We start from the raw sequence: 67,588 nt of genomic DNA, 5'->3' as shown, positions 1-67,588 counted from the left end.
CTCGTCCCCCAGCTGCCCTGTCACTACGTCCACCAGCAGCTGGGTGCCCAGCAGGCTCTCGCCCCCGCCTCCACCCAGGCCCAGACCAGACACCAGCAGCACAAACCTGCAGGAGAAATCGGGGTCCTCCTGGGCGCCGAGAAAGCAGGTGTCCCCCCGCCACCCCCACCCAGCCACTGGCGGAGCTCTGCCCCAGTCACAGGTGAGCAGGGGACATGGAGCCCAGCAACCGTGACTCCCCTGGGCCACTGGCCAGGCCCCCGAGCGCCTGCTCCTCACCTGTCTGTGTCAAGGGGGGGTGCGGGCTTTTGAGGAGCCAGCTCTGCAAAGCAGTGGTCCTCCACCAGGAACTTCCCGCTGTCTCTTGCAGAGCCGAGCACGGCCAGCACTGTCCCTGCGGAGCAGCAGTGTCAGGCTCCAGGAGGGAGGCCCGAGAGGCTGCCACCTCCTTTCAGGCACCCCCGAGGCAAAACCAGCCAGTTCTCTTCTGCCTCACTTAGGACTCGGGGCCGAGTGTCTGCTTCCTGCCTCCCTGGGCCTCACACACTGCCCGACCCTGCATCCACCGCTCTGGGGATGTAGGGAAGCACCAGCATCTCCAGGCACGGGCTGCCCCCCCCCCACCTGTGACCAGCTTTGATGCGTCAATGCTGCCTTCTAGTTTGATGCGCTGCAATTCATCTTCCAAGACCAGCTCGTCGTCGGGGTGGATGTACTTGCTCCGAGGAGGCTGGGGGAGCAGGTTGTGCTAGAAGACGGAGATTGGGGGGAGTCTTGGGGCCAGAGGCTGGGTCCTAAGGCTCCCAGGCCCCATCAGCGAGATGGTACTGCAGTCCCCGGCCCCCAGGGACAGAGGCCCAGCTCTGATTCCCTGGGTATACGGCTGGTGGTCCCATCGGTGCCCCAAGGCAGCGTGCCGGCCTCACCTCTTCGCTGATCTCTCGGAGGATGGAGGGCTGGAGCGGCATGGCCTTGAAGAGGGTCCCCACCACACAGCACTTCTCCCCAGGCTGCAGCTCACACAGCTTCTTCACCTGGACTCCATCACCTAGGCATGACAAGCATGAGCTCAGGGACCCAGCAGCCTCCCCTCCCACCCCGGGGCAGGGCACAGGCCTCCCTGCGCACCGCAGCCCACGGGCCCGGCCTCCAGGGGGAAGGAGAACATCAAGTACAGGGACCCCCCCACCAACTCGAGCAGACTCGGCCCCAGGAGGATAGAGGGATGTGGCTGGGCCCTTGCATCCCATGTCCTCATAAGAAAGGCAGACATGCAGAGACAGGGGCGCGGGCAGCTGCCAGAACCTGGGAGAGCAGGAAAACGTGCTCCTGGCTGGCCGACACCTGCATTCAGACCTCTGGTCTCCAGAACGGACAGAGAATACGGTTCTGGCGTATTAAGCTGCTCGATTTGTGACTATTGTCTGTGACAGCAAGGAACAACGGGGAAACCGATACAGCGTATTATGTCACTTACACCTAAATTGTAACTCACTCTTAGAAAGAAGCACCCTGCCCTAGAAACCGGAGAGTGGCGCGGTGTGCAGGGCTCACCCAGGCAGGCTAAAGGAAGGAGCACAAGTCCCAGAAGGCCTGTGGGTTTGTGTATAAAGACCCGGAGCCTGGGAAAAATGCTGCCAGGACCTGATGGGATAATGGGGCCACAGGACCAGCCCCTTCCGGAGCCCAGCTGCTCCTTCTGCCCCGGAATAACCGAGAACATTCCACAGATCTACACCCTGGGGAGTGGAGGCTAGCAGTTCGAAATGAGATAAGGAGGGCGCCAGCAGCAGGGAGAAATGCCAGATACCCAGGGAAACAGCAGACTCCAGAGCCTGTCTGTTGAGCCCCCTCTCAACCCCTGGGGGTCGTGCGAAGCCCTGTCTGTGAAACTCATCCGTGCCTGCCAACACGCAGGGTAGACGCTACTGCCCCACCACATGCTTGAGGCAGCAGAGGCACAGAGAGGTTAAGTGGCACGTCCAAGGTTGCACAGCCGGGATCTACCGTGCACACCCAAGGACCAGGCAGAACCACACATCCCTGTGTCGAGAGCAGGACATCTGTCCAGCTGGACGGCGAGAGGACATCGGGCCAGGTACCAGCATGGAGTGAACAGCATGGCCCATCCTCCCCCTCACCAAGCTTACGACCCAGAGAGAGAGAGAGAGACGACAGCAGTCAACAAGGGGTCAGCCACTGTGACAAGTGCCACGGACACAGGGGAGCCGAGGCAGAAGGTAGGAGAAACCCCGGTGGCTGACGTGGCCTCTCGAGGCGCGTGACATTTAAGCTGAGGTCATGAGGGAAGACAGGGAAAGAGTGTGCCAGGCGAAGGGAATGCCAGCAAGAAGGGGCTTTGCGTGTTCAGAAAGCTCAAGAGAGAGACACACGAGTCCCACGGCTGAACTCTGGTCGGAAAGCCTGGCCACGCGGGGAAGCCACGCGCAGGTGTTCCGGGAGAGGACAGCATCCACTGCCAGGCTGGCGAGCAGACAGCGGTGCCGCCGCCCACCCCCCAGCCGAGGCTGCATTCATCAGGGGCCGCTGTCTGACCTTCTGACCCGTCTGCGAGCAGACCGAGGGCTGTGTTTCTGTCACCGGGCAGATGTCAGCAGCGGGTGGTGACTGCAGGAGAAACCCGCACCAGAGCGGGTCTATCGTAAAGGACCTAAACGGTGGCAGTGACACGGGCCTGAGGAGGGGATCCCCAAGGGCTTCAAGGAAAGTGAGGAAAGGCCACTGGGAGCCACAGGAAGGAGACCCCGTTCCATGGCGGAGAACACGCGAACAGCACTAGGGACCCGAGACATCCCTAACAGATCTGAGGGTTTAGTTCTCCTTGTGGCTTGTAATGAAACTAGAGTCGGTCCCGTCCGCTCGGTGGGATGGGCCCGATCGCCACTGCTCCCCGCAGCCGAGACCGGAGCCGGGACCACGAAGGCCAGGGCTGGGGCCAGTACACATGGATGGCTAGCAAGGACACGGTCCCACCTGTAAACGTTTCAGATGAACTGAAAGCGGCCCAGAAAGCCACTGTGATCCATGGTAAGACTGAGGAATGCAGCATCGCCCGAAAGCGGAAGCTGTTCGCCACTATGAATAACGTAACTGCAGGACAGGTCAAGGACCAAGTGGGGAAGAAAGAAGATGCGCCCTGCCCTCGCCCCTGGATTAGGAAAGACCGAAGAGCCCACGGGATGGGAGATTCACGCCCAACCAGCACGGAGGGCCCAGAGGGACAGCAGACACACAGGGAGACCCCCTGAGGGGGGAGGCGCGTCTTCACGGACCTGGGCTCCCAGTGCCAGGTACCTGGCCTGCCACACTGAGACACAGGATGGCCACACGTGGGCAAACAAGCACGTAACCTGCACTCCAGACGGGGAACATTCCTACACCAGAGAGATCCCTGCTCCCACCAGAACGAAGCCCCACCCCAACCCAGCCTCTGAACTAAACCTCCCCTTAAAGCCACCTGTTCCTCAATTTAATCCTTGTAACTACCTAAAGAAACAGCTGAGGCACAGAGGTTGACTTTCCCAAGATAACTGGGAAGTGGGGTAAACTCTTTGTTTCCAGCTGTACCTGGTTGCTCATATGACATTTCTAACTGCCCCCCCACCCCAGTCCCTTCTGGGCTGGTGGGGAGGAAGCACTTTCCGGGACGCATCACTTACCCCAGTGCTGCTTGGCCCGGCTCACCAGGAAAGGCCTCATTTGGAGGAGACGGGTGGCATAAATGTGGGCGTACTGCCGGCTGAAGCTGCGCTCCCCGAGCCTGAAGGGCTGGGAGGAGTTGGTGTACGTGGACACGGGCACACGGGCAAAGGTGGCATTGCTGGCTGATGGTGGGGAGAGGAGAGTGTGGGCCCTCTGGGCAGCTTGCTCCGAAAACATGGCTGTGCTAGACGTGTGCAGACCCCTGTGCTTGGGCCCCGGAGGAGGTGGTCACTGTGAAAACACAGAGGTAGCCCTGCAGCCCCTGCCCAGCCCACGGCTTTCCCGCCGTGTCTCCCCTGAACCTACAGGCGTGGGAAGAGGACGGCACAGCTGCAGCCCACCCCAGACGTGGTTCAGAACAGCAGATCACCGCTGCTGGATCCCAACATGTCACCTTGTCATGCTCCTCCAAACACGGAGACAAGGAAAGGTGGGAAACGCTTCTCCCACCTGAGGCTCTCCTAAACCCTCTCCAAACCATGCATCCACTGCCTGCCTCACACCTCTACCTGGACAACTACCTGGCTCTCAAATCCCACATGGCATCTGCCCCCAGCACCTGCCCCATCTCAAGTACGAGGCCAACCTTACATAAGCTACCAGAAAATAATACGCCTATTTTAAATAAAAATGAAACAAAATCTACACCAGTCATTCCTCTGCAGAAAAGGCTCCCCCTTTCCGTGACTGAAACCCCAAGTCCCTACAACGGCCTGAGATCTGCCCCAGCTCTTCTCCCGGGCTCCTGCCCGCTCACTGCAGACTCGCTGGCTCCCCATTCCCCGCTCTGTCTTTGCTCACACCTCACTGTCAACCCTCCCCTGGCGCTTCTACGTCTCCCATTCTGATTTTCGTGGCATTGACTAAGAACCTATTGTGAGTTTACGGTCCGCCCCCGGTGACTGGGACACGAGCTCCCGGACTGCAGCGGCCCGGGCCGCCACCAGACGGTCCACAGTGCACGGCTCAGCCTCTCCTCTTCCGTGTACCTTTTCAGCACGGCTGCCAGGCGCTCGTACCCTGGTTCGGCCGCGCGGCTCTGGGCCGCGGCGGAACCTGAACTAACTTCCGGCCCGAACGTGCGGAGCCGGGCCGCGGCCCCGGAAGGTGCCCCGCCGGCCCCGGCCCGCGCTCTGGCTTCGGCTCGGCGCGTGCAGCGGGGACCCTGCAAAACGCCGCCCAGCCCGCCGCCACGCCCGCACACCGGAGCCCCAGCCCTGCCGCCGCCGCCGCCACGCGGGTCCCGGGACGCAGGACCTCCGTCCCGGAGCTGCGCGCCGCCGGTCTCCCTCCGCCTCCCGCCAATCAGCGCGCGCCGCCCCGCCCACCTCCGCGCTCCGCCTCTCGCCCGTTCCCGCCCATCACCGCCTTCTACCAATCGACGAGTTGCCCGTTCCGTCCATCACCGCGGGGCCCGCCCGCCGACGCGCCCCTCCTCCCGCCAATTCGCGCGCGTCACCCCGCCCACCTCCTCGCACTGAATCCCGCGAATCTGCGCGCGCCGCCCCGCCCACCTCCGCGCCCTGCCTCCCACGCGGCACACCCCGCCCACCTCCGCCTCCAGCCAATCCGCGAGCGCCCCGCCTCTGGACGCGCCCCGGGTTTCCCGGGCTACGCGGGGCCCGCGGGGGCCGTGGGACTCGCGCGCTTGCATGTATCGAGGCGCGTGCCTGAGGTCAGCCCGCGGAGGGCAGGGCCCGGGATTGGGCTCCCGGACGGCGGAGCAGCGCTTAGGAGTAGGGTTAGTGTTAGGGAAGCGGACGGGGTGTGGCCCAGCCTCCACCGGGGCTTCCCTCATCTCCATCCCGCGCCGCCCCCGCTGCGAGGTCCTCTCCCGCACCGGCAGTGAGGCCCCGAGCCCCGAGGCGAGCCCGGGCGCCCTAGCCGTGGAGCTCGCTCGCCCTCGCAGCCGCGGGGTCTGTTGCACGCGCGGCGCGTCATTCCCCGCGTGCCGCTTCCGGTGCCGGGCCTCGTCTCTACGACGACGGGGGTCTTGTCGGTGGCAGCCGAGAGCGCGGCGGCCGGGGAGCCTCAGGCGGGCTAGTGCGTCTCAGGCTCCCCATGAGGACCGGGCAGGCGGCAGAGCCGCAGGGACCCCGCCGTCGGTCCGGGGTCCGGGTGTGTGTGTGTGTGTGTGTGTATGCGCGCCGGGGTCCCTCGCTCGCCACCCACCGTCCCTGCCGCTGCGCCCTGGACGGAGGACAGGCGTGTGGGGGGCGTCGGTGCAGCATTCCGGGGATCGTGCTGTTGCGACCATGCAGGGCCGGCCTGCAGCCCTTCCCCTCCCTCCGGTCCTGCGGCCCCACCGCCGCCGCGTGGCGGCTGCCCCGCCACCTGCAAGTGCTAACTCCGCATGTCACAGCAGGAGACGAACCCCGATTTGTTCTCTCCACGTGAAACCAAAGATGTTCTTAAATGAGTAGATGACAAAAGGGCTCAGGGCTCCCGGCAGGCTTTACGGGGTTGGGCTCCTTAGAATAAGTGCGTTTCCACGGAAAGCCAGGGCTGGGTGGACCCGAGTCGCAGGGAGAGGGCTTTCCGTGATGCTCCCTAATGTGTTTTTCTTTATCGTGGTAAAATCTATATGACATAAGACGTACCATTTGAACCATCATGAAGTGTACAGCTCGGTGGCACTAAGTGCATTCACAGTGTTGTGCAGCCATCCCCACCGTCCGTCTCTTTTCCTCTTCCCACGCTGAAGCTCTGCACCTGTTACACTGTCTCCCCCCACTCCCCTCCCATCCCCTGTCAATTCCAGTCTTCCTTCTGTCTCTATGCATTTGCCTGTTCCAGGTACCTTGCAGAAGTGGAATCATACAGTATTTGTCTCTTTGTATCTAGTTTATTTCACTTAGTATCTTCAAGGTACATCCATATTGTACCATGTGTCAGAACTTACTTATTTTTTAGGAGCCAATGCCTCATTGTTCATAGTTACCGCATTTGTATATTCAGTCCATCAATGGAAGTTTAGCTTGTTTCCATCTTGAGGCTATCATGAATAAGGCTGCTTTGAATGTGGGTGTACATGTATCTGTCGAGGCCTCGGTTTCAGATCTTTTTTTTTTTTAAGAGAGCGAGAGAAGACAAATGGGGGGTGGAGCGGCAGAGGAAGAGGGAGAAGCAGACTCCCCGCTGAGCAGGGAGCCCAATGTGGGACTCCATCCCAGGACCCTGGGATCATGACCTGAGCCAAAGGCAGACACTTAACCGACTGAGCCACCCAGGCGCTCTCGGTTTCAGATCTTTTGGGTATATACTTAGAAGTGGAATTGTGGGGCAAATGGTAAGTCCATGGTTAATTTTCTGAGGAGCGGCCACACTTGCCCACAGCAGCTGCACCATTTAACATTCCCACCAACAGTGCGGAAGGCTTTCAGTTTCTCCACATCCTTGTCAACACTTGGTCTTCTCTGGGTTTTTGATAGTAGCCATCCTAATGGGTGTGAGGTGCCGCCTCAGTTGGTTTTTATTTGCATTTCCCTGGTACTTAGTGATGTTGGACATCTTTTCATGTGCTTGTTGGCCATCTGTGTATCTTTGAAGAAATTCTCATTCCAAGTTCTGTGCCCATGTTTTAACTGGGTTATGTTTTTGTTTTTTATTCTAGGAGTGCTTTATATATTCCAGGTATCAATCCCTTGTCAGATATGTAATTTGCAGATGTTTTCTTCCATTCCATGGGTTGCCTTTTACTCTGTTGACACTGTCCTGTGACGCACACAGTTTTCATTTTGATGAAATCCAATCATACTCTGTTCTTTTTTGGTCTCCTGTGCCTTTAGTGTCATATCCAAAAAGTCACTGCCAAATCCAATGTCGTAAAGTTTGCCCCCTGTGGTTTCTTCTTCTCATAGTTTTATAGTTGTAGCTCTTAGGTGTACGTCTTTGATCCCTGTAGAATTAATTTTTGTATATGGCTTTAGGTAAGGATTTAACCTCATTTTTTTTTTGCATGTAGATATCCAGTTTTCCCAATGCCATGTGTTGGAAAGACTGTCCTTTTCTCATTGAATAGTCTTGACATCCTTTTCAAAAAATCATTTGACCACACATGCAAAAGTTTATTTATGGGCCGTCTATTACACTGGCCTGTATGTCTGTCTTTATGCCAGTACCACACTGTTTTGATTATTGCAGCTTTTTTGTAGGTTTTGAAATCAGAAAGTGTGAGTCCAGTCTTCCCACTTTGTTCTTTTTTAGGATTCGGGGTCCCTTGAGATTCCATGTAAATCTTAGGAAGGATTTTTTTCCATTTCTGCAAAAAAAATGTCATTAGGGTTTTGATAGGGATTGCATTTAATCTGTAGATCACTTTGAGTAGTACTGACACCTTAACAACATTAAATCTTCCAATCCATGAACGTGGAATGTCTTCCCAGTTATATCTTTAGTTGTTGCTTTTTTCCTTCAGCTGAGACAGAAGAGATGATTTATTGTACACATGTTACATTGTGAAGTAAAGTGAAAACAGATTTAGTCCTGAAAGTCAGAGGTCCAGGGCAAAGACCAAAAGGGACTGTTTTGGTATGAACAAGGTGGCCCTCTGAAAGGTGGTCATTGCAGTCAGATGGTGATGGATATTGTAGATTCATTGACTCAAGCTCTAGAAAGTAGGCATGCAGTCCACTGATTGGTACCAGCGTCCCTGGCCTCTGGCTTTTCCTTGTTGCCCTCCTGTGGCTTCCATGGGTGCACAAGCTAGCAGTTTACTTGAACCTCGGCCTCCTCTTTCTTCTTTTTCTTCTCATACTGAGCATTTGCCTCTCCCTCCACCTGGCTGGCATGGCGTGGAGGTTTTCAAGAAGATGGTGCTGAGGCTGAGAGAGCCTATCTATTGTTTTCAGCAATGTACTTCCGTTTTCAGCATACAAGTGTTTTGCATCCTTGGTTATGCTAATTCCTAAGTATTTTATTCTTTTTGATGCTATGTAAATGGATTTTTAAATTTTCATTTTCAGGTTGTTTATTGTTAGTGTATAGAAATGCACCTGATTTTTGTATGTTGATTTTGTGTGTATCCTGCAACCTACTATGCTGAATTCATTTATTAATTCTCGTGTGTGTGTGTGTGTGTGTGTGTGTGTGTTTGTGTTTAGTGGAATTATTAGGGTTTTCTACATATAAGATCATGTAATATGCAAGAAAAGCATTTTACTTCTTCCTTTCCAATTTGGAAGCCTTTTATTTCCTTTCCTTGCCTACTTGCTCTGGCTAGGATTTCCAGTACTATGTTGGTGAAAGCGGGCATCTTCATCTTGATTTTAGAAGAAAAGCTTTAAGTCTTTTACCATTGAGTTTGATGTTGGCTGTGGGTTTTCCATATCTATATTTTAGTATCCGAGGTACTTTCCTTCTACTCTTAGTTTGTTGACTGTGGTTTTTTTTTCTTTTTCACATGAAAGGATGTTGAATTTTGTCAAATACTTTTTCTGTATCAATTGAGATGATTATGTGGTCTTTTTTTTCTGTTAATGTGGTGTATTACAGTGATTGATTTTCATATATCCAACTATTCTTGCATTTCAGAAATAAATCCCACTTGATGGATTTATGAACCATTCGGTGGAATTACAAACCAAGGTTACAGTAAGACTAGCTGAGTTGGAAGGACACATTCCTCTGTGTTTCTCCTTTGTCCCACATTCACAATACTTCTGACATAAGATGTGTGGGTTTTCCACACATTAAGCAATTCTCTGTGACACCAGCTGAGTGTCCCATCAGGCACTTCAATTCTGACATCATCTACCTGGGGTTACTGTCAGATCTCACAAGGAAGGGCTCAGACCCACAAGACCACCCCCACCTCAGCTGCCAATCTCAAGTTCCAGCTGTAACCTATACTTCTGACCAAAGAACTATAAATCAGAGTTCCCACAATCCTGAACCTTGGGTTTCATAATTTGCTAGAATGGCTCATAGAACTCAGGGAAACACTTAAGTTTACCATTTTATCATCTAAAAGAATATGGCAAAGGAGACAGATGAACAGCCAAATGAAGAGATATGTAGAGTGAAGTCAGGAAAGATCATGAGCCTCAGGAGCTTGAAGTTATGAAGTTGGCCCATGTCACCCTCCTGGGATGTGGATGTATTCATTGACCTCAAAGCTCTCCCAACCCCATATGTTAGGGATTTTTATGGTGACTTTATCACATAGTCATGATCAATCATTAGCTCACTCTCTAGCCCCTCTCCCCTTCTCAGAGGTTGGGGGTGGGCAGGGCTGAACACTCCACACTCCTAATCATGGCTTGATCTTTCTGGTGACCAGCCCTCCCCCTAAAGCCATCTAGGAGCCCACTCAGAATCCCCTTATTAGAACAAAAGACATTCCTTTCACCCAGGAAATTCCAAGAGATTTAGGAACTCTGTGTCAGGAACTGGCATCAGAGGCCAAATAGTGGGACAAAATATGTTCCCGGTGCTCTCGTTACTCAGGAAATTACAAGGGTTTTAGGAGCTCTGTGTCAGCAGTCAGGGGCAGAAACCAACATATATATTCTCTGTTATTTCATGCTAGCTTTTATAATTGTCCATGTATTTTTACCTTTACTGGAAATTTATTTCTTCCTTTGGCTTTGAGTTACTGTCCAGTGTCCTTTCATTTTCTACCCAAAGGACTTCCTTGAGCATCTCTTGCAGGGAAGACCTAGTGATGAACTCTCAGCTTTTGTTTATCTGGGAATGTCTCCATTTTCCCCTCATTTTTGAAGGACAGTTTTCCAGACGTAAGATTCTCAACTGGCAGGTTTTTTTTTCTTTTAGCGCATGAATCTATCAGCCGACCACCTTCTGGCCTCCAAGGTTTTTGCACCAGATGGCGTGGAGGGCGCTTTCTTTCGATGCATCCTGTGAATCCAAGGGTCTGTCCCCTGGAGTGTGTCCACACAAGGTTGGGTAGCAGATCCTGTTAAGAATCTTTCCAGGGAGGTTGAAGAGTCTTTGTCGAAGTGTCTCTTCCAACAAACGAAATCTCCAGGTTGCAAGGTGTGATGCTCCAGGTCACTGTGTCCCGGGAACGCACTGTGAACGGTGCTCCTCCAAAGCAGGACTATTTTAATCGGAGTAGTTAGGCCTTTACCATATTAAACATATCTCCTTTTTTATCAACTGTGGGCCAGAGGAGGTGGCTAAGTGTGTACTGGACGCCCTGTGACTGCCTCAAAGTATGAGAATCTGTGAGCTCCCAAGGGGGTGGATCCGAGATGTAGAGGCCAACAGCCATGCTTTATAAGGCCAAGGTATTTGGAAGGTCGTTTGGGAGGATGTCTCTTTGGGCCGCAACAGAGGTTTGGCTTGAGAGCAGTGTTTTCGGCAGAAATATCAGTGGGGTGGTTTACTCCAGCCCCCAGGGAGTCGAGTCTGGAACGCCCGGGAACCTTAATGTCAGCCAGAGCAGCAGAAGTGTGGTAGCTAATAAGCTTTGGACACAGGAGCCTTTTTCCCCCCCAAGCCCCCCCAACGCAGGGCTTGAACTCACGACCCTGAGATCAAAACCTGAGCTGAGATCAAGAGTCAGACCCTTAACTGACTGAGCCACCCAGGTGCCCCACAGGAACCATTTTTAATCTTATCCCATTGGAGCTAAGGACGCCTTGGTGTTTCCATAATGTTCCGAAGTCCTGAGCCATCCCAAAGGCATGCCAGCCATCAGTATAAATGTCTGCAGCCTTGCCCTTGGCCAAGGCACAAGGTCAGGTAGGCATGGCAGGCTGAGTAGCCAGCGGTCCTCCTCCGTGACTTCAGGAGGAAGCTGCAGTAGCACACCCAGCACCATACTGACCATTTTCAACCTCTAAAGAAGAACCATCAGCAAATCCTTAAGCACCTGCCTTGGCTGGAGGAGTTTTCTATCAGTTGTCACAGGGATTCAACATTAAGCAGCTGTGAAGGGTTTCATCTGGATCCAGATGTCCTTGTTTCAGGATCAGATGCTCTAGGCATCAAAACTGAGTTTGAGCAAACTACACTTTTTCTTTGGAGACTGTAGGTCCCTTTCAGGCCAAAAGTTTTGACGGGGAGGCTGCCTTCCTGTGAAGAGGTCCAAGCAGGGAGCAGAAGAGCAAGTCATCTACACATTGTAACCAAGTCGAGGCTGCAGGAAACTGTGTGTCATCCGAATCAGCCTTTGAAGGACCCTCCGTGTCACCCTGGGGCATGACTGCCCAGCTATCCTGCTGTTCTTCCCAAGTGAAGGCAGAAAGACACTGGCGGTCCTTATCGAGTGGAGTACTAACCATGCACCCCATAGGTCAATTACGCAGAAACCTTGCTTTCAGTGGGAACGGGTGCCAGTAACACGTGGGAGTGAGGAACAACAGGGTCCTGAGGGGTAACGACGTTACTTACTGCTCAGAGGTCCTGGCCATTGGGTTTCCTTTCCAGGTAAAGTAGGGCTGTGACTAGTACAGGGGATCGTGAGGCCCTGAGCCTCGAAATTCTCTATCCTGGGCTGGATGCCCTGAAGGGCTTCTTTATTTATAGGGCATTGATTAATTCTAGGGAGAGGTTTTGAGGGATCTACCTGAGTCTTGTTGGGAGGTGCACTGTGCATTTTATCAATAGCAGTTGAGGATTTTGTCCAGAAAGAGGGTGGTAGCTGATCCAACAGGAATACATGATCGGTGTCCCCAGACTCAGCTATGATCCTGCCAGAGACAGAGCAAACAAAAGACATCAGAGGGTCATTTAATTCCGCTGGTTGGCTATTTTGATCGCTGCTATCAGATTCTGGAATTATCTTCCCCTTCGGGGAGAAAGAAATTCTGGCATGATACTTCTCTAGGGAATCTCAACACTGTAAACGAGTAGGGGCAGAGGGATTGAGGAGAAAAGAGTGGGTACCTCTCAAAGGGAATGGATTCAGAGGCGGGAACCTGTTGAGGTTGGTTGGAGACCCCCACCACTTGAACCGGTTTGGTGCTCCAAGGGGCTGCTTTGCAGCCGTGGGGCTGGGCACTGAGAGTATAGGTCCTGTGTCACTAAGGACAGAGAGATTCACTCCCAATTTGGAGAGTGGTTTCTCCAAGCCAGTTAAGAGACAGGATTGGGAGGCGGTCTCTGTGTCCCTCTGGGAGCAATGGCCACCACCATCCAGTCACCTGTGGCCCAGCGCAGGGTCCCCATCTTCTGAGTGGGCCCCAGCAAGGGGGGCTGTGGATGGAGGAACTCGAGGTGGTCCAGACCAGTCAGCCCTGGCAGGGGCCAGCGGGACGGGGCAGCAGCTGGGCTGCACTGGGGAGAGGGGCACAGGAAGGGAGGAGGAGGAAGCAGGGAGTGAGGAGGGGGTCCGGGGAGAGGGTTGGTGGAGGTGTTGCTGACGCAAAGCAGGGCAGGCCGGGGTGACAAAGTTCTATTTTGGTGCTGTGTGGCTCTGTGCGTCAGCAGCACAGCCCTGTGGGGCCGGTCCCCAGATGATGAGGGCCGGCAGCAGGTGGGAGGTCAGGGGCTGTTCCAGACCCCTGGGGCGGGGTGACAGGCAGGAACAGTGCAGTGGGATGGGGGCAGAGGGGAGAGGAACTGGCAGGTGTCTCTCCTCCCTGCAGCCACCCCCTAAGGGGCAGGGCCCAGGGAAACAGGGCACAGACCGCTCCGGGCAGCAGTCTCTGTGGACCCACAGAGTCTACAAAGGCTCCTGGTCTCAGCTTCCAGAAGTCTAGAGATTCATAATGCTACCCTATTCATTCACTACATATTCCCCCTGAGCACCTGCCTCGTGCCAGGTGTGGTACTAGAGGTGAACATGTCCCTGTCCCCATGTCGCTTTTGGGAAGCCAGGCTGACCTACGTCAGGCTGGGCCGGGCACGCCCTGGGTGCCGAGCGGCCCAGACCTGACTCAGGAGGTGGCTTCCTGGGGAGGGGATGCCTGTGTTGGAGCCTGAAGCCAGGGAGGCCAGAGGCCGGCTGGAGGCTCAAGCGCCTCAGCCCTGGCTGCCATCAGGACTGTTCTAGCACCTTCTGGCTCAGCCCCCTCTAGCCTGGGCCCTCCATCAGAGGCCCTGGTCCCAGTAAGTCTCTGATCAAAACCCACACGGGTCTGGGGTGTCCATGAGTGGTGACCCGGTTGGAGCTGGCCTCAGTTCCTGTAATGGAAGGTCAAAATGAATAGAAGAAACTCAGTTTGGGGTTACTACTTCATAAGGTTGGGTGATGTCTGTCTGTCTTCAGCAGGATATAGCATAAACTGGTATGTCGCTTTTGCGTATAACAAGCCGCCCCATGTCTTCCTGACTACAACAGTTTCTCATTTCTCACGGTGTGCAGGCAGCCCCCGTCTCTTCTTGCCCGAGCGTGCACATGGCCACAGGACTGGGGTCCCTCTCCCAAGTGTCCAGCCTCAGCTGGGAGGGTTGAGGGCCATGCCTGTCCCTCATGTGAGCTTTTATCCTGGGCTTGGTCTCAGTGTGGTGGCCTCTGGCTTCCCAGATGTGAGGGTGGAACCACCAGGCTGCTCGAGGCCCACAAGCCCCCAGCCAGCCTGGATTCCTGGGCAGACACAGGCTGGGCCTTCTGATCGGAGCAGATCCACAGAAACTTGACTCGCCGGACCCCGTAACTACCGTGTGACTTCTCTCGGGTGGCGTGTGGACACTGCCTTTGGCTTCCAGGGGACCTGCCACCCAGAGGCTCTTGAGACCGGCACCTTTATCTCTGGCCTTGCCTCTCTGCCCCTTTGTGCTAGGAAATGGTCGGGTCCGCTGAGCAGACAGCACCCCAAGACAGCCTGGGCCACCAGCCCATCCCCTGGTACATCCGCACGTCCCTCCACCTGTGCATCTGGTCAGAAACATGAAATCCAGGGTCGCGGTGGCCCCTGCCCCGTGGCCATGCCCCGTGGTCCTGAACTAGAACTAGTGTCACGGGGACCTACTCTGGGCTGCGAGGAGGCTGGGAGGGCGTGCTGGGTGCTGTCAAGAGCTGAGTCATTCGGATGTCTTTGTTTTCAACCCCTGGGGACCCAGTGCGTTGGTGGGCTGGTTGATGCTCCCTGAGAGGGACACCCACACCCGCCTGGCTCTGTGTGGCCGTGGGTAAGTCACTTGACCATGTGGTGCCTCGGTTTGTCTGTGAGGTGGGGGGGTGGTGGTCAGACTGCATTGGTTAGGACCAGGCTCTGCTGTAAGCACAAGAAACCCCCAATCACAGGGCCTTCGGTCATACAGAAGCTAGTTTCTCTTTGTGTTAGAGATGAATGGGAGATCCAGGTGCGGCGCGGTGCCCCCAGCTGTCCCGGGTCGGGGGGGTCCCCATGGCCATGGGGATCACGTGCCAGCCGTGCTCCAGGGAGGCAGGGGGAGGAGGGCACACGAGATTCCTCACGCCCTCTCCTGAACTTTATCCATGGCGTGAACGCTGGAGCAAGATTGTGTGCTTGTCAGCTCTGGGGGCATAGGGGTAGGGCCCAGGCTGGGGGCTGAGGGGGTCCCAGGAGAAAATCAGGAACCCCCTGGCCACCCCTCCAGCAAGCCTGCAGCTCTGGGGGATGGAGCTGCAGGCCCAGCTGGGGAGGCAGTCAAAACAGAATCTGCCAATGCAGAAAACCTCTCCACAAAAGTCACTGAGCTTGGTGCTCGTCACCCCATCACCGGCAGCCGCCCCATCCGCACGGTTCTCCAGGGAGAGCACCAACCACTCACGGGGACCTGGCTTTGCTGATTGCCTTTTTCCGGGGGAAAACCACACTTGTCCCCTCTTTAGAGCCAGAAGTAGGCTTGCTGGAGTCCCTGTGTGCGAGGCTCCTACCCTCCCAGGAAACTGGGAAAACTCAAAGATGCAGCTCCCGGCTGCGTGGGGATCTAACTGGGTTGTACAACTGGCCAGAGGCTTCTTTAGCCGTCAAAGAGATGGACGCAAAAGGAGGTAGGGAAAGAACTTACATGTTTTCTAAAGAGAATGCACTAAGAAAAGGGAGGAGAAAATCTGTTTCCTTTTTCTGCACCTGGGAGTATTAACCTTGTTTTATTTCTAATGTGCATTTTCCTGTACAGACGTCCCTGCCGGCCACTACTCAGAGCCCAGGTGAGGGACTCCCAAGGCCCAGGGGGTTCAAGGGCCTTCCTGAACAAAAGCGTTTGGGGAGGAGGGTGTCTCTCAAGAGACTGCATTTCCACAACCAGCCCCCCTGTGAGGTCTGGGCTGCTGCTGGGGACGTCAGCCTTTGCATCTAGGCCCTGCAGGGTGTTGGGGGAGATGGGACGGTGTTTCTCTTGCAGCCCCTCGAACGTGAGCCCCTGGCAAAGGAGGAGGAAGGGGCTGGAGCTGTCGGAAGTTCTCCCAGAGAGCCCTGGGAGATCCTGGACATGGTCCCAGTGAAGGCAAGAGGCTGGAAGACCTCCTCTGAGTAGGCTGTGGGTGAAGTGAGGTGAGAGCACCACAGGACCAGGAGCCCCACTGCCTGGGTGGGGGGTGGTCCTCACAGCAGCGAGGCTTCCAGGGCTCCTAGGAAAACAGGAAGTCGGGGATTTGGCTTCCCCTTGGGGAAGCACAGGTGGCTACAGACCCTGAGTCTCCCAGCTCAGGGGTGTGTCCAACACCTCGGGTGTTGTGTCCAGTAGGGTAGCACTTTGAGGCCTGGTCCTCTGTGAGCACGTTTGTGTGGTCTCTGCTCTCTGGAAACAAAACCTTCCTTCGTTTCTGCAGAACACGTAGATGCAAGCCTGCACAAACAAAATGGGCTTCCTTTGGGCTGGGTTGAGCAGGCTGCCTGCTCGGCGGGGAGTCTGCTTCTCTCTCTGCTCTTGTTTCTTTTCCAAATAATAAAATCTTAAAAAAAAAAAACAAAAACAGATTTTATGTACTCATTAGTTCACGAGGGGACCAATAACATGTCACAGCTGGTTCCGAGGAGGATTCAAAGAGCAGTTGCAAAGACAGCTCACCCTTGAACAACGCGGGGGTGAGGGGCACCAACCCACCCCCCACAGTTGAAAATCCACTTAAAACTTTTGACCCTCCCCCCAAAAAGCTTAGTACTAACAGCCTGCTGGTGACTGGAAGCCTTGCCGATAACATGAATGATCAGGTAACACATATTTTGTGTGTTGTGTGCATTGTGTGCAGTGTTCTTGCAGTAAAGTAAGCCCGAGAAAATAAAACGTCAGGAACATCGTAAAGAGGAGGAAATGTAATGCTGTCCTATATTTATTGGGAAGAAATCCGCAGGTAAGTGGCCCTCTGTAGTTCAAACCCGTGTGTTCGGGGTTGAGGGAACAGTTCTGGAATGCTGGAAGGAACTTGCTCTCCTAACAGGTGCAAAGCTGGCTTCCTCCGCAGAGGAGGGGGGACCACAGGTGGTCACGTCTAGGGACGGGAGCCCGTGGCCTTGCTGTTGGTCACCTAGAGGCCCCGCAGAACCAGCCAGGGGCTCTGCTGCGTACCTTTTGGAAGACACCTGCGATCTTTGTGGTCCGCTGCGTCTTTTACAGTGCTTCTCTGCAGAGGCTTAAGTTACGATATTACCCCTTACTTTTTTTTTTAAGATTTTATTTATTTGAGTGAGTGCGCACGCGCGCGAGAGAGCATAGAGGCAGAGGCAGAGGGAGAAGCAGACTCCCCGCCGAGCGGAGAGCGCAACGCAGGGCTCGATCCCAGGACCCCGAGACCATGACCCGAGCCGAAGGCAGACACCCAACCGACTGAGCCACCCAGGCGCCCCAGCCCTTACTTCTTGAAATCAGTTTGTTGAACAAGCAGAACTCCTGTGCGTGAATCAAGGATCGTAAGCCAGCCTGGTTGTGATCCCCGCCCCCCATCCCTGCTCAGGCAGCTCCAGGACCGTCGTGATCACGAACAAATAGGAGAAAGTGCTAGGACTTTAAATCTCAAGTCTCAACGTCGTAATTAAAATTGCCAAGTCCCAGATAAAAACGAACACCGAACACCTCTCCAGGTGAAAATGCCTTTCATCTTGCTTGCCTTCGAGGAAGGAATGTGTTCAGCTCCTCATCTCTTCCAACCTCCTAGCTGGGGGGCTGCAGCCAGGCTTGTGGGAGGGGAGGTTCGACTTCGTGCAAGGGGCTGCCTCTCTCTCTCCCTCCTCCCCCTCCTCCTCTGGATAGGATATCCCCCTACTACCTTCCAGTTCCCAAGATGAGCCGTGTCCCCCTCCAGCCCCTGGTTTCTCCAGATGAAGTGGGGGATGGGACACCAACAGTCTTTTCTGGAGAAAGAACACCCCCTCTCTCCAGCCTTTTACTGCCTGCCCCCCCACAGGAGGCCCGTTCCTATCTCCTTTGGAAGTCTGCATGCGCTCTGGTGCGGTGTGGTGGCACCTTGTTTGCATTTCCAAAGTGAAGTTAAGTGCGTGTTTTCAGATGGGTTCCACACACACACACACACACACACACACACACACACGTGCAGGGAGGCCCACCAGTGGGGCCCTTGGCAGAGCGGATGCAGAGCACAGGGCCCACCATGTGACCATACAGAGCCCACCAGTCCCTCTCCTAGAGATGTGTCCTCATCTGTAAACTGGGCACACGCCGGCCCATCATCGTGCAGCAGTCTGGGGTGGACTGAGCTGAGCCGGCGAGGGGCTGGGTCCCTCTGATCCCCCTGCCGGCCCCACCCCATCTGTCACAGACAGGCCACCACCGCAGGTGTGATTTGGAAACATTTATTGCTGTGTCGGCACAGGCTGGCCCCGAGTCGCAGCCGCGCCCAGCTCACTCCTCCTTCTCGTCCCCGTGGGTGATGATGTAGCACAGAGACTTGTAGTCGATGTCCCCTGCCAGGTCCATGGGCGTCAGGGCGAACATCTGCTCCACCTGGGGGAGGGCATGTAACAGGCAGCCCGGCCAGGGAGGCCTGGGGTGGCCAGTGGCCGTGACCTGCAACCTGTGACCCCTCACCCTGTCCCCTCTCAGCTCCAAACCCCAAACTCAGAGTTACCATGTTTCTGTTGTCTGACTCTGGGCAGGCGAGGGAAACAGGGGTGGAGGGTGGGGGTCTGAAGGGGGCTGTGGGTCGGAGGGCCCACCTCGGCCACGGGGTGCCTCCATGTCCTCTCTGCACTGCCCTGACCCTGCACGTACAGAGCATCTTCCAAACGCTGGAGGTGCCACTGTCTCATCCCTGGGCCTTTGCACACACAGCTCTCCCAGCCTGGCACACCCTCCTCCCTTCTGACTCCATGCCCTTCACCCTCTGGGGCTCGATGGAGGTGGTCCCACACAGCCGTGCTCCGAGCCCACGAGGGTGGTGGGTCACCAAGGCCTGCCCAGTGTCCTGCGGGGCAAGGGCCCTGTGAAGGGGTGGGGAGGGTGTTGAAGGAGCCCGAGTCCTCACCTCGGCCAGAGAGAACTTGTCTGCCTGGGTCAGGAGAAGCTGCTTGAACCTGGGGAGAGCGGAGGGGTGGCCCAATGCGGGGGGCGGTGAAGGCTCCCCTGGCCCAGGCGGCCGCCCTCACCAAGGGCCTCCCCACGGTTTCTGCATGGTGCCCCTTCCCCCTGCTCACACTTACTCATCCTTGTTCACCACACCTTTGCCGCTGGGGTCGAACATGCGGAAGGCGCTCAGGATGGCTTCCTCAGGGTCTGTCCCTGGGAGCCCGGGGGAGCCAGGTGAGCAGCCGTGCCCACCCAAGAGGACCCCAGGGTGCTGGGGGCCCGCCACGTCCCAGAAGAGGTGGGAGGGTGTTTCCTGATACAGTGTCCCTTGGGGCTCAGGGAGGCCAAGACCAGCTGTCCTTGTGGGCAGGCCTGGCCAGGAGACTGGGATTTGGGATTTGGGATTTGGGAGGGAGGCTGAATTGGGAGTCAGGGTGACCGGTGCCCATGGGTCTGGGAGGGAGGGAAAAACCCCACAGGCCCTGGGTGGGCCAGTGCCAGGGAGTGTCCAGGTGAGTTCTGGGTGGGGCTTAGTCAGATAACAAGCTGGGGGGACCCAATCCGGCCCAGGCTGACCATTCAGCTTCTCCCCGAAGAGTGTGAGGAAGACGGTGAAGTTGATGGGACCCTTTCCCTCCTGCAGCATGGCGTCCAGCTCCTCTTCTGGGACGCTCACCTTCCCTGGTTGGGGGTGGGGCACGCCATGGACATGGGGTCTGGGGGGGGGGGCCCAGGCCGGCCTTCCCTGCTTCTGGGCCTCAGGGGGTGGAGAAGTGTGAAGGGATGGGGAGCTGTGACCAGTGGGGTAGGGGTGTGTGTGCACGGAGACAGATGGGGAGGGAGGTGTGAGTCGGGAAGGGGGAAGGCGGGCGCTGCCAGGCGGAGGTGGGGGGGGCTGTGCTTTCTCAGTGGGCCTCCCACCAGCTAGCTGAGCCAGAGCGGCTCCCCTGGTGTGAGCAGGCCCCACGAGCAGGGGGAAGGCAGAAGCACTCACCGAGCTGGGAGTAGGTCTCCCGAAGGTCTGACTTGCAGATAATGCCATCCCGGTTCTGGTCGATGCAGCTGAAGGCCTGCGAGGTGGGGGGCACAGCCTCCAAGTGGGAACAGCCCCCACCCCAGGGAAGGCCAGAGGCAGGGAGGGGTCCTGGAGCGTGGAGGGTGGAGCAAGGACAGGGGCCAGGACCACTGACTACAGAGCAGAGGGGGTGTATGCAGGGTGGGGTGCCAGGACTGGTCTCAGGCCATTGGGGGTGGGGCACTCACTTCCTTGAACTCCTGGATCTGGGCTTGCTCGAACATGGAGAACACATTGGAAGAGCCTCGCTGGGCCTGCTTGGTGGCCGCGGCCTTGCCCCGGGTGCCTGCCTTCCTGCTGGCCTGCAACACTGTCGGTGGGGAGAGGTCCTCTGCCCGGCTCCCCAAAGACTCCCCCCTTCCCATGCACACCCCCTGAGCATTTCCAGGAGAGCCTAGGTCAGGGTCCTCTTCCTACCTCTGGAGACTAGTTCTCCAGGCCCAGTGCAAGCACAGAACTCCCTGGCTCTCTTCCCCCAGCCCACGGGACAGCACCTGGGAGCCTGCTGGCCTCTGGCTACCCCACCGGGCACTCACCATCCTCTCTCTATGGCAGCTGGGTTGCTGCAAGGGGCCCCCAGCCCTTTTATGTTTCGGCCTTATCACCTGCAGCGCCAAATAAGGACAGGAAGAGAGGACAGGCCCAAACTTGGCAGCCCTGCCTGGGCTGGGGGAGGACAGGGCCCCAGGCAGATTCCAGCCACGTTCCTGGTGACCTTCAGGCCCCCTGATGTCTAACATCCCGGCATCCACCCATCCAGCAGCAAGGGCTCCCAAGGGCAGAGCTCACAGGCTCACAGCTCTCGCCACTCTGGGTGCTGAATGAGGTAGCCCCCTGCATAAGAAGTCTCCCCTGTGACCCCCATCTGACTGTCCCTCCTGCAGGTCCAGCCCAGAACCCGCCCAGTCCAAGAGGACGGCGTTCGGAGGGCTGGCCTGGGGCCTCTATTGGGCTTGGGAAGGGCGGTGGGTGGTTCTGAGGATGGTCTCTGGCCTGAGACCCCTAGGGATTCCCAGAGGTTTGGGTGGACGGTGGTCCTGGCGTCTGACAGGGGGGCAGACGGCAGCCCTGAGCTAGTCGTGGCCCCAAACAGAATCTGTGTGTGAGGCTTCTGGAGCACGGTACATGACCTGGACCCCAAGGAACCCCCTGGACCCCCAAGAAAGTGGTCATGAGCCCTTCATGTGAGGCTCTGCTGTGCAGCCAGGGGTCAGACACCCTCTGTTCTGCCCGGGCTGCAGGCTTGCCTGCTTCTTTAGGGCCCGGAGAAGGGCTGGGGGTTGGGGACCTTCTAGAACTAACGTTGGGGGCCCATTGGCTGCCCTCTCGGAACCCGGAGCAGAGGAGAGGACCCACTGGCTGCCCACCCTCCCTCCCCCGGAACCTGGCTCTGCATGGCTGCCCCTTGACCCTGGGGGGACAAATGCAGAGACCAGCTGGTAGAGCTGGAGTTTGCATGGTGAGTAACACCCAATGTCCCCTGTGTAACAAGCGTCGGACAATAGCTCCATTACTCTCCTGAAATGAAATTCATGAAACGTATAAACCACCCACAGAGAGAACTTAAAAAATCAATAGAATCCCCTGAACTGCAAGGAAAAGAATGACTAGGAATTAGTTTAGGTCAAAACGGGATCCGATACGAGCGCCGAACGAAACACGAGTACCGCGGATGAAGTAACCGGAGGCTCGCATGACGTTCTAATGCGTATTTTAGATTCAAGAGAACTAAAAAGATCTGACCCAATCCCACAGGAGACACCCAGAAAAACGAGGGAACATCTCAGACCCGCAGCTCTGGGTTAAGTTCTGAATGAAATAACAGTCATTCCGGCTTTGTTGGGTAGTTCCTCTCACCGAAGAGCAAGCATAGATTCTAATCCTACAAACGTGTGGACGTGTAACAGGGCGTAGCTGGGAGATGGCGCCGGGCCCTCGGCTAACTCAGACTAGACTCGTCACCCAGAAGTATCTGGAAGGGCCTCAGCAATCACGTGACTTCGTGTTTCCCTCTCCCCCGCCCATCACTGTCACAACCCAAGTGGCTCCAGGGCGCCTGTCGCACTTCTCGGAGCAGCACCCTGGCCCCCAACTCCTTCCCAGGCACTCCCAGGGGCAATCACAGCCCACAGGTCCACACGCACAGCCCATAGACGGTTAGCCGGGGGCCGGGGCAAGCCGGTGCGTCTGACCACCCGCCCGCCGATGCCACCTCTATCCCTACAGCCCGTGTGTCCCTTCACACTCCCTGGCACGGCTGGCTGGAGGGGGTGGCGAATTCCGAGACACCCAGGTTGTAGAGCATCTGTGCACCTGTGACCACGTCTCCATGTTGTCCCACAGTCCTTATGCACAAAGAGCAAAGAACACTTGTCAACGCCACCTTCTAAGCTTTTTAAAACGTTTACTTAAAAAACCACACAGTCCCAGGTTGGGCATGAGAGGCTGGTGTGGCACACAGAAGTCTGGTGAGAAGAGAGAGGCCCGGGTGGTCCCTTGGGCGCTGGGTGCTGACATCTTTTTCCAGGCCAGCCCTGTGGGAGCTTAGGCCTCCACCACGGAGGTGCCCCCAGGCCTGCCTGGGGGTGGGAGGGGGAAGTCCTCCTCACCCTGGGTCCCTCTGGGCAGGCAGGGCTCTGGGGGCCCTGTGTCTCGCACCACCTGGGAGGGTCCATCCCAGAACCACAAACCACTCATGGATGGCGGCAGGAGAGCAGAAGGGCTACCAACTCCAGGCCTCAGGGTACAAGCAGCCTCCGCTGTGGCATTTCCCAGTCCCAGGCAAGAAAACAGCCAGGCCTGGGTGACCGGCAGCCTCTGGCCCCCTGTGGAACCCCGGTGTAGGTCTGGCCAGGTCAGCTAGGCTGCCTCCCCCAGTGGGTTGAGTTCCCAGGCAGGAGCAGGGTCCAGAGCACAGCCCCCTCCCAGAGCAGGGCCGGTAGAGGCTGAGTCAAGCTGAAGGCTCCAAGAGGAGGCAGTACAGAGATGCAGCCAAGTCCTGAATGAGCAACTCCCTTCTGGGTCCTTGATTGCAGTGAGACAGGTGAGGGGCTCTGGGGGTCTCCATGCCTGCTCACCTCAGCCCCCAACCCAGTCAGGACCCTGGGCTGTCCCACCAACCTCTGAGAGAAGAGGTCTGCCGAGGGGCCCCCAAATCCCCCGCGGGCCTTTCCCCATCTTTCGGGGTGGCAGTGGGGATGGGACACATCCAGGGTCCTTACAAAGAGAGACCTCTTTCCTGGGCGAGGCTGGGGGCACCCGTGGGGAGCAAGTCCCTTGGGGCCCAGGTCCAGCGAGCCACTGCTGCCTCCTTGCCTGGGGGCCTCCGCTGTCACTGGCCCAGCATGCAGGCCTTCTTGCAGGCCACCGCCGAGATCAGGGCCGCACCCCGGCCACTGCCCTCCTCCGACTCGATGAAGGTGATCTCGCAGCTGGGCGTCAGCCTGCGCACGCTGGCGTGGAACCTCTCCTTGAAGCTGCGCAGGGGAAGCGGGGCTGCCGTCCCTCCTCCCTGCACTCCCCGAGCGCCTCATTCCTGCCCCGCAGCGCGAGGAGGAAGCCCAGGGGGCCCTCCCTCCTCCTTGTCTGGGGGCCCAAAGGGGACGAGGGGCTAACCCTTGGGACCTCGGAGAGCTTATTTTCGCTTGCCTTCCGTCCTCCGAACGCACACCCACGAAGGGCCGCTGGGCCCGATGGGGAGGGCGGACGACCACGTGGTCTCACCTGGGGTGCAGCTTGTACACGGAGCCGTCCACGCCCACGGTGATGCGCATCACGTCCTCGCTGCGGCTCTCGCGCATGCGGTTAATGACGCCCGCCAGCCCCGCGGCGCACATGTGCGCGGCGCGCGTGGACACGCTCTCGCAGGCGCGGCGCACGATGTCGCAGTCGGTGGCCGAGGGCCTCAGCCCCAGCGTGCTCAGGATGTTGTAGATCTGCTTGCGGTCGCCTGAGTCGCTGTGGGGCGGGGCGGCCGGGGGGAGGGAGGGCGTCGCTGGAGGGTCGCTCAGCCTCCGGGCCAGCCAGACCCCGACCCCGACGGCGGCGGCCTCTTCCCCTCCCCCTGCCCACCTCACCCAGGCAAAGCGCTTGGGGCTCGGGCTCCGGAGGGGAGCGGGTTCGATTCCGCCAGGGACCAGCAGTTAGCTGGTCTTTGCGCCTCTAAGCCCAGGGTCTCCGCTCTAACGTGGCCGACACCGGCGCGCCTCGGGGCTGTCGCGTGAAGTGAGGCGATGTCCACGGCGGTGGGGAGCCACGGAGGGGGACGCGTGAGCTGCGTCAACTGCCTGGCTGCGGGCTCCCCTGCGGGCCACGCGCCGCCCGGGACCCTCGCTCCGGACCCCGGGCCGGGGCCCCGCCCACGCCCCGCCACGCCCCCTGCGTCCACGCCGCAGACCCTCCCCCGTGTACACGGCCCCTCCCCTGAGCACGCCCCCCGCCCCCCGCGCACGACCCCCTAGACACCGCCCCTCGCCCGGCGCGCCCAGCGCACCTCTCCACCTGCGACACGAAGCGCGTCTCGAAGGCGCCGCGCGTGCGCAGCTGTTCCGACGCCTCCCCGCGGAAAAGCAGGTTTTCGTCCACGAGTTTTAGCAGCACGAGCCGCACCAGCTCGCCCATGTACTTGCCGCCGATGAGCTTCTCGTACCTGCACAGAGGTAGGCCGGGTCATCCCTGTCATGGAGGTCTCCACGCGCGGCCACGAGGAGGCCAGGTGGGGCGCTGTGACACCCCGCTTCCAAACTTGGGTTCGCGCCCGTCCCCTCATTTATCAACCAGGATTTTAGGATTAGAAGCGCTCTGGGGCCTCAGGACCGCACCCTGCCCTACTGCAGGCCGTCGGTGCGGGCTGCGCGACCTTCCTCACGAGGGCCCGGTGCCGAGCCCCCTGCGTCCTCCCACAGCCGCGTGATGGGAGCTGTTCTCGTTGCCCCGGATGGTTGGGAAACTCAGGCTCAGACGGACTGGGGCCCTGCCTGGGGCCCTGGGCTCCTGGGATCCGCCGAGCTAGCACTCGCGTGTTTCACATATGTGAGCCTCTGCACTTTCATCTCGAAGTGCACTGACTCCCACCGACCCAGCGGAGGTTTCGGAGCTGATGCACGTGCCCGGCAGCTGGGCGGTTGATTAGGATAGCCATGACTCAGGACGAGCTCTGTGCGGGCTGGGTCTCAAGCTGTTCAAGCCAAACCGCAGCGTTCCGCGAGAAACACTACTGTTCATTCTGCGACCGTGGACAGATGTCTACTCCGGGGAACTCAGGGCTGAACCCGCTGAACGTTGCTCGGGGGTCTCAGAGCCTCCCTATGCAGTGGTCACCTTCCGGGACGGGGAGGGGGGGTGATCCCGGCTCATGTATCCACAGACCCTCTTTTTGGGGACTAAACCTTCATGTCTCTCACGGTTCCGGGTTCACAGGGGGCGAGTGAGCGCAAGAAGGGAGGAGCTTGCAAAAGGATTGTCAGTTGGCTTTTCCCCAGAGTTGTTTAAAAACAAGCCCATTATCTGCCTGCCTGAGCAGGGCGGGGGCGGGGGGCGGCAGCGGGCAAGGTCCTTACAGCTGCTGGCCGGGGTTCAGGGAGTTCTCGTCCACCACGCGGTCGTACTCCAGCAGGAACTCGTCCAGCTCACCGGAGTCCCCAAAGGCGCCCCACTCAGTGTTGACGCACATGCGGCCCTCGTCCCCTTCCACGAGCTCCACGTTCTGCATCTCCTCCATGTAGCAAGCATTACAGCCTGTGCCTGTGGGGACCACGGGTCAGGCCCCACTGGGGCGGGGGTGGGGTGGGGTGGAGCAGGGGCTGCAGTCCTGGGAACCCGCCTCTCCCTGCAGGAGGCCCCCCATGGCCCTAGCTTCCCAGCGTCCTGCTGCCGCAGCCACCACTGCCTGGCCTGGCAACGTGGGCAAGGCGACTTTCCCAGGGGCTAAAAGACTTGGGTTTGCTGTGTGACCTCGCATCCATGAGCCCATCTCCCTGGGCTGCTCCTCATCCCCAGTAGGGGCTGGTGACACCTTATTACCCGGATACTTGGGAGGACGGAGTGAAACGTGTCGAAGTGCTTTGCCAACTAGAGATGTGTGTGGTTTTATCTTGGTTATCCACCATCCTTGTTTTTTAGCGCTTTACGGACATGTGCTTGAGCGTCTCTGTCCTGGGCCCTGGTCTGGGGGCACCCAGAGGTGAGTAAGGCACAGCCTGGGTCCCTGGGACTGCTATGGAATTTGTAATTTGCAGTCCCTTGCAGAGTGAAAACGTGGTGTCCTTTGCTGAGAAATGATGAAGTTTCAAAATGGTTTCTGAGCGTGATGGCATGGGTAGCATGCTCCTAACACCACTGGGTACGGCAACTCTAATGCTGGCCGGTGGACCTGCCCAGCAGGAATGGGGCCTTCCCATTTTTTTGGTGTGTATGTGGAAAAAAAGAAAAAAACCAGAAATCCAGACTTTGACACGCATCCTCTCAATTTCTGGATCTTGGTCATTATCATCAAGATGTTTTTAAGCACTGAGGAGAGTGTTTGCAGGACAGGTGTGGGACCAGGCCACCCTCGGCCATCTCTGCTCCAGCAGGGGTGTGCCCGAGGCAGGGGCTGCAGAGCTCAGACACCAAGACAGGGCATCTTGGGGAGCCGTGCCCTGACTTAGCTGCCCCAGGCAGCTCTGAAGGGGACAGCCAGGAGAGCAGGACCCTGCCCCTCCTGTTTAGGCGGGGGACTCAGGGCCGGCTTTCCATCTGAAAGTTGAACACGGAAGGAGGAGATGTGAGCAAGGCCAGGCGGCAGCTGAGGATGTGGATGTGCTGTTGGAGATGGGTTTGTGAGCGCAGACAACCCTTCAGGGCTGGCTCTGAGGGGCCCCGTGAAGCAAACATCTTTGCCACTGGCTTTCTGGGGAGCCAGAGCCCGGACACTGCATGCCTACATGCCCAGGAGGTGACTGACCAGACAGGAGCCATGCTCAGTACATACTCCTGACCCTCAGGAGCTTCTAGAAAGGCCCGAGGTCCGCTGGGGCCAGTGCCGCTCCCTTCCTGGCCTTCGTGCAGGGAGAGGAAGACCGTGCAGGAGAGAGTGATGCCACCTGTGCTTATCCTCTTGCACGGGGACAAGTCTGTCTGGTTTGGTCAATTTACCAGATAAGGGGATGTAATTAAATCCCGATGGGCCAGGCGGACCTGTAGCCGGTGCGCCGTCTGATGCAGGGACTTTGTGAGTGTTGGGATATGCTAGCTGCATTCAGGACGCTCCTGCATCTTCCCAAGACCGCCCCACACCCTGTCGCCTGTGGGGCCCACGCCTGGCACAGGGGCCCTGCTCTGGCCATCACCCATGGCCCAGGACTTTTGGCCCTCGTGCCTCAGGGCCAGAGACAAAGGCAGGCGGAGGCTCTGTGCTGCCGAGGCCCCTGGATAGAGCAGGGCGTGAATCCTTACCCACAATCATGCCAACCTCACACCGGCGGTCTTCATAGTAGCAGGAGATCATTGTGGCCACTGTGTCGTTCACCATTGCTACCACGTCCATTTCAAAGTCCTGCCAAGAGGCACAGAGGCAACAGTGATGGGGCTGGGGTCTCGGCTCGGGCCGCTCTGGGCTTCGTGCAGCCCCGGGGAGGGACGCCCAGGAGGCCGTCCCTGGCTTCGTGGCCAGAGATGAGGGGGGGCTCCCAGGGTGGTCAGGGGGTGCCTCACCCCTCTCCGTTTGATGGCGTCACGGAGGAGCCCCACGATGTTGTTCCCTTCTGCTCCAGAGGCCTTGAAGCCCTTGGTCCAATTGAGGAGGATGCCCTGAGGGGAGAGGAGGGCAGGCCTGTGGCTGCTGAGGAACACTGGGGGCGGGGCGAAGGCACCCCACGCAGCAGACCAGGGCTTGGAGACGACTCTCTACGAATACTTCTAATTCTGCAGGGCCGGCCTCCAGCCCAAGTGAGAGTGTTTCTAAAGGAAAGCCCAGCGGCACCACCCAGAGTAAGGATGAGGTCTGGAGGAAAACAACCTGTATCACGTTGGGCTTCCTCCCCTCCAGTACACCCACCTGGAAGAAGGTAAGCGACGGTGGCCTTACCCTTCCTGGACAGTCTCCCTGGGCCCCAGAGCGGCCGGCCCGTCCCTGCCCTTCGTGTGCCGGGGGGCCCGGGCTTGGAGAACCAAGGAGCACTGCACTGGCTCTTTCTCTGAGAGGTTGTAGGTGTTTTGTATGTATTTATAACCGATGGGTACAGATGTGTGTGTAATTTATACACATGTATATGTGTAGAATAGATGTGTGTACATGTGTACAACGCACACACACATGCACATGTCCTGTACACATGTGTAAAATTGACACGTGCACATGTGTGTATAATGCACACACGCATGCATGCATCCGGTACACACACATAGAATTGATGTGTGTACATGTGTATAATGCACACACGTATATGCACATATCCTGTACATGTGTGTAAAACTGACGTGTGCACATGTGTGTATAATGTGCACACGCATGCATGCATGTATCCTGTACACACACGTGTAGACTTGACATGCGTAGAAACATATATGACTGACCTGGGTGTGCATATAGGTGCATGTATGGCTGACTTCTGTATGTCTGTATGCACGGATAATGCACGTGTGTATGTGTCTAAGCTGTGCGTGTGTGTGTGTGTGACTGACAGGTGCAGCCTCGGCCCCCACACAGTCCTGCCTCTGCTGGTGGCCCAGCGTCACATGTCTATGCTGGCATCTGGCTGCCAGCCAGCAGTCTCCTCCCGCTCGCTAGCCTGTCCCCTGATCTGTGACGGGGCGATAATCCTGCCGGCCTCGCTGGGCTCTGAGGGCTTCAGGCAAACAGAATCGGCCGTATCTCCGTTTCCCAAAGTCTCACAAAAAGCGACTGATAGAGCCACGAGTCGAACCCAAGGCTCTTTCCCAACACGGGGCTGCGTTTGAAGGCACGGGGAGTTCCCGGGGCGTCTTTCTCTGGGGAATGCGTCTACCCCCCCGACCCGGCCCCACCTTGTCGATGTCTTCATGCCTCACGGGGAAGGAGAAGGTGAAGCCCAAGGGCAGTTTCTTGTGCTTCATCTGATGCTTGTCCAGGAAGTCAGAGATGCACTCAGAGATGTAGTCAAAGAGCTGGAAGACACACGGCAAGCTGGCCGTCGGCCGCAGCGCCCCGCCGCGGGCCACAGGAGAGCATGGCCTCCAAGCCTTCCCTTGGCTCCCCTGTGTCCCCTCTCCCGAATGCTGCTGCCACTGGGACAGCGCGACACCAGGATGGGCCTGGTCCCCAGCCCAGCTGGGCGCTGTCAGCCCGTGCCTCCCACTGGACCCCGTGGCGTCCAGCTGCACACTTCAGACAGAGGCACAGCCATGGCCAGCACTCGGATTTCTGCCTCTACCACCCAGAGTGTCCTTCGCTGCCTCCAGGTGTCCTGGCCACTGCTCGCCCAGCCCTGCCGGGGACTAGCCCCTACCCTACTCGTGTGGGCCTGGCCACAGAACTGGCTGTTGCTGAATACCCTGCTTATCAGCCAAGCTCCCTGCTGGGTGCTGGGGCCCCGTGAGGCATCCACAGCATCCCTGCTGCCTTGATTCATGGCCAGTCAGACAGCATGCAGGGTGTGGCGAGGACCAGGCTGCCACAGGACTCCTGCCTTGAAACCCTGGCCCCCAGGGGATGGGCTCTGCCTCCACCCGCCTCCTCTGAGGGCACCTGTACTTCTGTACCCTCTCCTGAGCCCTCCCCACGGGCAGGGTAGTATTCCCGCCTGGGCAGACATTATGACTACAGTGACCCCACTCGGTGTCTTTGCCGGTGGCAGGTGAGGGGGGGACACACAGGGAGAAGACCGAATGCATGGGCTCTGTGCTGCTTGGACCAGTGTGTTCTCTCAGCTGCCCTGTCACACCTGTGATTCTTCTGGGAAACTGGGCAGAAGGTGACCTGCTGGGGCCATGCCTGGTGGCCATCCAGGTAGGCCTCTCACCGGCCTCCCTAGGCCCTCTGAGGCTGGCTGGCTCTCCCGCCCACAGGTGCCCCTGGCCCTGGTAAACAGGTGGGCCCTCCCGCCAGGACTAGCAAGCTCAGAGACCCTGGGCAGACTTGATCCCGGCCCCACAGCCCCTGGCCCCCGGCCCCTGGCCCAGCTGCTCACCATCTCAGCAGTGCCGGTCATGGCATCCTCGGGGATGGAGTACATCTGGTGTTTGGTTGTCACACTCCACTGCCCCTCCTCGCCCTCCCCCACCTTCACCAGCATCACCCTGAAGTTGGTGCCGCCCAGGTCCAGGGAGAGGAAGTCCCCGACTTCTGCAGACACAGGGAGAAGCGCATCAGCCTCGGGGCCCTGCCCGGCAGGACCCCAGACTGGGGAGAGAAGGAGAGGAGGGAGTGGGGGAAATCAGAGAAGCTGGACAAGGGGGCTGCTGACGCTGGCATCTGGGGGGCCCCAGGTCCACTGGGGAAACGGTCAGAGGTGAGCTGGGGAACTCCATGGGAATTCACTGCCTTGGACCGGAGCCGTCCCGAGCCCAAGGTGCCAAGTGAAGACCTAGTAAAATGGCCCAGACTCAGGTTTGGGCTGGGGGGAGGGAGTTCCCCTGCCACCCTGGAGAACAGGTTTCTTATCGTGAGATGCGAATGGCTCATTTTCTTGAGGCCGGGGTGAAGACCCCAGGGCTGGGCTGGCAGAGCTTGGGGTGGGAACCAGCCTGTGTTGGGGCCGACATGGGGAGGGCCTGTCTGGGGTCTCGGGGGATAGTCCGAGCTGTAAGCAAGGACCTGGGGGGTCTCTCCCTGCTGGGGCCTGGGGCTGGCCGTCCCCAGCTGAGCAGCTTCTGGCTGCCGTGTGGGGCCCCTCCCTGCCCGCCCGGGACAGCATACCTGAGCCCTCTGGGGTGGAGCGCACGTAGGTGGGCAGCATCTTCACGCTGGCCTCCTCGTGGGTCTCCAGCCGCAGGCCCCGCGCCATCTCCTTCTGCATCCGCCGCATCACCTTCTTCAAGTCAGCCTCCTGCAGCTGGAAGTCGGCCAGGATCTGCTCTGCCTGTGCAGGGGTGGGGGGTGGGGAGCAGCTGCGTGGGGTGGGGGCCTGGATGGCCCAACTCACGGGCATCCCGCACACACCAGGGGTCTCCCTGGCCCCCTGGCCCTGGGTCCGAGATGACCCCTCAGTTCAAATTTCCTGTTAAGACCAGCTGAAAAGCTAGAACAGCAGCCCCTCGCCAGCCCAGGGTACAGCCCATGAGCGGGCCAAGCCAAGCACTGCTATCCTGTAACGTTTTGCCGGTAATCTGGTTTCGTGCCGGGCATGTGGCCCAGTTCTGGCCAATGATAGGGAAAGAGAAGTCTGATGTTAGCAGGACCTTCCCTTCCCGGGAAGGTCAGTGCCTGCCTAACTGTGAACACAGCTGTGTAAGAGCGTGATGACTGGCACTGCAACAGCTGTCCTGTGACAATGGGGAGACAAGGCTGTTGGCGAGGAGGGATGGTGGGAAGAGAGGCAGAGCAGCCCAGCCCCGATGTGCTGGCCAGCTCTGGATCCTTCCACCTCCACGTGCTGCTTGTGGGAGCAAACACGAATCACTGGAAGCTATAGTTAAGCCAGGTTTTTGGCTCCCGGCTGCCAACAGCATTCCCAAGGCATACAGGTCCTTCCTTAGGCACCACATCCCTACACTTAAAGTTTGAACCCAGGGAAGGTCACAAAGGGACGGGGCTGACAGAGTCCGTGACAAAACACACAGAACCAAACACCAATGTTTGCCAAGCCGTTCTGCAGCTCTGGGCCCAGCACAGCCCCAGAGATGCCCTCCTTCTTGGCGGAGCAATCCAGGCCGTTCTCAGGGGCGCACGGCCACAGGCTGGCCCCCTCTGTCTGTCTCTCACACGCTTTCAAATGTAAAATGTGCCAGCAAGGAGTGGAAACATTAACACTTGCAGAATTCTGCCAACACGCCACGCCCCGAGCCCAGCGCAGCATACCGGCTGTCGCGATTCGCTGGGAGGAGGCGCCCGCAGCGGCTTCGAGAAGAGCGCAGGCTCGCAGAAGCCTCTTTTGAGGTGCGTGCAGCCAGCGTGCCTCGTGGCCCGCACTCAGGGCCGCACGTGCAAGAGCCGAAGTCCCTGAGAGGCGGCCAGGCATCTCCCCGGAGACAGGATTGTCCAGAGGGACCGAATGTAAGATATCACAGACTCTTAGCAAGAGTGAAGCAGACGCTGCAAAGGTCCAGCCTCAGACCCCGCCCCATTGCTGTGCTGCCCGCTCGGTGGCCGTGACCCTAGACTCATGAGGGGCATCAGGCCAAAGGCTTCGCTTCGCCCTCTGTGTCCAGGCCCACTGTGGGTCTCTGCCACGGATGGTAAAAACCGCCCTCTGCCAGCTTCCAGGCTACAGAGACCCTTGTGTGGAACCCCGGAAATCACAGGAAGTCAAACCACTGGGTCAACGGGCAACATTTAATTTCAACCTAGCCATTTCTCTCCAAGAATCCGTTCTATAGAAAGGGTCCCGGAAGCACATAAGGGCACGCGGTGCTGGGACGGCAGACTCAGGAAGACCCCACATCCGCCCCGGGACGGCCCATCCCTGCTGGGACACCACACAGTAGGAGTAGATGATCCCATTCTGTCAGTCAAGTTGCTTCTGGCTGTGGGTCTCACTTTGTCCTGTACAATATTCTCAAAAGCTTAAGTTTGCTGCCAACATTTAAGTAGAGACACTTGTACAGACAAATCTGGATTTGGCAGCATTTCTGCAAAAGCAGGTCTGCACTCTCGCTGGGGCCGTGGGGAGGCCACCCACCTGGGCAGGGTGTGTTGTGGGGGAGCCTGTCCCCCTGGCAGTGAGGGGGGGCTGTGCAGGAGACACCCGGTCACCTGCCCTCATGCTGGGCCCTGCCCAAGCGAGACTCTGCAGGGTCCAGCACTGTCCACACCACAGGACTATGGGGGACCCACGTCCCCAGGCCCCCACACTGTGTGCATTTCCTGTTCCTTGTGTGTATGGGTAGGGGAGGGGTGCTGCTGGGCAATTCCTCTAGGTGGCCACGGGCTGACACTGGCCTCCAGCACACCTTGCCTCTCACAGTGAGGAGTGACCTCCGGGGTGGGTGCAAGCCCCCTCCTTACGTGCATTGGGGCCTACAGACACCTGGTTCTCCTGGACCGGGGATCCTTTACCCCAGGAACATATGGGCAACCGGCCCAGGGTCACCCACTGTGTGTTCACAGCACCGGAGCCAGGCTGCCGCTGGACCCATGACAGGCTCACACTGGCCTCCAGAGTGCTGGGACGGGCGCTGGAACCCACAGGTCCTCCCGGCGTTTGCACCTTTGGGCCTTCCCCTCAGTGTCCTCATGTGACAGGCTGGGACACCCCCAGGTATCCTGCTTTCTTCTCTGAGTCCTGGGGATGAGGTCCCAGAGCATATAAAGGGGGCAGATGTCCTGCCACCTGAGCCCCCCAGATGCACCCCCATCCAACCCACCCAGACAGCTTGACCCCTCCCACTTTCCCTCTCCGACCTCGACACCCGATGACGTTGTCCAGGCTGGGGCCTTAAGGACTGTCTGCACACTGATGCCTGGGCACCCGCAGAGGCTCCGTTCACTGAGACGGGGTGGGGCTGGGGAACACCAGGTGCTTGGGCTCAGCATGTTGGCATGTCTGTTAGCCAAGGGGAGATGGGTACCAAGTGGCAGATGGCTATGTGAGGCCTGAGCTCAGGGGACAGTCTGGCCTTGTTGGCCCCAGGAGTGAGTGCCCTGGAAGACACGGGCCCTACAGACCCTTCCTGGAGAGTCTGGACCGTGGGTGTCCGGAGGGGATCGTCGGGGGGGGGGGGCGGTCAGTGACAGCACAGCTGCCCTTCAGCCTGAATGCTTCCTTCCAGGAGGCCAGCATCACCCCGACATCGACGTCGACTGCCAAACCGACTGCCCCGTATGCACGGTCCGGTGGGGCGAAGCACTGTCCCTCGCTCTTGGATGGTCCTTACCAGATTCGAGGCTGTCTGGGCCTGGCTCCTGGTGGCACCCATCGTCATCTCTCCGAGGGGCCAAGAGGCAGGTTTTGGGGGGAGGTGGAGATACCCCGCCTGCTGAGGTGCAGGGCTGGGCTGCAGGCTGGAGACTGAGGCCCACCTGTACAGGTGAGGGCCACCTTGTGGGAATGGTGCCCTCGGCAGGCCGCCCAGGGCTTCTGCACGGAGAGTGCTTGGCCGGCAGGTGTTGAAATACTCTGCTCACTGCCACCAGGTCAGGCGGGGCCGGAGGGCAAAGGCGGCCCGCGCAGGGTCAGGGCTGACCAGGACTGCGGGGACAAGGCCAGGGGGCGGTGCTCATGCTCTCTGCACCCCGGTGTGGGGATTAGCTGCCAGGAGGTGCTGTGGGGAGGGGGCAGAACTAGTCTATCTGCCTTCCGGTCCTTGGAGGTGCCAGGGCTGGGGGTCGCCACACTGCCGGGGGCAGGAAAGTGCAGTGAAGAGCCCCGTGCACAGGGAGGGCCCGAGAGGGCCTGGCCCGTGCAGGCCAGACTGTGGCCCCGGGAATCCCTGGTGGGTTTTCGGGGAGGCTGAAAGAGACCCTGCCCCAACCCCCCAGCAGGATGTGAAGGGAACTCCTCCTCCCCTGCTCTGCCCCGCCCCTCCTGTCTGTGGTGCATGTGTCCCTTTGGCCAATGAGGCCGCAGGATTGATGGGGGGGGGGGCGTTGCTCAAGACCTCATTTGGGCCAATGAGAGCCGAGCCCAGGGGACTGGGGGGGCGGGGAAGGAAAGAGGAAGGTCTTCAAGATGGGGGTGCGATGCCACCCCGATGGCTGCCCCCAGCCCAGGGCCATCCCCCCGCTCCAAGGTGAAAAATGCTTGTTTTTGTCAGGACTTGTAAACTGTAAATCATTAAAACCTGCCTCTAAATGTTGGGGGTCATTCTTGGGTTTGGGCAGTAGAGGTCCAGGCAGGAGCTCGCTCTGGATGCTGGACGGCATGCAGCGTCCCCCCGGCCCAGCCCCCAAGGGGAGTGAACTTGTCGCGCCCAGTATAGGCATCTGCGAAGCCCTGCTAAAATTAGCAGGAGCTCCCGAGTTGTTGGGGGTGGGGGGATGGTGGACGGACAGAATGCCAGACTCTCCCGCCAATGTCCAGTGGGTCACCCCGAAGAAAGCCCTTGGCACGATCGATCCCTTTCCTAATATAGAGCAAAAGCACCTTCACCAGACCCACTTGTAACAGGTCACTGACCCACCAGCCCCTGGCTCTGAGCCGCCGTTTTTTTCTGTGTGTGCGGTGATGGGGCTCATCCTGGGTTTGGATGGGGGTGGGGGTGGGGGTCCTTCTGGACCAGCCAAGCTAAGAAGCAGCTGCCCTTCTCCTGGAGCGAGCACACAGCCCCTGAGAAGAGGCTCAGAATCCTCCAGCCCTCTCCTCTGGGAGGCTGGGGTGGACAAGGGCTAGGGCACACGGCCCCCTTTCTCGTTAGTTGGACTTCCCCTTGCAAAGCTTGCCCTTTGGCCAGCAAGCATCCTTCCCCAGAGCCCTTTCCCTGGCCCCCCTCCATGCATTTTGTGGCAACAGTAGCGCCGGAAGGGGTCCCCACTTCCCCATGCTAGACAGTCCTGCAGAGCCAGACTCAGTCCTCATACCAGCCCTGTGTGCCTATCACTTGTCCTGTCTCATCTTCAGATGGGGAGGTGACATCAGTGAGTCTGGGCTCTAGGTGAGGGTCTGACCCGTCCAGATAAGAGGGTCCAGGAAAGGTTGGGCCTCAGAGTAAATGGCTTATGAGAGACATACTTAAGAGTCTTCGGTATCTCAAGGGCAGTCCTAAAGAGGATGGAGGAACATAGTTTGTGCATAGGGTTTCTTAAAAACAATGACAACACAGAACTTCTTGACAATGGGCTAGGATGTTTCAGTAGATAGTGAGCTCCCCATTTAACAGGGAGAGAGAGCAGGATCCCAGGGACCTTGCTCTGCGTTGCAGCCAGTCTTCTCATCCCTTGGCTGCGCATGAAGCTAGGTCAACAGGCACGATTTCATTTTCTTCTTGATTTACCTCTAGGGAATAATCTGACAAGTTCAAGTGGTAGAGATTCCAGGATGAAAAAATGGCACATAAGCCTCATATCCAGCTATAGGGAATGAGTTCGATAAATTATGCTACATTTATGAGTCATTAAAAATAATAAGATCGATCTGCCTCTCTTGGCATGGAAAGATGTCCCTGACATACTGTTAGAGAGAATGTGGCAGCTGTCCTCCATTGGGGCCTCCAGTGAGCCCCACTTCTGTTATTTGCCCCCCCATGTGGTCCCCACCTATGCTGAGGAGGCCTAGCCTGTGTAACGAATAGGATATTGCAGAAATGACAGAGTGTGACTTCTAGCTAGGCCATCAAAGACATGGTGGTTTCTGCCTCGCTCTCTCTTGGATTCTTCATGTGGAGGGAAGCCAGCATGAGGACAGTCAGGTCCTATGGGGAGGTCTACTGAGAAGAACGGAGGCCTCCTGCCAATGGTTCAGCAACCACTTGCCAGGCAGGTGAGTGAACCATCTTGGGAACAGATCCACCTGCCCCAGTCGAGCCTTCAGATGATGGAGCCCCAGCTGGCTTCTTGGCTGCAACCTCACAAGACCCTGAGCCAGAACCCCCAAGCTGAACCACTCCTGGACTCCTGACCCACAGAAACTGTGTAAGATAATAAAGTCTTGTCTCAAGCCACGAAGTTCTGAGGTGATATTTGACACAGCAACAGATGACTAATACAGAGGGAAAATGGATAGAAAATATAGCCTGATCCATTTTTGTCATATAGATGTATACTACATATAATTCACACATGGGAAGAAATAGAACAAAGTGATCAGAGTAATTATCTTGATGGTGAAAATAGGAGTGCTTTTATTTTCCTTTTTGCTTACCTGTATTTCCTATGTTTTTCTGCAATGAATGTGTAATAGAGAAATATATTTTTTTAAAACCTATTTAACTTGTTGGGGGGGAGCACATGAGCAGGGGGAGGGGCAGAGGGAGAGGGAGAAAAGATGCCCAAGCAGACTTGACACTGAGCATGGAGCCTGACATGGGGCTCGATCCCACAACCCTGAGATCATGGCCTGAGCCAAAACCAAGATCGGATGCTCAACCAACTGAGCTTGAGTGCAAGCTCCCCGAGAAATAGTTTTAAGTAAAGTTAGCAAAACAAAAGTGTCAGTTAGGCCTCATCTGCTATTTTTGCCCAGAAGCTTTGAGGCCCAGACTCTGAAGGATGGAGGTTCACAGTTAAATTGGAGCTTTCCAGACCCCGTATTCCAGTGGGATAGAAAATGGGGCTGGGAGCCAGAGAGCCCAGCATGCAGCCCCACCCCTCCCCCAGGCCTGGTGGCCCTTGGCACCAGCTGGGCACCTGTGCGGGCACTTCCCTGTACTGATGCAACAGGGCCTAGAGGTCAGCACAGTGTCGCAAGTGTTTGCTTACTGCAGGGTAGACTGGCTGTGCCCTTGTGTGAGGGGGGCCAGGGGCCTGGGGGTAGGATGATGTCAGGCACAGAGGCAAGGAGGAAATGAACCTAGAGACAGCAGAACATACGGGGGTGATGATAACGAGCCCCCAGCAGCCTCCACACATGGCCTGCTGTGGCTGACGCTTTATGTGGATCGCAACTGACCTGTGAGCTCAGGGCTGTCATTTCATATGGGGAAACCGAGGCCCACAGCAGCGAAGGGACTTCAGAGATCCCACAGGTGTAAGTGACGTGGCTGGGATTCATCCCCAGGTCGGCCTGACTTTAGGTAGGCTGGCAGGTTAGTCTTCCTGACTAGATGGAGGGCTCCTTCAGGGCCAAGCATGCACAGGGGTCAGGAAAGAGCCTCTGGAGCTGCCTCCGGGCTAGAAATGTTCGGAGACCTCAGCTTCGGCTGGCGGGGGTGGCCGTGGTCATGGCCACCAAGGTCTGCATTGCCCGGTGTTTGCCTCTGACAGCAGGTGGCGCTGGAGGCCTGGGGCCAGGTGTCGGGGCAGAGGAAGAGTGAGGGAACAGGGAGCATCCTGCACGCTGGCTGGGAAGGGGGCAGCAGAGTGCACGGATCACCCAGGACCATGATATTGCGGGGGTGGGATAGGAGCATGAGGTCACCAGCCCAAAGTCTGAAGACTGACTGCCATTAACTGCCTGTATTTCTTGGGCAAGTCCCTTAACTTTCTGCAGTTCAGTTTCCCTATCAGTAAAGTGGAGATAACAATGTACCTCCCTCACGGGGCTATTGAGAGGATCCAACAGGTTAATGCAGATAAGATTCTTGGCAATCCAAGTTGTTCAATAACTTGTAGCTATTTTTGCTACCAGAGGAAGCTTTAGCCCCTCGGTCAGAGTTTAGAACACGGGCCGTCCAATACTTGAGATCTACGGCAGGTGTAAAGCCAAATCCCCATCCCTGTGCCTGCTGATTATTTTGGAGTGTCCTAAGGACACAGGCAGGTGGCAGAGTCTCTTTGATGCCAGGCTTGCCCTAAAGCAGTGTGGCTTATTGTCTGAAAAGAGAATGATTCGGAGTGACATCACAGAAAACGCTGAAGGAGGACACTCCAGGGTTAGTTCCCCCAGCAAAACAGCCGTCACTTAGAAAAAAGGATCAAAATTAATTAATTTGGAACTGGCAAGCCTGATCAGACAGTTACAGCAACTAGGGGAGTGCTTGAGGAAAGAAGAAAAGAAGAGGTTACTGATGGCTTGAGAGTGAGCAGGATGCACAAACCAGCTCCCACAGCTAATCCCTATCATGGCCGTGGGGACAGCACCCATGTCCCGAAAACACCTGGCTGGAGGGAGGGTGGGCAGCCAGGGCCTTGGGTTGTGCACTTTGGTTGTTCTGGGCTTCCTGGGGGCTCAGTGCAGAGCTTACCTTTGTTTCAGCCTGAGCTATACAAAGCCAGTTAAATGTTCCTTTTGGGGGGGGGGAGGAATCTAGATATTTAAGAAAATCTCTGTCAGGTCACAGGCTGACTGCAGAAACATCAAAACAGAAACTTCTTCAGGGATCACATGTGAGAAATACACATTTTGAAAAACATTTTTAAAAATTAAAAAAAAAGGGGTGCCTGGGTGGCTCAGTTGTTAAGCGTCTGCCTTCGGCTCAGGTCATGATCCCAGGGTCCTGGGATCGAGCCCCGCATTGGGCTCCCTGCTTGGTGGAAAGCCTGCTTCTCCCTCTCCCACTCCCCGTTTGTGTTCCCTCTCTCTCTGGGTCTCTGTCAAATAAATAAATATCTAAAATAAAAAATAAAAAGAAATAAAAATTAAGAAAAGAGATACAGACTCTGTAGAAAATTGTTTGGAAAAGTCACTATACAAATGGACAATTGCAGCCCTCAACAAGCAAGAAAACCAATCCTTATGGAGGGGGAGAATCTAACTTCTGGAGTTGCCACGTTATATGCCTCAACATGTCAAGTTCTCAACAACAACCCAAAATTACAAAGCATACAAAAAAGGAGGAAGATATGGCTCATTCACAGGAGAAAAAAATTTAATAGAAATTATCCTTGAGGAAGCCCAAACATTGGAATTACTAGTCAAAGACATTAAATTCAACACGTTCGATGAGCTAAAGGAAACCACAGATAAAGATCTAAAAGGAGTTGGGAGAATGATGTATGAACAGATAGAGAAAGACAATGAAGAGTAGAAATTATATAAAGGTACCACACAGAAATTCTGGAGCCGAAAAGTACAATAGCTGCAATGAAATTAAAAAAAAAAAATGCTGGGGGCTGGGTCAACAGCAGATTTGAGCAGGTGGAATGAAGAGTCAATGAACATGAAGGTTAGGGCAACTGCACTATCCAGGCTGCCTGGCAGAAAGGAAAAAGGGATACCAGCAAGCATACCACCGTGAGTACTGTGGGAGTCCCAGCAGGCACTGAGAGATGGAAAGGCGCAGAAAAAGTATTTGAAAATGAGAAGGTTTTGGGAAAAGTGGTGAGAGTTGCACAATAGTGTGAATGTATTTAACGCCACTGACTTGCACACTTAAAGAGTGGTTAAAATGGTGAATTTGAATGGTCTACTGGTACAGTAAGAGCATGTCTCTGACTTCCCCAAATGGGATCACCACCGAAGCACACTCTTGCGTTCATTCATTCAGCAACACTCCCCAGCAGGCACCCTGCACCATTCTAGATGCTGCCCACGCTGCCCTCACCCACGAGTGAGGAGGGACAGACCTAGTGGAGATGCCTGCAACTGCCCCTGGCATTTGCATCTTGGGTCATTGCCTTTGGGGAGGAATTAGTGTGCATTCTGTGTGTAAGGCAGAAAGGTGGGCACGGACACGTAGTGGCTGGAGGACTGGACTGTGGCCAACACGGCCAGTCGTGGGCCCAGATCCCCCGTGGTCCCAAAGCCAGCCATGTGGCTGGCCCGCGGTTCTTGCAGTGAGATGCATCTGTGAAATGTGAGCAGAAATGATGCATCCCCTAGCTGGGTCCAGGCTTTTCAGAAGAGAATGGCTCTTCTGGGTTCTTTCTCACATTTCTATATGCTACACGGAGACAAGGAGGAGAAGGGGAGACCCCACTAGCTGGCCAACACCCGCACTTGGCTATCACGGGAGCAAGAACTATAACTCTACAGAGCACACCCACTTCCTGTTTGGGTGTATTGGTTACAGCAATTAAGCATGCCCTAATTAACACCCAGAATGATGGCGTCAATGACCAAAAACAGAGATTGGAAAGGGACTTGAAGCCCTTGTGTTTTTAACACTGTTGAGTACCGGATTTGTGCTTGGTCCGAGATCACGGAGGTGACCCATGTTTAGTTCTCCAGGACTTACAATCTAGCAGGAGAGACCAGTGAGTAACCCGTACAAGCTGACGCTGGTGGAGGTGGGTGTCTTTTGGGGCCATTCAGGACACTGATGGGGCTCTGGGGGCCCAGATAGGGCTTCTCAAGACTCATTCCTACAGCCCCGTGCATGGGGGAGAGGTGGCAGGTAGAGGAACATTCCCCACAGAATGGCCAGCAGGACAATGTCAGAGGCAATTGGAGAAGCACAGATATTTACAGAGGCTTGAACTAACACACGCCCAGCAGTGGGGTTGTTGTAAATGGCCTTTGGGCGAAACAGGAAGTTTGGGTTGGGTTACTGACCCTTTATAAATGAGTAACAGTGAGTGTGCCGAGTACTGAATGTATGGCTAATAGCCAGAGCAGGGCTCAAAGGAACATTTAATACCCTTGCATGCACATACAGAGAAAATAAGGACAAAATCAGCGAGCTAAGCTTGCTTCTCAGGATGCTAAACACCCTAACTTTCAGAGAACAAAGTAAGCCTAAAGAAAATCAGAATTTAAAAAATCAATAATGGTAAAAGCAGAAACGTGTGATACAGAATACATACCAACAAAACCAATGGCAAACTTGACTGACAAACCCCAAACATAATTTCCTGGAAAAGCACAGTAAAATAGCAAACGTGGTAATCTGATCAAGGATAAAAGAAGGCACCAACAAACAACTTTAGTGATAAGAAAGGGAGCTTGAAAAGTTTTATGGGTTATAGATAAGACTTGCTTCAATACGTCTTTAAAATCTGGACAAAAGAGATGATTTTTAAAATGATATAAGTTACCAGAATTGACTCAGGAAGACATAGAAAAGCCTGACCAGATGGATTAGAAGAAGAAACTTAACAGATGTCAAAAACCTTCCCTTAACAGGAACACTAGAACCAGCTAGTTTTAAAAATATATATATATGGACATGGAAACGTCTGATGCAAGGTCTGGCCCATGACAAGTCCTTTTTTTTTTTTTTTTTTTTTTGAGAGAGAGAGAGAGTGCTCCCAGCAGCAGAAGGAGAGGGAGAAGCAGGCTCCCCGCGGAGCAGGGAGCCCGATGTGAGGCTCAATCCCAGGACCCTGGGATCATGACCTGAGCTGAAGGCAGACACTTAATGACTGAGCCACCCAGGCGCCCCCATGACAAGTCTTAATAGATGCTATTTAGTGAGCTGACAAGTAGACAAAACTTGTCAGGCAGGGGCTGTGTGCGAGGGATCCGGTGCTGGGACACAGCTGAGTATTCGCCAGGCTGTGCGGCTGGTGACAGCACAAAGACCAGAGGCAAGGAGGTTACAAGGCACCCAGGAGAGACAGGGCTGGGGGGGGGGGGAGTCATGACAGTCACGGCTGTGCATGCACTGAGCAGCACAGACATTAGGCCCCAGAGAGGCCAGCTGCCCCTCCTACAGCCTGCAAACACGAGGTTTGATCACCAGAGCCTCTCCTACCACTCACTGTGCTGTCCTGCCTCTGGAGGAGCGGGGGCAGGACTGGCCAGCTGGGGCATCAGCTTAGGAATGCCGCCATGACAGCCGAGGGGCTCTTGCCAGGGTGTAGGCAGTGGGAGTGCTTCCACGTTCCTAATAGGACCCTGGTAGAGTTACTCTCACCTTGGGGCAAAACCATGTCTGATGAAATGCTTTGTATCCACAATATGTAAAGATCTCTGACAATTCAACAAGAAGACAACACCCCAATTTTAAAAGCCTCACTGAAGAATACTTAATAAGCATATAAAAACATATACGTTATGAGTCATTCAGTGAGATGCAAATTCAAACCACAGTGTCATGCCCACGCATACTGGCCAGAATGAATGAAGTTTAAAAGACGGACAAAACCAAGAGTCGTGGAGGATACGCAGTAACCGGAACCCTCAAACGCTGTTGGTGGGAATACGGAATGGCTCAGCTCATTGTGGAAAGCAGCTTGGCAGTTTCTTCTAAGGTGAGATGAGGAAGTTCTTAATTATTCCATTTACAAAGAAGAGGGAAAACCGAAAGGACAGAAAACAGACCCATGGTTTCCAGGGAGCAGGGGGAGTGGGAGGGCTGATTGACAGCAAGGAGGCAGGACCAGGGGAACTTTTTGGGAGATGGAAAGATTCTGTATCTCGATGGTTGATGGCGGTCACGAAACCATATGCATCTGACATAACTCATTGGACTGTACAGTTCAAGGGGTGAATATTATTATCATACCTTAGTTACAAGAGGAAGAGCAGTGCATGAGGCCGGCGCTGTAGGGGTCTGGGGGAAAGGCGGGAAGGTACAGGCGCCCCGGGAGACAGCCAGCCTGCCTCCCGTCATGGTTCCAGCTCTCGGCGAGTTACCTGACCTCAGACGAGTCCCTCCTTCCCACAGACCTTCAGTTTCTGCGTCTATAAAGCAGGACTGAGATGCTTCCTCCCGCTGAGCTGCAGCTCGGCACGAACAAAGCCCACCACTCTGCAAGATTGTCTGTTCTTACCTGGACCACAGGTCCGGGCCCAAAGGGGGTCAGGAGAGCCAGGGCTCCCTGCCCTGTCCAGTGTCCCGACCTCAGTCCGGCTTTGCCGAAGCCAGAGCCATCTGTGTCCACAGGGGGAGGAGATCCTGTGAAACCGGGTCCCTGGGCACATCACCTGTCTGCTCAGCTTCCCTTTCTCTGGGCCACAGCCAAATGCCACTTGGAGAGCATTGCTCTAAGCAGCCTTCTTGCGCTCTTAAGAGGTGGTGCCCAGGAGAGCAAGACCCCATCTATCCCGAGCCCCTAGACCAGAGGACATCCTGGCCTCCGTGGGTTGGCACTGCTCAGCCACAGCCGGAGGCCAGAGCGCCCTGGGAGACATCCCTGCAACCAGGTCATTGGCCTTGGCTCTGGCCAGAGTGGGGGCACGCTCCTGGGCTGTGAGTGGGGCTGCCCATGCTCCTAGGTAGGGGTGGGGACAGACGCATCCCCCTTCTGCCTGCTCGGGGACCCTCCGTTTCCTTTGGGGGTCAGGTGGCAGTGCCCCCAGCCCTGGGGGATGGACCCGTCTGGTCTCACACTCTTCACTGTTGCACACCGTCTTCTGTGAAATGCCACGAGGGGGGCCCCTTGAGAAGACATGCTAGTGGAAGTCCTGCCCTTCTTGCTCTGGAGTATCTGTTGATATTCCTGTGCTGTCGGTGCACCTTGCAGCCGTGAGGGGGAGACGGGGAAAATCAGCAGGGCCCACCCAGGGCCTGGCGTCAGGGTGGTGCTGTATTGGGCTGGGAGCCATCATGCTCCTGACTATTTATTACGTGAGATTATGGGCCCTGCAGATAAGCTCTGTGTTAGCGGGGTCGATGGGGTACATTCTGAAGGATGGGGGGCTGACAACTCATTCCGCTCCACTGCACGTGGGAAGCAAGGTATGGGGGTGTGTGTAGTCAGTAGTTACTTTCAACACGGTGGGCTCAAGAAAGCCCCCAGGGGTTGAGGCAGGAACCGGACTGGCCTCGAGGTGAGGGAAACCCTGTGCTGTGCTGGAAATTGGTTAGCAACTGGCTGTCCGGGGAACAAGGCCTGAGCGGAGAAGGTGAACAGCCCCCGTGCCCCGCTCCCTGGCTTCCTGGGATCTGATCCTCCCGCCCTCCTGGACCACATCTGAGAGGTTCTGGTGGGGGCGCCCCACACGCTGCCCCCCTCACTCTGGTCCCGCCAGCTAGAAACAGGGTGGGGTGGGCTGTGTGGATCGAGGGCAACGCTCTGTTCTCCCCTCTGACTCGCTCCAGGGGTAAGAGTTCAACTGGCCAAACTCGAGCGGACGCAGCTCCCCCACGAATGCCCTAGTTGCGGTGGCTGAACTACACTCATGACCTTTGCAGCCACCTTGGAAACGTGTGGGGGAGATAATTTACAAAAGCAGGAGCCTACGCTACTCGCTTTAAGTGAAAAAAAATGATGCCCACCTGAAAACTCCATCTAAGTCTCCAAAGGTCACGAAAACTATACAACCCTCCAAGCGTTTCTGTGCAGTAGCAAGCAGTTAACCCCAGTCCTCAATAGTGGCCGTGTCCTGTCTGCGCCCTGGGAGCCATCCCTGCGACCGGGTCCGGTCCTGCCCTGCGGTGTTGGGAGCAACAGCACACGGTGTTGGGAGCCGCCAAGATCCCCATCCTTCCACGAAGTCACCCCACCCAGAAACGCCGGCGACATTGTGCCCCCCGAGGACGGGCAGAGAAAGTACAGTATGTCCTGCAGTGTTGGAGACAGACGTGAACACTTTCCTAGCTGTTTATCTGAAATTCAAATGCAACTGGGCATTCTGAACTTTTATTTGCCAAAGCTGGAGGCCCTAGCCTCCCTCCCCAGGACCCCCAGCCCACGACTGACTGCTGCAGGGCACAAGGTCTGTCCCGGCCTCAGGAGGGACAGCTCACGATGCTGTTCATGCTCCAGAGCTCCTTGTGGGATCAGACCCGAATCTGCCTCCGGCCCAGTCTTACCCTCCCCCATGCCCTGCCGGCCTCAGCTGAGCGTGCTCTCCCACGAAACGGTGGGCTCCAGAAGCCTCATCCCAGGCCCCCCCAGGACCTCCCTTCTGGGCGCCGGGACGGTCCTAGAAATCAGGTGGGGGTGTGGAGGCGGCTGCCTGCAGCAGGGTGACTGGCGGGAGGGGGCGGTGCTGGTACCTTGCGGCCCCCGGTGCCAGCCACCACCCATCCCCGCTGGTGTGTGCGGGTGCCGCTGGGAGGAGGCACCACCAGCATGAGGTCTGGGACCGAGGGCTCAGGCAGGGGGTGGGGGGGAGATGGCAGCCCTAAGGACTGTGCGACCGAGGGGCTGTTGATAAGGCATGATGCACTGAAAAGAGAACATGGTAGGCTCAGGGCTCTGGCTCTAAAGCCAAGGGTCAGGGGAAGAGGGTCACCTGGCAGAATTTGTCACCTGCGGCCAAAGGCAGACAGAGCTGGAGAGCCGGCGGGGGGCCGCAGGAGAGAGCCGGCAAATGCTCCACAACTGGGGCTCAGGGATGGCGGAGGCCCTGGTCTGGGGCATTTTCTGGTTTTCGTGGTGCTGATACTCCATCCAAGGCCGATTTCTAGCATGTCACCGCGGCATCGCTGAACGAGGAGACGCAGTGGCACACGTGGTCGGTTTTGAACTTCCGGACTGCCATGAGCCCTCCGGGCTCACCGAATAGCTCTGCTGTAGGAGGACACCTCCTCACTCGAAGACCACGCCGGTGTCTCAGAGACTCAAGGTGTGAGCTTCTCCGGGAACTGCCTCTCCCCCACCCCACCACCCCACCCCCGTCTCTCTCTAAATAAATAAATCTTTAAAAAAATACTGTATTGCTAAAACACGCTAACGATCATCTGAGCTTTCAGACATTCACAATCTTCTTGCTGGTGGAGGGTCTGCCCCGCTGACTCAGCCAGGGCGGGGGCGGCTCAAGGTTGGCAAGGCTGTAGCTGTGGGTCTTACAAAGACAACAGTGAACTTGGCTGCGCTGATCAACTCTTCCTTGCATGGACATCTCTGTAGCAGGTGATGCTGTTTGACAGCATGTCACCCCCAGGAAAACTTCTATCGGCTTTGGAGTCCATCCTCTCAAACCCTGCTGGGCTTTATCAACTCGGGTCATGTGATATTCCAGATCCTGTGTTGTCACTCCAACAATCTTCCGGGCATCTCCACCAGAAGTGGGTTCCATCTTAATCAACGCTTTCTTTGCTCGTCCACCAGAAGCAACTCCTCGTCTGTTTATCCTGAGATGCAGCAAATCAGCCCCATCCCCCGGCCCCACTTGGCACTCTAGGTCTCCTGATGTTTCTGGCACACCTGCAGGGACCCCCCCCCCACTCCAGTCTGGAGCCCCTCCACGTCTTCCGTGGGTGTTGGAATCACCTTCTTCGAAATTTCTGTGAATGCTGATATTTTGACCTCTTGCCATAAATCATGAATGTTTTTCATGTCATCTAAAGTGGTGAATCCTTTCCAGAAGGCTTTCAATTTGCTTTTCCCGGAAACCTCAGAGGAATCCCTGTCCACGGTTAGCTACGGCCTTACAAAATGTATTTCAAGCTAACAAGACTTGAAAGTCAGAGTTTCTCCTTGATCCACAGGCTGCAGAAGAGCTGGTGTGTTAGGCATGAAACCAACATCCGTCTCATCGTCCATCTCCAGCAGAGTTGTTAGGTGACCAGACCAGGTGCATTGTCAGTGCGCAGTAGTATTTTGAAAGGAATCCTTTTTTTCTGAGCAATAAGTGGATCTCAATGGTGGGCTTAAATATTCAGTCCACCGTGTGGTGAACCGATGTGCTCTGTGCTTCCATTTCTAGAGCACAGGATCAGGAGATCTGACACAATTTGAAGGGTGCTAGGATTTTGGGGAAGGTCAATGAGCACTGGCTTCATCTTTAAGTCCCAGCTGCGTTCACCCCTACAGGAGTCAGCCTGTGCCTTGAAGCTTTGAAGCCTGGCACTGACTTCTCCTCTCCAGCTATGAAAATCCTAGCTGGCATCTGCTTCCAACAGAAGGCTGCTCCATCTACACTGAAAGTCTGTTGTTGGGAGGAGCCACCTTCCTGAGTTCCCTCAGCCGGATCTTCTGGGTGACTTGCTGCAGCTTCTCCATCAGCACCTGCTGCTCCCCCGTGAGATGCTTCTTTCCTTAAACCTCATGAACCCACTTCTGCGGGCCCCCAGCTTTTCCTCTGCAGCCCCCTCACCTCCCTCAGCCTTCACAGAACCGAAGAGTCAGGGCCTTGCTCTGGGGGAGGCCTTGGCAGACAGCAGTGTTGCGGCTGGGTCAGTCATCTGTCCCGATGACTAAAGCTGTGTCCATGTCAACAGTAAGGCTGTTTCGCTCTCCCACCAGTCCTGTGTGCACCAGAGTAGCATTTGCAATGTCCTTCAGGAACTATTCCTTTGCCTTCACAGCTCGGCTGGGTTTGGTGCAAGAGGCCTCGCTTTGGGACTATCTTGGTTTTCGACACGTCTTCCTCACTGCCTCAATCATTTCTAGCTTCTGACTTTTTTATTTTTATTTTATTTATTTGACAGAGAGAGACACAGCGAGAGAGGGAACACAAGCAGGGGAGTGGGAGAGGGAGAAGCAGGCTTCCCGCGGAGCAGGGAGCCCGATGCGGGGCTGGATCCCAGGACCCTGGGATCACGACCCGAGCCGAAGGCAGACGCTTAACGACTGAGCCACCCAGGCGCCCCTCTAGCTTCTGATTTAAAGTGAGAGACGTGTGCCTCTTCCTTGAACCAATAAAGGCCACTGTAGAGGAATTAATTGGCCTAATTTCAATCTTGTTGTGTCTCAGGGAACAGGGAGGCCCGAGGAGAGGGAGAGCGATGGGGGATGGAGCAGTCACAACACATTTCGGGACCAGGTTCGCCATCTTCTGTGCGCACGGTTCGTGGCCCCAATACAATGACAACAGTAACATCAAAGGTCACTGGTCACAGATCACCACGGCAAATATAGTGATCACAGAAAAGTCTGAAGTATCACAATTACCAAAATGTGACTCGGAGATGTGAAGTGAGCAAATGCTGTTGGAAAAAATGGTGCCGGGAGACTTCCTTGAACAGAATTGCCACAAACCTTCAGTGTGTAAAAAACCCACAATAATCCGTGAAGTGTAATAAAGCGAGTGTATACCGGGAAAGAGTAACACTCAGAGATTCTGATGGCTGTTTCATGAAAACGGACACCGAGATCTGGGTCCCCGAGTGCCATCATGGCCCCCGGTTAGCCCAGGGGCATATGGGGGTGAGGCGGCCTCCGTCTGCCTCACACAGGATCTACTTGTTCCCTGGACCCACCCGGAGATCCTGGGTGCAGGATCGGAATGGATTTACTTAGTAGCTATTGGAGGAACCCTCACAGTGGTTCCCTGACCCATAGAATTTGTAATAGGAACGACCAAGGGCAAGTCCCCGAAACTGCTGCATGTGCACATGCACACTCACCCCCACTCACACACACACACATACGTGCTCACCCGGGCACGCACACTCACACACGTGCACACATACTCACCCACCCGTGCGTGCACACTCACACACCCCACACGCGCACACCCACCCGTGCGTGCACACTCACACTCACTCCACCCATGCACACACGCAGGCGCACACCCCCCACATGCACACTCACCCCCAGTCATACACACACAAGCATTCACCCACCTGTGCACACACGCATGCACACACACACGCGCACGCACTCACCCACCTGTGCACGCACACTCGTGCATGCACGCACACACACGCACACTCACCCCCATTCACACACGCACGTGTACTCACCACCACGCTTGCACACTCACACATGTACACCCGCACACGTACTCACCCATGCACACACACACCCACACACTCCCCCACATGCACACTCTCCCCCACTCTCACACACACGCACTCACCCACCCGTGCATGCACACTCACGCACGCGCACATGCGCACACACCCGCCAGCCAAAAGAAAGGCATCAGTCCTGAGAAGAACACAACAGAAATTGTTGCATTCTTAGAGACTTCAAGGTTCAGAGTGGTGGGTCACATCTTGTCACCATTAAGTTCTCCAGGCTGGTCCACATACAGACCGATGGGACCAGGGCAAAGGACGGCAGGCTGCCCAAACTCAACTCAAGGGTGGCCCGGATGCAGCTGCTGTGCTGGAGGGAGGTCCTTCTTGGCGCTGCTCACGACAGGCAGCTACTGACCTGGCAGGTTGATTGTTATGGTCCGAACGTGTCCCCGAAAGTTCATGTGTGGAAGCCCTTCCCCAGCATGATGGTATTTGGAGGTGATGAGGGTTGGACGAGGTCCTGACATTGGTGCCCCCAGAAGGAGGCGAAGAGGCAGGTGCTCGCCCTCTCCCCGCCACCGAGGCTTAGACGGCGTCTGCAGGCTGGGAGGAGGGTCTCACTGGAACCCGACTCTGCTCGTGTCTTGAGCTCAGACTTCCAGCCTCAGAATGGGCAGAAATGTCTGGGGCATTTTATGATGGCAGCCTGAGCTAACACATCCGTTTTCTCAAGACCCCTCGGGAAGGAAGAACAGGGCGGTCCGGTCTGCGCCCACACGAGGCCTGGGCTGTCTGGGCCTCCCACGGAGCATTACACAGAGTCGCTGTATTGAGGACGCCGGGCCGGATGCCCTGGAGCGAGCAGGGCCAGGAGCCGCGGTGTATGGGTGAGACGTATGTTATCTAGAGAAGATCAGGGGCCTGCCACGCCGTGAAGTTCACGGGGGCCCCGCGGTCTGGGACACGCCCGGACAATCACTTTAAAGTGACAAACGATGGTGCCTCCTCTTATCACCAGAAAACGTGCATCCTGTGCCACGGCCCCCTCAGGTGGTGGAGGCAGCCTATTCTGCGCCTGGCAACACCGTCCCAGCTTATCTACCAGATGAAACGGAGGCTGACAGTTTAAGCAGAGCCAGAGCAAGAAAGGGCTCTGCATTCGGTCCAGATGGTGCCACAGCTGGCCGTGACCATGAGGTCCTGTGAGCCGCCAGGCTTGCGCGGAGATGGGACACGGTGCAGAATGCGGCAGGACCCCGAGAGGAGAGTCAGAGAGCAGAACGGGACCAAGCTCCTGCCGCCTTGGCACCTCGGCAGAGAACCAACCACCACCGGCATGCCACCGGACCCTGGGAGAGATGGAGCAGCCGACCGTGGAACACTGAGCACCCATGTGGCCAGAACAACCTGGCCCGAGCTGAGTGCCACAGGACTGAGTCATCATATCAGGGGCCCAGCGGCCATCCCTCGTTAAGTGGAGGTGGCCCATCTAGAATCAGAATCAAGGTCAGCTGCAGAAACAGGTGGCCCCAGACCCTCCGGTCACCTGCCACGCTGGCAGGGAGGCCCCCGTGCCTCTCCCTCAGCTCAGACACATGTGGCCTCACAGCAGGGGCTTCCCTTTGCCCAGCTGCAGGGGGAGTGCAGAACCCAGCCAATGCTGGCTTCATGGACGGGTCAGTTCGGTGTGTTGGTGCAAGCTGGAAATGCACAAGAGCCCCACTCGGGGCGGCCCTGGGAGACCGTGGTGAGAACAGATCCTCTCAAGGGTCAGTGTTTTGAACATTGCATGCGGTTATTCACTTTGTGTGGAGAGAGAAGTGGCCCAAAGTAAAGATATACATGGACCCACGGGCAGAGGTGAGGAGCAGCTGCAAGCATCAGACCGTGAGGACCATGAGTGCTGTGGGGAAGAGGGACACAAGCTGGAGGCTTACCCACCGCCAGGAGCCAAGTGCCACAGAAGAGGCCACAAATGATCAAGTGGAGGGGAGGATGCCCGAGGCTCCCAATGTCAGCTCGGGTTTGCACAATGCCCTCCTAACAAGCAAGCATGGCGCAGACACGGAATGTGCGTGTGTGCCCCAGGCTCAGGGCAGCAAGGAGTATCATGTGCAGTCTGGGGACCCCCTGCAGATGTAGGGGCCATAGCTCACCTCGCCAAGCCTCCGACCGTAGGTTCCCCCACAATCCTGGGGACACTGTGCTGGGATGGAGTGAGCTTGGCACGAGTGGCCAGGAGATCTGAGCCAGGCTAGCAATGGCGGAAGGCAGTGCGTGTGCCTGGCACCGCCCCCCACCCCCCAACCAGGTGGGCCCACCCAGCCCCCAGCCGCTGTGAGAGCTGGAAATGCCTGGGAGGTTATCCAAGGACTCTGCTCTGGGGTACGGAAGGCTGGCCTCCTTCGTCCTGCAGAGCTCCCCGGGGATCGGGCTGAACCCACCTCTCCGCTGGTGTGGGCCCTCTCCTGACTGCCTCCCAGGCTCTCCAGGGAACACTCCCTCCGTAAGCCACTCTCCCCGGAATCCCACTTAGCCTCTACATCCGGGGAGCCTGACCTGAAACAGACACGGGGTACTGACCCTCCGCATGGCACCTGGCCCCAGCCCTGAACGGGATTGCGGGAGTGACAGCGTGGCCCCTGGCTCCGCTCCTTTAAGCACCCAGTGCCCTGTAGCAAAACCTTTCTGCTGGGAATTCCTACAGCGGGCCCTGTTTCTCCCAAACCCTAACAGCACGGTCCTGAGCCCTCACCTTCTCACAAATGGATCATGACAGAAACCCTGGCTGTGGTGTTTCCATCCTGGCCTGTGTGATCTCTGCGGCACTCGGCACCTAGAGTCGTCTTCGAGAAGCACACCCTGAGTGATACAACTACCTGATCAAATGCCTCAGAGGATTCGGAGCTAGGACTCCAGGAAGCCAGAGACCCCAGAGATGAGCGACACTGGCCTCTGAGGAGGCTCCCCCTGTGTTCTTTTGTCTTCCCTGGCCTCCCTCAAGCCTGTTTCACACAGAGAGCCCAGTGATGATGACACGGAGGGATTTCCAGCCGTGGCACCAGCAACGGCCAAGGCTATGGCCAGACCGAGGGTGCAGGGAAGGGTGCCAAATCTGGGGTGGCCAGAGTGTGGCGGTGGGCATGAGGCCCTGAGGCTGGGGTGTGGGCTGCCTGCTGAGAGTCTGGCTCTACGCCCGGGCTCTAGAAGCATCTGTGCAGAGGGGAGGCACGTCTGGATCTACACGTGGGTGACCCACTCTGCAAGCAGTGAGGAGGACGGACGTGGATGGTACAGATGCAGAACTGTGTGAAGGCGTGAGGACAGGAAGGCAGAGCGACTGCTTGGGGCCCGGTGGCCCCAGGTCCTTTCCAGGAGACCCAGAAGGCCAAGGGGCACAGGGGAGGGACGTGTGTGGCTGGAACTCATGGGAAGGGCTCTTCCTCTCTGGTTGCAGGCAGGCACGCCCAAAGAGGCCGAATGGCAGCCGCTGGACTCACAGCGGCTTGTCTGTCCACTCTGGGGCCACGCGCTCACCTCCCGGGGAGGGTGGCAGCGAAGACCAGGATGCACAGAGCTGGCCGGAGGGGTGGACAGGGCAGCGGGCTCCTCCTGGGAGGTACCAGGGCACTAGCAGGGCCAAAGGCAAGGGGTAAGGCAGCGGAGACCTAGGAGGCAAAACCGGTATGAGGGAACAGGGAAGGTCAGGGCCAGGTCACCCCTCTATGGGCCCTGCCTCGGCATCCCTGACTCATAGGCCAGTGGCCACCATCTCTTGTTCTGGACTTGGCCAGGTCATGGGTTCTTGTCCCAGTCCGGGGGCACACACCACAGAGCACAACACCCTCCAGGCTGTGGAGACCCAGGAGCCCCGGGCAGAGCCAGAGGCTGAGCTGAGCTCCATGCCCGCTGTGGAGGACAAGTCTTGAGAGGGTTCAAGGAGACCTTCCAGGGGGCAGGGCCGGCCTGGAGCAGGGGTCCGGAGGGGGCAGACCCTGGGAGCTGTGGAAAGATGCTGGTGCCCATCACTGCTGGTCCGGGGCTTGTCTCCTGACAACTGGGCTGTATTTTGAAGCCTGTTACACGTTCCTAAAAAGAGCAAGTTTGTCTGAGCCTCTCTGCTGGAGGAGGCTGACGCCCAGCTATGTGGACCCAGAGGCCATTGCAAAGCTCTCTGCGGCACACGGACCCTATTATGCCCAGGGGGTCCAGGCAAAGGGTGGGCGAGGACCAGTGGCCACTCAGAGCCACTCAGACCTCAGCTGGCCTCGCGGGAGCCCTTGCCAGGAATACCTCTGGGCCCACTACTTAGGAACGAACTCACAGCCAGGCCTCTAAAACTCACTCTGTCCCGCTCTGCCGTGCTCTGCCCCGCTCTGCCCCACCCTGCCGTGCTCTGCCAGGCTCTGCCGCGCTCTGCCCCGCTCTGCCCCGCTCTGCCCCGCCCTGCTGCGCCCTGCCAGGCTCTGCCCCGCTCTGCCCCGCTCTGTCCCGCTCTGTCCAGCTTCTGGCCAGTTCTGCAGAACCACAGGGAAGGCCGCCGTACCTCTCTATCTCCATCCAGCTGCCATAGGAACAGACGTGGGCCTGGCCGGGGCTCACTGCTGGTCCCCTTGGCCTGCTCCTACCCCCAGGTGCCCCAGACGCCGCAGCTCCACCCCCCGGGGACATGCTGGACCAGAGGGCAGGGACACAGGCAGCGTGCTCACTCTCCTCTGCCCTCAGGGCCTTTCCAGCCAGCCCCCCACGGCGCCCTGCAGGCCACCTCGTGGGGACAGCTGGGGCTGTGTGCGCAAAGCCAGCGGCTCCTGGCTGAGGGGGCCCCGGGCAGCCTCATCCTATTTCTGGGCTTCTCGTTCTGCGGGGCATTGTGCCCTGGCAGCCGGAGGGCCCGACTTCAGGGGGCTCCGTTCTACACACTACAGAACTGAATTTTGTTTCCCCGAATTCATATGTCAGAAGCCCTAACCCCCAGTGTGACGGTATGACGACGTCGGCCTTTCAGAGGTGACTGGGGCTGCATGGGGTCACCAGGGGGTGGGGGCATGAGCAGAGGACACCAGAGCCCTCTGTCTGTCCGCCAGGTGAGGACGCAGCGGGAAGGCGGCCCCCACCGGAGCCTGACCCCGCTGATGCCCCGACCCGGGGCTCAAGCCTCCAGGACTGTAGGAAGCACACAGCTGTTGCTGAAACCCCTCAATGTATGGCATTTGGTTATGGCTCCCCTAGCTAAGATGGGGGACGCCCCCTACCAGCTTTCTTCCTGGAAAGTGCTCCCCAAAGCCACCCCAGGAAGCTGAATGTACGCATTGTGGAGCCCCCCTTCCTGTCCCCTGGCTGCTCCTGGAGAGGGTTGGCGCAGCACAGAGGAGGGAGGGACCCACACACAGAGGCTTCCGAGGGGACTCCCAGGGCCCACTTCCCGGCCACGCAGGAGGGGTGGCCATCCGGAGGCGGAGCTCCATGCCAAGGGAATGCACCTGCCATGATGGGGTTGCAGGCGGCCGCAGGCTGGGGAGGGGGCACCAGCAGACACAGTCCTGCCCCCAAGCGGCTCCAGAGGCCATGTAGGGACTGACACAGCCGCCCGGTACGGAGAGGGGTGACAGCGGAGGGGTGACCGCCGGTGAGGGGTGAAAGGTCAACACAGGAACAGAGCTGTGTGCAAGCAGAGAATCGGCGCCTGGGCTCCCTCCAAAGCCACCAGGACACTCTGCTCCTGGGAGCCTGAGGTGGACACAGCGCAGCTCAACGGTTAGGGACACTGTCGAAGGCGTGAACAGGGCACCGCTCACTGCCCCGGGGCAAATGACGCAGGGCTGGAGCCAACGGGCTGGCAGCTGAAGCTGCACTCCTTCGATGACCCTGACACCAAGTTGGCCTCCCCACCGCTCCACACAAGACGTGGGTCTTCTGCCCAGCCCCCCGCCTCCCTGCACCGGCGCCTGGCTCACTGACCCGAGAGAACAGCAGGCCCCAGGCCCCAACGCTCACAGTCACCAAGCCACCTCTCTGCTTAGGCCCAAGACGCCACCTCCCTTCTCCCCAGGTCGCCTCCCGGGGGGGCCCCTTCGGGCAGGATTTCTCATCCGAACTCCAGCCACTGCACCAGCAGATACAGGACTTGGTTCGGGCCGCGGCCCGTCTCGCCGGCCCCAGCTGCAGGCGCCCTGGCTCGGGCTGGCTGTTTTTCCTCTAACATCATCAGCTCTGCCAGGAGCCGAACCAGCTCAGTGTTTGTGCTGACCTCGTCAAGTCACAGAAGGAGAAGTGAAGACATGTGAGGAGGAGACCATGCCAAAGGGACTGGATCCTGGCCCTCTCCCTGACCTCCCCTGGTCTGCCCTGATCCTTGGCCTGGGGCTGCAAGCACGACCCCCCTTCCTCCCCGCCAGGCCTGGCACCAGCTCTGTCTCCTTGCTCAATGCCTGGGCACGTGGCTGGCTGCAAGGACGTCTGGATTTCTCTTTGTTGTGGAAAAAGTAACGGTGCTCTACTCCTTGCCAGGAGCCATGGGCCTCCTTCTGGAGGGATTCCTGTGAAGAAGTGTGGGGTCTGGGGCCTGTCACGGTGCCCGTTGAGGGCTGCCTCATGGCCTGGCAGCTGGTTCTGCCCACTGAGACCCCAGGCCCCCAACCCCCCAGCTGGGGCTCAAAATTCTCCAGGCCCCCAGCCAGCAGTTGGCTGCCAGGCCTCTGGCAGCCTACTTTCCAAGTCACAGGGCTGGACCCTGAAGCAGCAGGAAGAAGGCCTGGTCTGCTGGGAAGAAGGAGCCTTCCTGCCGGACACACTCAGTGCCCTGGGCTCCCTCCCCAGCAGGCCTTCCCTAAGGGGCTTATGCACGGAGTCCGATTCTGGGGAGCCAAGGCTGGTCCGTGCTGAACAAACCACAACCCACACTTCTGGGGAAGCCCACGAGCTGGTGCGTTACCTTTTCCTTCTTGGTGACCTCCATCCTGGCTCTGTCATCCAGCATTTGTGCGGCGGCCCGCTCGCGTGAGCTGGGACCCCTCAGTGTTCCCTGACAGCTTCCGAAGCAGAAAGACCCCAAGACGTCTGCCAGCTGAGGAAGGATCCAAAGGGAGGCTATGGTCCACCTTACAGCTGCCTTCTGGCTTGAGGTTCAGGCACAGAGTTTCCTCCTTTTCATTGTTGACCAGCAAGCCGGCGAGCCTTCTCTTCGGAGATGCAGCTGGGACCCTTCCCCACCAAGGCCCGTCCGGCCAGCGCTGGAGGCCGGGGCTGGCCAGCGCTAGTCAGCCTTCTCTCCAGGCTGTGCCAAGCTGTGGTGGCGTGGTGTCCTCTGGACAGACTCAGCAGAAAGGGTCTGCTCCCCTCCTGTGGCCGGGGACAACTCTTGAGTAATTAGGTTGTGACTGTGTCCCTCTCACACCCCAACCTGCTTTCCCCAGGCTCCGGGCCGCCCAGCACTTCCTGCTCTGACCAGGTGTGGAGTGGGGAGTCCCCCCACGGGGCCTTCTGTGCTCCCCGAGAGGGCCCGTGCTGCCATGGCAACCCGGAGCAGGGCCCCTGCGCTGGCGGCCTCCGGCCTCGGCAGGGCTGACCATCCTGTCATTAGAGCTGCCATGCAGAAAACTGAGGCTGATGGCAAAGGCCTCCATCCCCATCACCATAGTGACGGCCCAATCGCCCTGTCACCGCGGACTTCGCCACCTGTCCAGTTCCCAGGGCAGGGTCACAGCGTCTTCCAAACTCATGTCCTAAGGAGCAGAGGCCCCTGCGAGTGTGGAATCCAGAGGAGACGGAGCAGGCAGCTTAGCCACCTGTAAGCTCTGGGGCTGCCCTCCCTGCCAACCTAAGCCAGAACCGTGGGCCCGCACAGAACAGAGGCCCCCGGTCCCTGGGTCCTCAGCTCAGGATGCTTGCACACCCACTCGCACCCGCAGCGACGGGACCCTGGGAACCCAGCGGGAGGCCAGGTGCTGGAGCTCAGCCATCGGGAGCAAACGGTGGGAGACCAAGGACCATCTCAACTGGAGTTTCTGGCCTCAGTCTCTGAAGCCTGGTGTGCTTCGCCCTCACAGCACGTCTCAGTGCTAGCACGCTGGGGGACCGCGAGTGGCCAGTGGCTGCCGTAGGGGAGAGTGTGGTGGGAACAGAGCAAAGCGGGGTCAGGACCAAACCCGGGGTCCAGCAGAGGGAGTGAGGAATGGCCAGTGAGACTCTCCAGATGGGTGTGCGGTCCCATTTCAAGCCAACTTCCTACTGATGGTCATCCAGACAGCTCCCCTTCTTCAGATGCACATGTTTCTTCCGGATGATTCCTAGAGCCTGAACTGCTAGATCAAATGCTCTGCACATCTTACATTCGGGTAGATGAGCTTATAGTCCTCCCTCAATGGCTCCGCCAATTTATTAATCCTTCCACCAACATGAGGGGTTTGGCTCCACGCTTGGGATTATAAATCTTGATAATTTTTTGCTGATCAACAGATCAGCAGTCTCATCATTTAAAATGCAAAGCGCTGGGTCCTTTTCGTGGGGTCACTGGTTATTTACATTTTTCTCTAAGGATGATTTGTTTATACTTTTTAACTATTTTGTTATTGAATTGTCTTTTACCTTTCAATTTGCATAACAGGTGCTAGATGGGTGGACTGGGGTGGTCCCTGGGCAGTCCTCGGTTGGGGCTCTCCGGCAGGACCCCAGGTTTTTCATGTTCCATTTCTAATACCTACTAATCTTTTGTGGAATCCCCCGTGATGTCTCCGGCAGTCTATCCTAAGCCCAGACTTGATCACTGGTGTCTTCCTCACGCAGAGCATTTCCTTCTTGTGAATTTCAGTCTTCGCCTTCTTTCTTGTTCTGAGGTTCACGTCTTGTTAAGAAAAATGTTTCCCATCCAAAATTAGAAATATGTCTTCCCACATTTCCTTCTAATATTTTTCCTTCCTTTTTTTTTTTTTTTTTTTTACTGTCCAGCACTTTGGTCCTTCCCGGACTTGTTTTTATGTGTGGTATGAGGTAGTTGTCTAATGTCTGTTGGGTAGGTGATCGTTTCCCCACTGATGTGGAATGTTGGCGGCCCAGGGTTCATCCTGCACTGTCTGATTTCTCTTTTGTAAGGGAACGGCTTGGCTCTGGTCACCTTGCAGGAGTAGCCCCAGGCTATGAAGTCAGGTCTGGAACTGCAGCTAAGCTGAGCCTGTCACGTAACTCTGTGCTCCTCCGGGAACTGAGGACAGACTAGCAACCGGCTCAGAGACCACTTCCCACTCTCTTCCTCATCTGCCCGGGAGGCGGTCACGAGCCTTTCCTCTAGTCTCTGGGCCTGAGATGTGAGGCTTTCTGCCCGTGCCCTGTGGGGTGTGGCTGCTATCTAGAATGGGCTCCCAGCCAGGGGAGATGCTGTGATTTGGGGGGCAGGCAACTGTCCCCTTTAGTTTGGATGTTGTCCTTGGCGGGGCACAGGACGAAGAGTGGCCTCTTTGGATGCTCTTTCTTTGCTGTTAGTAACAAATTGAACGTAAACGTGGCTCTTCAAACTCGGCCTGAGTGCAGGACGTCTGTCTGTCCAGCAGGAAGCTAGACCGAGTGACAGGTGGATGGACCTCAGATGTCCTGGGGTCCTGCCGGAGTGCCCCAACCGAGGACTGCCCAGGGACCACCCCAGTCCACCCATCTAGCAGTCAGTTTGTGGTTACAACCTCCTGGTGGCGGAGGAAGAGTTAAGTCTGTTGCCTTGGTGCACTTGTGCAGAAAGCAGCCGTTTGTCCTTATCCGACCTGTGTCTCCAGAACAGAAATACTATTGTGGTTTCCTACCCCTTGCAGGCATTTTGAATACTTCTAGAGAAAGGACAGTGCTTAGTTGGCTAATGATTACATAACCCAGGCCTGTCACTCAAATGTTGCAACCCTAGGACCCACGCAACAGAAAACATTGACATAAGCCCACACCCTAGACATTTCGGGCCTTTGTCTCTCTCGACCTGCCCCGCCTCCCTTGGAGCGTACTTTAATAAAACTTTGCTCTGCTTTCCTACCCTCTCCTTTCACTGTCCTGTCATTCTTTCCTGGGGAGAAAAGAACCTTCTTTCCTTTCCCAGCTCACTGGCAGCCAATTCACACTCTTTCAGTTGGTGTAACTTTGTAACTGTCCCACAACCAGTAGGACAAGTATCCCCTTTTCCCCCTACATTTTCTTTACCATAAGCCTTTCCTCTTTCATATAAATCTTCGAATCTACTCATCCTCCCTCACAAAATAATGCTGTTCATTATTTGTTGGAACGCACACAGTTCATGGACTTAGGCATTTGAGGGAGCAGACCTCTGTGTCTCCTCGCTCAGAAATGTGGCCCCTTCCGTGGCCCATTCCGTTTGTTCAGGTCTACCTTTACGTCCTTCGGGTGAGTTATTTTTCTCACACAGATCTTCCACCCTTTGTGTTAGATTTATTCCTAAAGAAAAGCCACGTATTTATTAGAAGGGTAGTTATCATTACAACCCAGGCTGGCTAAAACGTGAGATGCACAGAGTCCTGTTGTATTCAGCCGTCATTTGGTGCGAGATCCGGGGGCAGCGCTCAGGGGCGGCATTAGGAGCACCCCTTTCTCACGAGGTCACTGAGGCTGGGCGGGTTGAGGGATTGGGCTGCAAAGGCCGGCCTGCTGGCGGTCCCCCAACCATTCCCGGCGCAGCCTCCTGCTACGGACAGGGGAGGCGGTCCCTCACGCAGCTTCTGCGGCAGGGGCCTGGCATGTCACCCGATCCGGCCCCGCAAGAGCCCTGGGGTGGCCTCCCAGGAGACGTGCCCTACGGGGCTCTGGAAGCGGCAGAACCTCTGCGCAATCAACTCCCCGCCCCCACCCCCGGGGCAAATCCTGCGCCCCCCTCCCCCGGGGGCTGCGCGGCTCTCCGGGACTCCCCGCGCCTCCTCCCGGCTCGGCCCCCGCCCGGCCTGGGACGCACACTCGTGCGTGCGCTCCTGCTGTTCTTTGCCAGCGCACGGTTTGCCCGGCGCGCTCACACGAGCACACGCACGGAACGCTCCCCGTTTAACCGGAAGTGCGCCTCGATACCGCTCGTGGTTCTCGGACTTTCCGCAAACCCGGTCGCCTCTCTGGAGGCCCAAACACCGAGTCCTGGGCCTTGCTCTGATTGGACGGCCTACCCCGGAGGGGCGCGTTGATTGGCTGAGGCTCGGATCACGTGCCCAATTGCTGCGGCAATAGGGATGGGCTTTTGTTGATTGGCTGAGATCTCTGGGTGCCCACGTGCTAGCAGTGGGGGAGGGCTGGGGGCACTCAGGCGGAGGGGGGTGCTCAGCAGTCGGGGGGCTGGGGGTGGTCGGAGGGGGACTCAGGGGGAGGGGGTGGTCAGCAGTGGGGGGGGCGGGGGGGCACTAGAGGGGGGCTCGGGGGGGAGGCGGGTGGTCAGCAGTGGGGGAGGGCTGGGGGCACTCAGGAGGGGGGTGCTCAGCAGTTGGGGGGCTGGGGGTGCTCGGAGGGGGACTCGGGGAGAGGGGTGGTCAGCAGTGGGGGAGGCTGGGGGCACTCAGGAGGGCTCAGGAGGAGGGGGGTGCTCAGCAGTGGGGGGATTGCTGAGGGCGCTCAGAGGTGTGCTCAGGGGGACTGGGGAGGCCAGGGAGCCTTCAGTGGTGAGGGCACTTAAGCCCCAGCTGGGGAGGAGGGCTAGGTGTGGTATTCAGAGTGAGACTGAGGGGGACTGGGGGGTCAGGGGGCGGGCTTGGAGGGAAACCCAGAAGGCAGTGCTGTGCTCTCACCAAGGGACTCACATGGGGTCTTTGGAGGGCTAAATGGAAGGGGGCTTCGCTGGGGCAGATTTAGTGAGGGGGCATGGGGAGAGGGCCTCAGGGGGCCCTCTGGCGGGGCATGTGGGGGAGCTTAGGGAGCCCAAGGAGGGGGGCGCTCAGCATCTTCACCACGCCCCTGCTTTTCAGATCCTTCCTGACCACTTTTCCTTTGTGATGACTCCCATCCTGCTTTTTGTTCCTGGGAGTCCTGGAGACCAGCTGCTGTGGGGCCCAGATTCTCCTCTTGCAGGGCTCTACCTACCCCCTGGCCCCCTTCCTCCTCTGCAGACTGTCTCCTAGGTCCTGTGCAGGGCAGCTCCTCAGAAGATCGAGCCCCCAGCCTAAGTGACTGTGTGTCCAGCCTGGGCTACACACCCATCCCTAGCCCCTGAGCTGGGGAGGGGTCTCAGGGTACAAATAGAGCTTCTGAGAAGCCCATACAAGCGAGGCAGTTCTGAGGGGCCTGTCTCACTATTTCCCAGCTGATTCACATGCCTCTGGTCTTCCCCAGCTGTGGTCCCTTCCTGGCCACTGCCTGCCTCCAGGCAAACCTTCTCGAAGTGTACCCCCATCCTCTCCTGCTCCTACATCTCCTGTTCCCTCCGGGCTGGTGGCCTGCGGAACCTGCTGGGAGGGTTGGGGTAGCGAGCAGTGCTCCTGGGGGCCGGGGCGGGCTGATGGCATCAAGTCTGTGCTCCTTAGGCTGGTGAACAGGACACATTCTCTGCCCTCTTTGGGTCTCCAGCTGCGCCTAAGAACTAAGCTGCCATCAACAGGAGAGAAGCATACATGTTCTACTAAAGTCTTTACAGGGGCACGGGAGCCTTCACAAGAGAATGAAGACCCAGAGAAGTGACCAGAGCAGGAACGATCAATAGCAAACACTCGGGTGACAAAGAAACACTTAGTGAAGAACCGAAGTGACAGAGGGGTTGGGGCAGGGAGAGGACGTTGCTGGGAGTCACTGCAAGATGAGGCTTGTTTGCACAGATTTCTCTCCGCCTCATTCATCTCTGGTGGGAAGAATGTCTTCCTCCTGCTACCCAGAGGGCACCTTTCATGTGGGGGTTTAATATCCCGCTTTGAAGAATAAAAAGGAGGGTCAGAGTGGGCTTCTTGCCTCTGCTGTGTGTTGGGTGCCACTAACTCAAAGCAGTCGATATGTCAGATTGGCACATTTAGGAGTGACAGGCCCTGAACGTCCTTAGGAGGCCTGATCACGTCTGTGGTCCCTTTCAAAGGGCTCCCGTCCTGGGTAAGCTGCAGAGGTTCACGTTACAATTACAGGGAAAACAGCCCTGGCCTTGGCTGACCGGACAAGGGGGTAGGGAGGCCACGGCATGGCCAGGTTCCCCCTGCAAGCCCCCGGCATGCCCCTCAGCTGGCTTTGATCCAGCTCCGTGGGGCTTCTGCTGTGCAGCTAAAAATGGGCCCCTCCGTGAGCTGAGCAAGCCTTGAAGGTGGGTGGGCACCTGCCTGCCCAGCAGGGGTGAACTCACAGGCCTGGGCCGCAGGTCGTGGGCAGCATGGATTGCTGCACGCGTGACATCCGTGCTTCTTCCCTGCAATCTTCCCTGTCCCCATCGTTTTAGACTTACAGAACAGTACAAAGCATTCCTGGATACCTCCATCCGGACTCCTTCAATTTACCATTTGTGCGTTACCCTTCATATACATCGTATACACATCCTATTGCTGCAACCAAGAATTCTCTTACATAACCGCAACACAATGATCAAAACCAGGAAATTATAAGACATACCTGTAGTATTTTCCACTCTGCAGACCTCACTCAGCTTGTCAGATCTCTCTTCCTGCAGGATGCCTGATGCCTTTAACCTGAGATAATCTCTCCTTTTTGTCATAAATGATAACAATGCCTGGAAATATCATGGTTTTTACTTGTTAAACATCTACTAAGACTGGAGCTTGGAATATAGCGTCTTACCATTCCCAGCAACGCACCGATGGAAAGGGTTATATTTCCAGTTTTACAGTTGAAAAAATAGAGACTGAGAGAGGTTAGTGCTTTGTTCACCTTTATGCTTTGGGGCTTGTGGCGGTGCTGGACTGAATCCGAGTTGGGTGACGGCTGGGCGATGGAGTGGAAGGTGGACTTGCTTCTCAATAAGAGGGATGATGGGGTTGGGGAGTTTGCAACCACACAGACAGAGAGGTGGAGGCGGGCCCGGGCCAGAGAGGAGGGGAGAGCCTCCGGGAGTGGAACTGGGCTGTGCTCGGTGTTGTGGTGTTGACTCGCAATTTCCTTGACCTGAATCTGTTTCTCTGTCTGTAAGGTGCTCATAAAATCCTGCTCTCTTCTGTGAGGTCTGAATGAGGTAGCACATGGGGAGTGCTTGGTGTAAGGCCAACGGTAAGACACCCACCAGTATGGGACAAGTGAACACATTTAAATCTCTTCCAAGCAGGAACTGCCCTCCTTGTCCCTTTGAACAACTTTCAGTGGAGAAGGAGAAAAGGGGCTCCGGGGATTTTCTCCAGCAACGGCTGTCGCCCGCCCCCTATAGGACAACGGTATCAGCACAGCATCTTGGGACCCCGCCTGGCCTGCTGGTGAGCCTGTGTCTGTGGGTGACTGGCCTGATGTGGGCCAGTGTCTGTTCCTGATGTTTTGCACCCAAACGGGGGATGTGGAAAAGTCCTCTCCACGCTCTACACTTGAAGAAATCCAGGGAAGAGGGCTGGTCAGGGGGCAGGTGGCAGGACCTTCCTTCAGACACAGAAACATTTTTCTCTCCTCCTCGGGGCCTATTTGCCGACTTCTGGAGACGTTCTTGCTTGCCAGATGGCGAATGGGGTGCTACTGGTATCTAGTGGGTACGGGGCCTGAGATGCTACCTACACTGCATGGGATGGCCCCCAAGAACTGGGGACAAGCCCCCATTATCCAACCAAAACATGAAGAGTGCTGGGGCTGAGAAACCCCGATTAAGAGTAATGTGTGGAGTGATGCTGTTGGTTCTTCAAACAGGCTGTCTCTTCCCATCACCTCAGATCTGGCTGCTTCTAGCATGATTGTGTAAGCTCACTGCCAAATGCCAAAGACCAAGTTCCCTTTTATGTGGCCTGTGAGACGCCGATGACATAACACCATGTAATAAACAAGAAATGGGCAAGACGTGGGACTCTGATGGGACTCTGCCGCATCCATCCCCACCCATCGGCAAAGCATTACTTCAACATCTCAAGGCAAACGAGGCCTTCTAAGTCGCCGTGCACCGGGCTGATGGCGAAGTGTGCAGCGGATTTCCTGTCCTCTTGTTGTGACGCATCCCTGCTACCCTGTGAGGTCAGCCGCCTCCTACAGCCGTGCCCAGACAGGTGGCGGGCCAGCCCAGGAAGCCCGTGCGCCTGCAGGCTGGTGCTGAGGGGTCCTGTGGAGCAGCGGCGGGGCGGAGAGCTTGCCCTCACATCCCCGCAGGAGCCTCTAGAAGGAAAGTTTCCTGCCCTTCACTTTTAGGAGACTGGGTTTACCAAGTACAGGAAGGCAGTCCTGCCATAACTCAGAGCTCCTCTCTGGGGTTCCCAGAGCAGCGGCGTGTGGGTGCTGCTCTGGGTGTGTTGTCAGGAGCTGCCCAGGACGGCCTGGGGCAGTCTGGCAGGGGAGGACTCAGGGCACCCCAAGAGGGAGGGGTGGTAGGCCCCGGAGGGGGCGGGACACCCCGAGAGGGAGAGGGGAGGCCCCGGAAGGGACCGGACCCCCCAGGACGGAGAGGGATAAGCCCGGGAGAACTCCGGACGTCGCGGGAGGGAGGGGGCGGCCCCACACAGGCCAGAGGGGCGGGGCCGGGCTTAGGCGCAGGCGCAGGCGCTGCGCTGTCTTCCCCCCGCCCCTCCCATCCCGCCGCCTTCGTGTTTCCGGCCGCTCATTTCTGCATCCGGGGCACGAGAACTCTGCGTTGGGGCTCGGGCGGCGGCCCCTGGCCGGAACCGGAAGTCGACCGCGAGCCAGGCGGGGTAGCCGGCGTCCGACCCGTCAGCAGCCTGTGGCGGTCTCCAGGGGCGGCGGCCGCGCTGCTCCCCGCGAGCCGGTCCCGCGGGCGGGCGGGCGGCCCGAGGGCGCGGCACCATGAAGCTCTACAGCCTCAGCGTCCTGTACAAAGGCAAGCCGAAGGCGGTGCTGCTCAAAGCCGCGTACGACGTGTCCTCCTTCAGCTTCTTCCAGAGGTCCAGGTGCGCGGGCCCGGGCGGCGGGGCCCCGGGGCTCGGGGGAGGCCCGCGAGGTGGGGGGCGGGGCGCCTCCGGTCAGGGGGGCCTCGGGGTCCGGGGAGGCGTGGGGCGGGGCCCTGGGGGTCGGCGATGGCCCGGGGGTCGGCGTTGGGTGGACAGGGGTTCGCCCTCCCGCATGGAGCCCTGAAATGGCCCCTTGCTCCGTGCGTGGACCGGACCTGCGAGGAATCCGCCTTCTTCCGTTGGGGAAGGGCTTATGCTCCACTAGAATATTGGTTTTGTGCTCAGTGTTTTCCAAATTCTCGTCGTAGTAGAATCGCAAGGAGACTTCGAATAAGTACAGATTGCCCAGATTCACGCTCAGACGTGGAGGCCCAGAGATGTGTATTTTAAACCGATGCCTTTCTCCCAGTGATCCTAACCCCGGCGGCTTAGGGGCCACACCCGGAGAGCCAGTTTATGTGATCTGATGGGGTTTTTCCAGCAATTCAGTAGGAGAGGTATTGGTATGCTCCGTCTTATGGATGAAGTCGTGAGGCCGCCAGAAATTATACCACAGCCAGCCAGGAGTCAAACTCAGATACTATGTTTTTTCTGATTAAGCTCTGATGGTGCAAGAAGGTGTGTGCTGAAGATTTGGAAGGAAGCATGGGGCGCGTAGGGCTTACAAGCGTCTTAAGTGTTTCTGGACGCCTTAATTGCAAGGAGGTGTGTGCGAGGGATGCTGCAGACGTTCGGCCCGTTGGTGGGAGGGGTGGGGACTCAGGCACCGACGGAGAAGGACCCCACGGGCTCCAGGTCCAGTGGACACTGCCATCTGGCTCTGTCCTCACCGCTTCTGGGCAGTTGTTGTTCTTGGTCAGAGTGTTCTGCTGGCAGGATCGAAAACAGGTCCTGTTGTTGTTTCGTGGAAACGTTTAGCCTCTTTTGGGGCCTTCGGGAAGTATCTTCTGGATGCCTGGCTTTCTCCGCCGCGGCCTCTGCTCAGTTCTGTGTCGTCGGTTTTCTGTGACGGAACGTTTGGAGCCAACTTGGCTGTTTTTCTTCTTCGTTGCCCGTGTACACCGAGGGTGCTCATAGGTTTCGGTGTAGGACCTTCGCCTCACTGCTTTGGGGTACCCCTGCCAGTTCGTGATGGCTGACACACTCGGTCCTCTGGGCTCGCCCCCACTAGCACCTCTTAAAGCAGCATGTGGTCCAGGCCTCTCACCTCCATTCTTCCTGCCTCGCGGCTACCAGACCCCGAGCTATAAAACCTTCAGATGGGTCTCCAGCTTTTCTCGCCCCTGTGTGCAGACTTGTGCGACGAATGTACGTCCGCCCTGTGTCTGGACACAGTCGTGCTGTGAGCTGTGTCTCTGCTTGGTTTTACTGCAAGGACTTCCTTATTTGGAGACTTTTTCTCGGTGGGATGATTTTGATCACATCTCTCTCTCGCAGGAATGTTGGGCACCAGGTATGGTGCTAAGTGCCGTACGCTCCCCACAGTGAACGTGGATTTTGTGGGTTTGGCATGGGGCAGTAAGTAACGGGCTTGGAGGTCACACGGCTCCCAGCCGGGGACGTGCACTCCGCGGCCGGAAGTCTTCACGCCACAGAGGGGTTGCCAGAGAGTCTCGTGAGCCGAACTGTTGTCACCTGTGACTCTCCCATTCTGGCCCATTTCTCTGTTGGGCCCATGAGTGTCCTTTTCCCTCTCAGCCTTTGTCCAGGTCACTTCCTCTTTCTCCTTGGCCGGGTGGTTGCCTTGCAGAGTGCCCTGGATGGGACGCCAGGATGAGCCAGCATGCCTGAGGCCGTGTTGCATGCCGTAGCCTGCGTTCACTGCAGACGTGTGTCTCACCACAGTGTGTGGCCTGCGCAGCGGCCGGATCTGGTTGTGCACACGCTGGCTTCTGGTTCTCCCCGTGTCCCAAACTGTGCTCTGACACAGCGTTACCTTGACTAAAGCCTGTAGAAAATCCCCACAAGGGTGGAAGTGAGTTGTCCTGGTGAGTGAGGTAGCAGATAGATGTGGCTTGAATGGCTGTGAGGATTTGTAACAAAACAGCGTCTCTCCTTAGTCACTGAGGTCGGGAGGGAAAGGAAGGAGACCCAGAAGCCGCAGCCCCTTAGTGTCTCCGCTCGGATGTCACCTTCCGTGGTGCTGGGGACAAGGTGACAGGAAGAGGTAACGTGTGTTGTTTCTTAGTGTTCAGGAATTCATGACCTTCACAAGTCAGCTGATCGTGGAGCGCTCTGCAAAAGGCAGCCGAGCTTCCGTCAAAGAACAAGGTAAGAGGACCCGCTGCCTCGTGTGTGTGCCGTCCCACTTCGGGCAGCCCGGAGCTCCTCACACAGGCACTGCCCCGCGCGGAGCCTGCCAGGACCCCGC

At 57.3% G+C, this 67,588-nt stretch overlaps 4 protein-coding genes and 1 long non-coding RNA gene across 8 annotated transcripts in view; 2 read left to right on the top strand and 3 right to left on the bottom strand.

The window, feature by feature from the left end:
• The window catches only part of POLD2 (DNA polymerase delta 2, accessory subunit), a 7,466-nt gene extending 2,455 nt beyond the window's left edge, over positions 1 to 5,011 (bottom strand). The window contains exons 1-6 of the mRNA XM_025853154.2: positions 4,713 to 5,011; positions 3,681 to 3,954; positions 927 to 1,048; positions 625 to 748; positions 280 to 394; positions 1 to 106 (exon numbers count right to left, since the gene is read on the bottom strand). The exon at positions 1 to 106 is cut by the window's left edge and continues 93 nt beyond it. Coding sequence (XP_025708939.1) covers positions 1 to 106; positions 280 to 394; positions 625 to 748; positions 927 to 1,048; positions 3,681 to 3,900 — 687 coding nt within the window. The 5' untranslated portion in view covers positions 3,901 to 3,954; positions 4,713 to 5,011. The remainder of the gene's footprint in view (positions 107 to 279; positions 395 to 624; positions 749 to 926; positions 1,049 to 3,680; positions 3,955 to 4,712) is intronic.
• Positions 5,012 to 15,274: 10,263 nt separating this feature from the next.
• LOC141371200 (uncharacterized) lies at positions 15,275 to 17,672 on the top strand. Its single transcript, XR_012375964.1, has 3 exons — positions 15,275 to 16,094; positions 16,793 to 16,898; positions 17,212 to 17,672. It is a non-coding gene; the product is annotated as an uncharacterized lncRNA (long non-coding RNA).
• Positions 17,673 to 18,340: 668 nt separating this feature from the next.
• On the bottom strand, positions 18,341 to 20,745 carry MYL7 (myosin light chain 7). Of its 2 annotated transcripts, XM_025853124.2 has the most exons (7): positions 20,674 to 20,734; positions 20,326 to 20,439; positions 20,057 to 20,132; positions 19,639 to 19,743; positions 19,197 to 19,275; positions 19,022 to 19,070; positions 18,341 to 18,501 (listed from the first exon to the last, which is right to left on the bottom strand). In XM_025853124.2, exons 1-7 carry the CDS (start codon positions 20,674 to 20,676, stop codon positions 18,400 to 18,402), a joined length of 528 nt encoding a protein of 175 aa, XP_025708909.1. In that variant the 5' UTR covers positions 20,677 to 20,734; the 3' UTR covers positions 18,341 to 18,399. The 2 variants fall into 2 exon arrangements, with proteins under 2 accessions (XP_025708909.1, XP_073741136.1); XM_073885035.1 differs by lacking the exon at positions 19,639 to 19,743 and having other exon boundaries at positions 20,674 to 20,745.
• A 1,486-nt stretch (positions 20,746 to 22,231) lies between these two features.
• On the bottom strand, positions 22,232 to 34,174 carry GCK (glucokinase). The gene is made up of 10 exons (XM_025853065.2): positions 34,127 to 34,174; positions 31,011 to 31,173; positions 30,283 to 30,437; positions 29,141 to 29,260; positions 27,830 to 27,925; positions 27,572 to 27,671; positions 25,696 to 25,879; positions 24,630 to 24,785; positions 23,861 to 24,094; positions 22,232 to 23,613 (listed from the first exon to the last, which is right to left on the bottom strand). The coding sequence occupies exons 1-10, from the start codon at positions 34,172 to 34,174 to the stop codon at positions 23,469 to 23,471; spliced, it is 1,401 nt and encodes a 466-aa protein (XP_025708850.1). The 3' UTR covers positions 22,232 to 23,468.
• Positions 34,175 to 64,902: 30,728 nt separating this feature from the next.
• The window catches only part of YKT6 (YKT6 v-SNARE homolog), a 9,723-nt gene continuing 7,037 nt past the window's right edge, over positions 64,903 to 67,588 (top strand). The window contains exons 1-2 of one of the 3 annotated variants that reach the window (XM_073885071.1): positions 64,903 to 65,217; positions 67,406 to 67,488. In XM_073885071.1, the coding sequence (XP_073741172.1) occupies positions 65,114 to 65,217; positions 67,406 to 67,488 (187 nt within the window). In that variant the 5' untranslated portion in view covers positions 64,903 to 65,113. Of the gene's footprint in view, positions 65,218 to 65,342; positions 67,206 to 67,405; positions 67,489 to 67,588 lie in introns of those variants that run through there. The other 2 variants (XM_025853068.2, XM_073885072.1) reach the window with 2 other exon arrangements.

Source organism: Callorhinus ursinus, unplaced genomic scaffold (assembly GCF_003265705.2).
Source record: "Callorhinus ursinus isolate GAN/ISIS: 27379988/994484 unplaced genomic scaffold, GSC_fseal_2.0 scaffold60, whole genome shotgun sequence".
Taxonomy (NCBI): Eukaryota; Metazoa; Chordata; class Mammalia; order Carnivora; family Otariidae; genus Callorhinus; species Callorhinus ursinus.
This window is presented reverse-complemented; position numbering and strand designations above follow the sequence as displayed.

Excerpts from the sequence above, each read along its gene's own strand:
- MYL7 (XM_025853124.2), bottom strand. Across the intron at positions 19,276-19,638 it reads CTTCGGGGAGAAGCTGAATG|GGACAGACCCTGAGGAAGCC; the intron begins GTCAGCCTGGGC and ends CCGGGCTCCCAG. Across the intron at positions 18,502-19,021 it reads ACAAGTTCTCTCTGGCCGAG|GTGGAGCAGATGTTCGCCCT; the intron begins GTGAGGACTCGG and ends GCCCTCCCCCAG.
- GCK (XM_025853065.2), bottom strand. The coding sequence starts at position 34,174 with ATGACGATGGGTGCCACCAGGAGCCAGGCCCAGACAGCCTCGAATCTG. Across the intron at positions 30,438-31,010 it reads CTCCACCCCAGAGGGCTCAG|AAGTCGGGGACTTCCTCTCC; the intron begins GTATGCTGTCCC and ends CTGTGTCTGCAG. Across the intron at positions 25,880-27,571 it reads TGAGGTTGGCATGATTGTGG|GCACAGGCTGTAATGCTTGC; the intron begins GTAAGGATTCAC and ends TGGTCCCCACAG.